At 43.5% G+C, this 59,098-nt stretch overlaps 1 protein-coding gene across 1 annotated transcript; it reads right to left on the bottom strand.

Moving 5' to 3' along the window:
* Positions 1-11,246: 11,246 nt before the first annotated feature.
* LOC123498434 lies at positions 11,247-58,452 on the bottom strand. The gene is made up of 8 exons (XM_045245537.1): positions 58,203-58,452; positions 57,623-57,722; positions 57,321-57,469; positions 56,854-56,967; positions 26,750-26,854; positions 26,538-26,628; positions 19,071-19,174; positions 11,247-11,264 (listed from the first exon to the last, which is right to left on the bottom strand). Exons 1-8 carry the CDS (start codon positions 58,350-58,352, stop codon positions 11,247-11,249), a joined length of 831 nt encoding a protein of 276 aa, XP_045101472.1. The 5' UTR covers positions 58,353-58,452.
* Positions 58,453-59,098: the final 646 nt, after the last annotated feature.

The following is a 59,098-nucleotide window of genomic DNA, read 5'->3' on the forward strand; positions in this document are numbered from 1 at the left end:
TTTCATCTGATTGACACACACCGCGTCAACGACATCGCTGCTCAGTTTATTCCACTCATCAATACTATGATGCGGGAAACTGAACTTTCTCATGTCATTTAGACAGATGTCCTTTATTAGTTTTTTCCATGTCCTCGGAGGTAATTACTTGAGGTCACCTTTATCAATTCCCTGTCCAGTATGTCAATCTTGTTCACCAATTTATACATAGTTATCATGTCTCCTCTTGTTCTTCTCTCTTCTAGTGTGGTCAGCACCAGCTTCCTCAGTCTTTCCTCATAGTCTAACTCCCTGAGTCCTGGTACCATCCTTGTTGCCAGCCTCTGTACCCTTTCCACCTTCTTCACATTTTTCTTCATATGCGGTGACGAGACGCAAGCTACATATTCTAACTGGGGTCTTATTAAGGTGCATAATATCTTCTTCATCATTCTTTCATCTAGGTAGTGGAATGCAAGGCCAATATTTTGAAGCATGTTATATGTTTTCAAAAATATCTTGTTAATGTGTTTCTCCGGTGACAAAGTGTTTTGCACGGTTACTCCTAAGTCTTTCTCCTCATTGGTCTCTTCAATTTTCTCATCACCCAGCCTGTAATCCCTGTTTGGTCTGTATCTACTTCTTCCCATTTTCATAACATGGGTCTTGTTTATATTAAATTCCATCTGCCACTCTTTACTCCACTCATATATTTTATCAAGATCTTCCTGTAACTTGTTACAATCTTCCACATTCTTTACTCTCCTCATAATTTTAGTATCATCCACAAACATATTCATGTAACTGTCAATTCCTACTGGCATATCATTAACATAAATCAAAAACATGATGGGACCAAGCACTGACCCTTGTGGAACTCCACTGGTTACCTTCTTCCACTCGGACTTCCTTCCTCTCACCACTGTTCTCATTTCTCTTCCCATTAAGTAATTTTCCATCCATTTTGCTAGTTTATCATTTACTCCTCCAATTTTCTTTAGTTTCCACATCAGTCTATTGTGTGGCACTTTATCAAAGGCCTTTCTCAAGTCCAGGTAGATAGCATCCACCCATCCCTCTCTATGTTGTAGTATGTCAGTCACTCTTGAATAAAAACATAATAAATTGGATACACGATCTTCCTTTTCTGAAACCAAACTGCCTTTCACTCAGAATGTTTTCACTTTCTAGATACTCACTCCACTTAGCTTTAATTACTTCTTCACATACCTTGCACAATATACTAGTCAACGATACTGGTCTATAATTTAATGGTTCCATTCTACTACCATTCTTATATATAGGCACAATGTCAGCTCTTTTCCACTCTTTCGGGACTAATCCTGTTCGTATGGAGGTTTCCACAATATCAAATACGGGGTTCAACAATTGATCCTTACATTCATTTAGCAACCTCCCAGATATGCCATCAGGCCCCATTGATTTATTAATATCCAGATTGCTTATAATTTTCCTTACATCTTCCTTAGTAACCATGATGTCCTGCATTTGCTTTATTTCCATAGGCCTTCCTCCCATAAAATGCTCCTCCTTTGTAAACACTTTGCAAAAGTTGTCGTTCAAAATTTCAGCTATATCTCCAGCATCCTCATATACTTCTTCCCATTTTTACCTTTTCTATTGCCTCCCTTTATTTAGTTTTCCATTTATGAATTTGTAAAACATTTTGGGTCACTATCACAGTTTTCCACCACTCTCTGTTCATATTCCTTCTGTGCTGTTCTCCTTACTTCAACATATCTATTCCTTGCTGTTTTGTAAACTTCTCTTGATAATACATCACTGTTTTTCTTAAGTTTCTTCCATGCCTTTTCTTTGTTCTTTTTTGCTTCTTCACAATTTCTATTAAACCACTGTTTATTATTTAAAGTCCTCTTTCTGTGATATGGCACAAACCTCTTCACAGTAGAGTTATATAAATCCATAAATTTATCGTATTTCAATTGCATATCTCCTTCCTGGTATACCACAGTCCAGTCAATTTCATTAAAGAACTCCCTCATATGGTTATAATTTGCTCTAGTATAATTTAATTTTTCCTCCCTGTGTTCCACAATCCTATCTGTGCTTAATTCCGTATCCAGCTCAAAGCTTAGGACATCATGGTCGCTTTTCCCCAAGGGACATTCATGCTCAATTTCTTCTTTTAGGGAGATGCCCCTGGTAAATACCAAATCCAACCTTGCTGCAACATCTTGTCCCCTGCATCTTGTTGGTGATCTCACCCACTGTCATCAAGTTATTTGTTGCTACATTTAACAATTCCTCTGCCCACTCTCCACCGTTTACCACTTCGTAGTCTTCCCACACTATTTCCTTACAATTAAAGTCCCCGACTATCATCACTCTGTCCTTTCTGGTGAGTTCCTGCTTCATTCTGTCTAGAGTATTTCTCATCACCATTAGATACTGTTCATATTCCCAAGCACTGGTTCTGGGTGGTATGTATACTGTTATAATATTAATGTCTCTCTTACCATCTGTTATAAGCATACTTATCACTTCCTCATTTCCCTTACTATAGTTCACCTCCTTCACTATCAGATCTTCCTTAGTAAGAACCATTATACCACCACCTCCTTTATTTTTTCTATCATTTCTCCATACTCTGTAGTGTATATTTACCTAGTTGTATTTACCTAGTTGTAGTTTTACAGGGCCTGGGCTTTATGCTCGTGTGGCCCCGTCTCCATATCTACACTTATCCAATCTTACTTTAAAAGTGTGCACACTCGTTGCAGACACTACTTCTTTATCTAAACTGTTCCACGTCTCAATACATCTCTGCGGCAAACTATATTTTTTAATATCTTTTATACATCTTCCCTTTCTCAGCTTTTTACTATGCGATCTTGTGCTTCGGATGTCATATTCTTCTCTCAGGATCAGTTTCTCATTATCCACTTGGTCCATTCTGTTGATCAATTTATAGACTTGTATCAGGTCTCCTCTCTCCCTTCTTTGTTCCAAGGTTGGTAGATCCATAGCCTTTAGTCTCTCCTCATATGTCATCCCTTCAAGTTCTGGGACCATTCTTGTAGCCATTTTTTGTAGCCTCTCCAATTTCCTTATGTGTTTCTTTTAATGAGGGGTCCACACTACTCCTGCATATTCCAATCTGGGTCTTATTATAGTATTTATCAATTTTTTCATCATTTCTTTGTCTATGTAGTGAAATGCTACTCCAATATTCCTCAGCAAATTATATGTTTCTCTAAAAATTCTATCAATATGGCTTACTGGTCGATTGTTTTCTTCCATCGTCACTCCTAAGTCCTTTTCCTTTTTTACTTTCTCCAGTTCTACTCCATCTCCCATCTTATAGATTCCCACAGGTCGTCTTTCAATCTTTCCCATTTCCATGACATGGCTTTTGTTCACATTGAATTCCATTTTCCACTTCTTACTCCATTCCCAGATCTTATTTAGGTCTTCTTGCAGTACTTCACAATCCTCCTTTTGCTTTATAACTCTGCACAGTTTCGTATCATCCGCAAACAAATTTATGTAGCTGTTCACTCCTTCTGGCATGTCGTTAATATAAATGAGGAAAAGTACTGGTGCCAATACTGACCCCTGTGGCACTCCGCTTTCTACTGCTCTCCAATTGGTCTTCATATCTTTAACTGCCGTCCTTATTTCTCTCCCCCTCAAATAATTTTCTATCCATCTCAATGTGCTTCCTTTTAAGCCACCCTTCTCCTCTAACTTCCACAGTAATCTTGCGTGTGGCACTTTGTCAAACGCCTTTTTTAAATCCAAATAGATGTAGTCAACCCATCCCTCTCTCTCTTGTACTCTATCAACTATTCTAGAATAGAAACTCAATAAATTAGTTACACAAGACCGTCCTTTTCTAAAACCAAATTGGCTATTTGATATTAATTTGTTGTCTTCAAGGAACTCGATCCATTGTTTCTTTATTATTCTTTCACACATCTTGCATATTACACTAGTTAGTGATACTGGTCTGTAATTTAAAGGTTCTTCTTTCCTTCAGCTCTTATATATGGGAACCATCTCAGCTCTTTTCCATTCTACTGGCACTGTTCCATTTTCTATTGAGCATTTTATGATGTTGTATATAGGACTTGCTAGTTCTTCCCTACATTCTTTCAGTATTCTGCCTGAGACTTCATCCGGTCCCATTGCCTTCTCTTCATCCAGTTCCTTCATTAACTCTTTTATTTCAAGCTTGGTTACTTTAATCTTTTTCATATAGATTGTCTCTCTATTACCCTGTGGCCTCTCAAATTTGGATTCTTTAGTAAAGACCTCCTGTGTGTGAGTGTGTGTGTATTTACCTATTTGTATTTACCTATTTGTGTATTACAGGGCCCGAGCTAAGCTCTCTGTGTCCTGTCTCCTTATCCATTCCTGTCATATCTCTCTTTCATCTGATTGACACACACCGCATCAACGACATCACTGCTCAGTTTATTCCACTTATCAATGCTACAATGCGAGAAATTGTATTTTCTCACGTCATTTAGACAGATGTCTTTTATTAGCTTTTCTGTCACAGACACCTGTTTTTCATACAAAATATAGCAGTTCCACTGCTCCACATACCTTTTCGCTGAGAAACCGCCCGCTTTAGCGCTACGCCTGGCAGCGCAGTGCTCTTTGCTGCCACCAGCACACTGCGTGGACAACCAGCCAGTTATTTCTCAGTTCGCAGAGCAAGTAGACCTGCGTTTCCGCCGCTGCTTCCTTTCTTCCTCGCCTTTTTTCGCCTTCTTTTTCCTCCTGTTTTTATGGAGGAAGATTCTAGTGATGTTCCTGTGTCTCCGGGGCTGTCTGTTCCCGTCCTGGATGGTGTTTTGGCCAGCCATATGGACGCCCCTGCCGGTCCTTCTGCAGTGTTTACGTCTACTTCACCACAGCCCACGAGGCGGATTTGCTCTAGTCCTGACTGTACCAGGGTCTTGGGTAGTGTCCTCCACGATCCTCATTCAGTCTGTATCAAGTGCAGAGAGTTCTGCAGCCTAGGTAAGAGGTGTGATGAGTGTTCTGGCTGGAGCAAGGATAAGATTCTTACCGCCTACAAGTATCAATGTGGGTTGAGGTGCAAGCGGGAGGCTTAAGCTAACTTAAAGGGTAAGTCTAAGGGCTTTCATACCCGGTCTGGTATCAGAAGTGACACGAGCCATATGTCTGGGGATTCTAGCTCTCAGGTCTCCTCTGCTATTTCTGTTGGAGGTGTTGCCCTTCAGGCAGGCAGTGTAATTTCTCAGGATGAGCTCACTGCTGATGATTCAGCTTCTCAGCAGGGGTCTAAGCCTCCAGTCTCTATAGATCTTTCCTTGTTTTTGGAATCCTGGCAGAAGCAACTCCTTGCTTCTGTTGACAGCCTGGTGTCTTCACGGTTGGGAGAGTTACATAACCCTGTGTCTTCCCTGGCTACTGACCCACCTCTTTCAGCTCTCCCCTCATCCTCGGACAAAGACCTGATGAAGTTCAGTGTCCTGCCCCCCCAGAGTCCTGACACAAAAAGGTGTGTGCAGTCACATCAAGTCAGGGGGCCAGGGGGGCCCATCCGGGGGCTTGAGGTGGCTTCCAAGCGTTCTCATCCTCCTAAGGATGACGCTAGAAGGATCAAGAAGTCCCGCCCCACCTCAGTGGTGACCGGTGCCCTGGCTCCTTCCCAGGCCCGGTCGGTGGGGGGGGACAGGGAGAGGGTGGACCAGTGCACTGCTCCTGGCCCCTCCCCCAAGGCCCAGGGTGAGGGCCCAGGCAAGGGTGATGCTCTGTCCCTTCGCCTACCAGGTGGCTTGCCCACGCCCTTTCCATGGGCTGCCACCTATATTCTTTCGGCCGCTAGGGGCTCAGAGTCAGCCGACCCCCCTACGTCCTACCAAACCCACTGTCTTACGCCAGAGAGGCGCCAGGACCTCCCCTCCCATCGAGGTGTGCGCTTCCCTTCTGAGGCTGGCGTCTCCGCTCCTGGAGGCACCCCCCGAACTGCCCGTCTCCGGGGTAGTGACCTTCTCCTCATGGATAGCACTGATAAGACAGGTTCTCCATGGTTCCCCCGGCCTTCTTGTTCGAGGTGGCAGGGCCCGGCCTCCTTGTCTCCAGGACCTGCCCCGTCCCTCCACATTCCCGGGGGGCTGGAGGAGGATGAGACCCAGCCCCCATCGGCCTCCATGTAGCATCACATGATGGATTACATCAATTCAGTGTTTGAGGACGCGAGGGGCCAAAGGCTTGAGCAAGAGGGTCCTCTCGCACCCGGAGCTGGTGCACTTGAGTCACAGGGAGGGGCGATTCTCCTTGCTAGGGCTCAACACCTCCAGTTCTTCAGGGAGCAAGCCAACAATGCTTACCTGAAGGCCAATGACAGGAAGCCGGCTTCTCTTGGGTATCTTTCAGGCAGGTTTGCCAGGATGTACGCAGTATTGGACCAGGAAGGTTCAGGGAAGGCTACTGCCGTTAACCAAGACTTGCACCATGCCTTGAACTCAGGCTCCCGTGAGCCGAGGGTTATCCGTGACCAGCAGGAGGTCGCCAGGATGGAGGGAGTGGTTGGTCGTTCTCTGGACGCACTCAACTACTCTTTTTGGTGCTTAGGTGCCCTTCATCTACTGACGGTACCACATCTCCCCTCGCACCTGTTGGATTTAGAGGGACAGCACTTTAAGGCTGTTCGTATGGCCTTCAGTGACATCTGCCGTGATTCTACTTACGTCAATGCCAATCTTCGGGCCTGGAGAAGGGAGTCCTACATTGCCCACCTCAGACCCACCTTCTCTCAGGAGGAGAAGGGCATCCTTAGACAGTCCCCCATCTTTTTTTCTCTCCTCTTTCATGAGGCCAAGCTACAGAAGGCATTCTAGTCTTCCAAGAGTAATGCTGCCATGACTCTCCATGAGACTACTCTCAGGGCCCTGGCTTGTCCACGTCTGGCCACCGGTACTCCCTTGGTGGAGCGCGGTTCTCGTCTTCCTGCCCCCTCAGCCTCGAGGCCTCCGGCTGCTCCTCCCCGGCAAACACAAGTTCGCCCTCGTCCTGGGAATCCTCGGGGTGGATCTTCCGGACCGCTCTCTGCCCGCCCTAGTGGGCAGTCAGGAGGACGGAGGGGTAAGCCCTTTCGGAAATGACAGTCTTTCTCACCATGGGGTGGTGGGGGGCTGTCTGGCCCTTTGCTGGGAAGGTTGGCTCAAGATCGAGGCAGAGGAGTGGGTCCTCAGTGTTTTGCGGGAAGGCTACCAGATCCCCTTCTCTTCCCCCCCACCCCTGACCACTCTCTTCGAGGATCGCAGGGGTTATGCCCCAGGGTCGCTCAAGGGTCTCGCCCTCGCAATGGAGCTCCAGCGTCTCTGGACAAAAGGGGCTATAGAGGAAGCGCCTCCCTCCCCAGTTTTCTACAGCCATGTGTTTGTCGTTCCAAAGGCCACAGGCGGGTTCCGCCCCATCATCGACCTCTCCCTCCTCAACACGCACGTCGTCACCACCAAATTCAAGATGGAGACTGTCCGGACGGTAATGTCGGCCATCCGACAGGACGACTGGATGGTGTCACTGGACCTTCAGGACGCATATCTTCAGGTGCCCATTCATCCCCACAGCCATCAGTTCCTGCACTTTGTGTGGGAGGGGTACCACTTTCAGTTTCCAGTTCTCTGCTTCGGTCTCTCCACTGCTCCGCAGGTTTTCACTCGTCTGATGGCTCCTGTCTCGGTGAAGTTCCATCGTCGGGGCATCCGCATCCTTCGCTACCTCGACGACTGGTTGGTACTGGCCTCTTCAGCGGTAGAAGCTCGACACGCCACAGCCTGTCTGCTCAGGCTCTGCTCGGACCTGGGCATCCGAGTAAATTGGGAGAAGTCATCCCTGACCCCTGCACAGGAGAAGACCTTCCTCGGGGTGGTGATTTGCTCCCCTCTTTTGAGGGTTTTCCTGACCCAGGGGAGGATACAAGGCCTGCAGGATTTACTCCGCTCCTTCCTCAGTTGCCTGTCCCCCCCAGCGAAGCACTGATTGAAACTTTTGGGGCACATGTCTTCCCTCATACATCTAGTGCCGGGATCCAGGAGGCGGACGCGTCTCCTGCAGATCCAACTGAACCAGCAATGGGACAGGTGGTCGATGCCAGACAACCACCCGGTCAGCGCTTCACGTCAGGACCTGGAATGGTGGCTGGAGGACGAGAACTTGGGGCAGGGTCAGCCTCTTCAGGTTGCCATTCCGGACCACCTTCTCTACACGGATGCCTCTACAGTCGGCTGGGGTGCGTCGCTCCTCCAGGCTTCTGTGAGTGGCCTGTGGAACATCCAGGAACAGACGCTCCACGTGAATGTTTTAGAACTCCGTGCGATCCGCCTCGGCCTCCAGCACTTCACAGAGGTGGTGAGGGGCTCAGTTGTCGCTGTCTTCTCGGACAACACCACGGCCCTCGCTTACCTGCACAGGGAAGAGGGTACTCACTCTATCCTTCTCAACCTCAAGGCACGCCATGTCGATCTTGCCCCTGTTTGTGAGGGGCTCAGTAAATGTGGTGGCCGACTGGCTCAACCGCCAACACCAATCCCTGTCCACAGAGTGGACCTTACATATGGATGTTTGTCACCTGCTGTGGCGGGTCTGGGGTTACCCAACAGTCGACCTGTTCGCCACTCGTCTCAATTACCGGATTCCGAACTGTGTCCCCCTTTCAGGATCCGGCGGCCATCGCCACAGATGCCTTCCTCTACAATTGGGACAACCAGGGTCTGTACGCCTTTCCACCCTTCCCCCTCATCAGGAGAGTTCTCAACAAGCTCTGGGCTTCCTGGAACACCCGTCTCATCATCATAGCTCCTTACTGGCCTCAGAATGAATGGTTTAAAGGTCTGTTGGCGGCGTCGGTGGATCCTCCCTGCTGCCTCCCTCTTCGCAAAGATCTATTGAGACAGCCACACATCCACAAGTTCCACATCGGTCTCCCCTGGCTTCAGCTGACAGGGTGGAGACTATCCAGTGCTTTCTGAGGCACAGGGGTTTCTCCTCTAAGGTGGCCCAAGTTCTTATCTCACGACAAGAGGCCTTCCTCTTCTTCCAACTATCAGCACAAGTGGAAGGTGTACAGGAAGTGGTGCAAAGATCACGGCCACACTGTCTCCAATCCCACGGTCCAAAAGGTCGCAGATTTTCTCGTTCACCTGCGCCAGGATTGCAATCTTTCTACCTCTGCCATTAAGGGTTATAAGGCCATGCTGAATGGAGTCTTTGCAATCAGGGGCGTGGACCTCAACAATGACCGGGTGTTGAGTGCTATTGTCAAGGCGTGCTCTTCTCAACCCCGCAGACCTACTAGGAATCTTAGTCCTTCCTGGAACCTGGATGTAGTTCTTCGCTACCTGTCCAAGGCCCCCTTCGAGCCCCTTCGGCTCTCGTCCTCCAGGGACCTGACCAGGAAGACTCTTTTTCTCCTGGCATTAGCTACAGCGCAGAGGGTAGGGGAGATCCAGGCCCTCTCCTCCCGGACTAGCTGGCAAGGACAGGATCTTATGGTCTGCTATCTCCCTGAGTTCATTGCTAAGACGGATACGGGAGTTCACAGCATGCCCCGAGAATTCCGTATTAAGAACCTTACTTCCATTCTCGGTTCCATGGATGAGGAGTGCTTTTTGTGCCCTGTTCGGGCTCTCTGCCACTACTTACAACGGACTGCTTCAGAGACAAGGCCCAGGAATCTGTTCGTTGCAATTAAACGCCCTTCTCGACCTATGTCTAAAGCGGCCATCTCATACTTCCTCAGGGATACCATCAAGTCTGCCCATGAGGCTATTTCTGACTCTGACTGCCTCGAGGTCAATGCCCGTGCCCATGACATCTGTGGCATTGCTGCCTCCATACTCCTCTGGGAAAACTGCTTGGTTCCGACCATCCTGAAGGCAGCACGCTGGAGGACTCACTCGGTCTTTGCCGACCATTATCTCCGCGATATAGTGCGGAAGGAAGGCAACGTTTTTTCCCTGGGTCCAGTTGTTGCAGCCGGTCACATTGTGGGTTGACAACTACCACAAGGTCCTCCTTGCTCTGGGGTAACGCTTCGGCTCTCTCAGGTGGATACTCCAGTGCTCCCTTACACTGCTCGTCTTAGTTGATTGAGTCAGTAGACGGGATTCTCTCCTCTGCGTCAGGGTATTGAGCATGCTCCTGGAACACTCATCCCCTGACCCCTAAGGCCTGCTCCCTTTTAGACACACGGGTTAGGAGGACCTCCCAAACCCTTAGCCGAGCCCGCTGGCACCCCTATGCTGCCCAGCCTCAGCCAAGAGGTTAGTGTCTACATATGGACAGTTTGTTTTCACCCTCTACGCCTGGCACATTCTTCTGACTCCCACCTCCTTCAGTGTTGGAGTCTGCTATATTTTGTATGAAAAACAGGTGTCTGTGACAGAAATCTTATTTCTAATGCTAAATTTAATTTCTTCACTTACCTGTTTTTCATACAAAACTTCACTGCCCTCCCTTCCCCCAGTCAGGTTCTCTCCCTTGAGAAATAACTGACTGGTTGTCCACGCAGTGTGCTGGCGGCAGCAATGAGCGCCACGCTGCCAGGTGTAGCGCTAAAGCGGGGGGGTTTCTAGGCGAAAAGGTATGTGGAGCAGTGGAACTGCTATATTTTGTATGAAAAACAGGTAAGTGAAGAAGTTAATTTTAGCATTAAAAATTAGATTTTTCCATGTCCTTGGAGATGATTACTTGTGGTCACCTTTATCAACTCTCTGTCCAGTATGTCAATCTTGTTCACCAATTTATACATAGTTATCATGTCTCCTCTTGTTCTTCTCTCTTCTAATGTGGTCAGCCCCAGCTTCCTCAGTCTTTCCTCATAGTCTAACTCCCTGAGTCCTGGTACCATCCTTGTTGCCAGCCTCTGTACCCTTTCTACCTTCTTCACATTTTTCTTCATATGCAGTGACCAGACACAAGCTGCATATTCTAACTGGGGTCATATTAAGGTACATAATATCTTCTTCATCATTCCTTCATCTAGGACTCAGGGGTTCCCAAACTGGGGTACATGTACCCCCAGGGGTACATTTGCACGTTTCAGGGGGTACATTTGGTCTGAAGGAAACAATTACTTGCACAATACATGGTGTTGTAATCTGCACTCAGATTACCTTAGTAATTGCTTTATTTCTGTTTTCATCATTTAAGATGCCTATGTAATCTAAACATGAAGACTCTAATAAACTTAATATATCAAAATATTTAATGTCTTTTTTTACTATCAAGCTTAATTTTTAGTGTTAGGGGTACATGGGAACCTATAAAAAGAGTCTAAGGGTACTGAGGAACAAAAAGTTTGGGAACCCCTGATCTAGGTAGTGGAATGCAAGGCCAATGTTTTGAAGCATGTTATATGTTTTCCAAAAAATCTTGTTAACCCCTTCAATACGGTGATGTAGGCGTCATGAAGCCCCAGTAGCATATACGGTGACGCCTACGTAGGCGTCATATTTCTTTTCTGAGCTTCCTTCAGTTCAGTTGTCCCGTATAATGTGTTGGATACCAACTACACACGCCGTATGCTGTCCTTGAAATCCTAGTGCTCCTCCCACCATCCTTGTCTCCACCAATCACTAAAGATAAGCTACATACGTCCCGTCCCGCCTTGTGTCTAAAATTACCCAATGGCATAGACTGTTCCCATATCTCTCTCTCTCTCTCTCTCTCTCTCTCTCTCTCTCTCTCTCTCTCTCTCTCTCTCATTCCCTCCTCATCTCTCCTTCCCTCCCCTCTCCTCTCGAAGATAAGTTACATCGTCCGCCTTGTAACATTCGTCACACACACACACACACACACACACACACACACACACACACACACACACACACACACACACACACACAAATACAAAACAACAAATTTTCTAATCTCTCTCTCTCTCTCTCTCTCTCTCTCTCCTTCGTTTCCTCTCCTTCCCTCCCCTCTTCCTCTCGAAAGATAAGCTACATGCATCCCTTGTGTCTAAAATATTAGCAAATGTCACTCTCTCTCTCTCTCTCTCTCTCTCTCTCCGAGAGAAGCGTCCACTCCTCTTGAAGGCAATATAGTAACTAAAAAATAGCAGCATAATACACAAAGACGAACAAGTATGACAAGCTTGCACGAGTTTCCTGCGCTCGGGCGCGCAGCACTACCACCCGTATATCATACAGGCGGGCTTTTTTAACATCCGGCGCGAAGGGGTTAATGTGTTTCTCTGGTGACAAAGTGTTTTGCATGGTTACTCCTAAGTCTTTCTCCTCATTGGTCTCTTTAATTTTCTCATCACCCAGCCTGTAATCCCAGTTTGGTCTGTATCTACTTCTTCCCATTTTCATAACATGGGTCTTGTCTATATTAAATTCCATTTGCCACTCCTTAGTCCACTCTATATTTTATCAAGATCTTCCTGTAACTTGTTACAATCTTCCACATTCCTTACTCTCCTTATAATTTTAGAATCGTCCGCAAACATGTTCATGTAACTGTCAATTCCTACTGGCATATCATTAACATAAATAAAAAATGTGTATGTGTGTGTGTGTGTGTGTGTGTGTGTGTGTGTGTGTGTGTGTGTGTGTGTGTGTGTGTGTGTGTGTGTATTTACCTAATTGTATTTACCTAATTGTAACATACGGGAAAAGAGCTATGCTCGTGTTGTCCCGTCTCCATATCTATTAATGTCCAGCTTTTTCTTAAAATCATGAATATTCCTTGCGTTGACCACTTCCACGTCTAAACTATTCCATGCTTCCACCCTTCTATGAGGAAGCTATATTTTTCACATCTCTCCTATAAGTGGCCATTTTAGTTTTTTCCCATGCCCTCTCGACATTCTTTCATTCCACATACACAGATCTTCCCTATCCATTTTTCCATGCCAATCATCACTCTGTATATTGCTATCAGGTCTCCCCTTTCTCTTCTGTTTTCCAGGGTCGGAAGTTGCATTCTTTTCAGTCTGTCTTCATAAGTCAAATCTCTTAAGTCAGGCACCATTTTGTTGCAGCCCTCTGTACTTTCTCTAGTTTCCTTATGTGTTTCTTTAAGTTGGGAGCCCACTGTATTGTTGCATATTCAAGCCTCGGTCTTATCATTGCAGTAATTATTTTCTTCATCATTTCTTCATCTAAATATATGAACGCCACTCTTATGTTCCTCAATAAGTTCAATACTTCTCCAATTATTTTGTTTATATGTCTCTCTGGCGATAGGTCATTGGTAATTGTCACCCCAAGGTCTTTTTCTTCATGACTGGTTTTATGTCTTCATTTCCTATCTTGTACATACTCCTGATTCTTCTTTCACTCTTGCCAAACTCTATTTTCTTGCATTTTGTCGTGTTGAACTCCATTTGCCATGTACAGCTCCATTTCCATATTCTGTCCAAGTCTTCCTGGAGTAGTTCGCAATCTTTGTCACATCTCACTTTTCTTAACAATTTTGCATCGTCTGCAAATAGGCTCACATAACTGGACACCCCATCCACCATGTCATTTATGTAGACCGCGAACATTACTGGTGCCAACACTGATCCCTGTGGAACTCCACTCTCCACCAAGCCCCATTCTGATGGTCTGTCCTTAATTATTGTTCTCATTTCTCTTCCTACCAAAAGTCTTCCATCCATTTTAGTAAACTGCCATGCACTCCTCCTACCATTTCAAGTTTCCAGATCAGTCTCCGGTGTGGTACCTTATCAAAGGCCTTTTTTAAATCCAGATATATTCCATCAGCCCAACCATCTCTTTCCTGTATTACATCTATCACCCTCGAATAGTAACATATCAGGTTTGTCGTGCATGAACGCCCTTTTCTAAAACCAAATTGACACTCACAAAGTATGTCATTTTTCTCCAAGAAGTCTGTCCATCTATTCTTCACCACCCTCTCACACATCTTAGCTACCACACTTGTAAGTGACACTGGTCTATAGTTCAATGGGTCTCTCTTGTTACCTGATTTATAGATTGGGACAATGTTAGCTCTTTTCCAGTCTTGGGGCACTACACCTTCCCTTAATGAGGCATCAATTACTTCACAAACTTTTTCTGCCAATTGCTCCTGCATTCTCTTAAAATCCATCCTGATACCCCATCAGGTCCCACAGCTTTCTCACTTCTAAACTCCCCATCATATTCTTGATCTCCTCCACAGTTACTTGAAACTCCTTCATAATCCCTTTCTGTTCCATTACCAGTGGTTTGTCAAAAGCAGTCTCCTTTGTGAATACCTTCCGAAAGCATCCATTCATAGCCTCTGCCATTTCCTGGGATCTTCACTGCATACTCCATTTACTTCTAAACTTTCAATACTTTCTCTATTTTTGATGTTGTTGTTCACATGTCTGTAAAAAGCCTTGGTTGGTCTTTACATTTATCAATTATATCCTTTTCTTGTTTCTTTCTTTCTTCTCTTCTAATCAACACATATTCATTTCTTGTTTTTCTCTCTCCATTTTACTCGGTGTCTTATCCTCCTCCACACCAAATATCACCACACATCTCTTTTTGTCTACAGTTTCCCTCACCAATGTCTCATTTGATTTAATAACCTTCACCACTTTCTCAGCAATCTTCTCTTCTATGATCTGTTGATCTATAATTTCAGCAAGGCCCAAAGTTTTCTCCCAGACTCTTTGATTTCCTTTTCCAGACTTGCAACTTTGTAATTTACCTCCTTTCTTTCCACTTCCTGACTTTTTTCCATTCAGCCTGCTTCTCCATCACTTTTCCTAGAGATTCTCCACATTTTCGCAATTCACTTTAATTAGCTTAACTTCCTCTTTCAGTGCTTCATTTTCCTTCTTCATATCGGCACACTCTTTCAATACATTGTCATAACTCGTTTCCAGGCCCCATACTTTTCAAACAGTTTTTCAATTTTACCTTCCAACTCCAGAATTTTCTTCACATAAGCGCTCTTCTCCATTATTCCTTGAAATCTTGTGAAGTCTGATTCATCTTTCGAGTTCACGGCCGCCATGTTGCGCAGATGTAAACAAACCAGCTGATGGCTCAAACGCAGGCTACAGTTTATATTTACCTTCCTTGGACATTATTTTGCTAATCAACAGTTAACATGACTATATGGAGACGGGACAAACATTACCAGCTCCTTTCCCACCTTGGTTACTCTTAGGCAATGGTAACTTTAGAATTAGAGATGATTGCTCTGGAGCTCAGCGACCACATCCGCCATCGACGATGTCCCGTGTGTGTGTGTGTGTGTGTGTGTGTGTGTGTATTTACCTAATTGTATTTACCTAATTGTAACATACGGGAAAAGAGCTATGCTCGTGTTGTCCCGTCTCCATATCTATTAATGTCCAGCTTTTTCTTAAAATCATGAATATTCCTTGCGTTGACCACTTCCACGTCTAAACTATTCCATGCTTCCACCCTTCTATGAGGAAGCTATATTTTTCATCTCTCCTATAAGTGGCCATTTTAGTTTTTTCCCATGCCCTCTCGACATTCTTCCATTCCACATACACAGATCTTCCCTATCCATTTTTCCATGCCAATCATCACTCTGTATATTGCTATCAGGTCTCCCCTTTCTCTTCTGTTTTCCAGGGTTGGAAGTTGCATTCTTTTCAGTCTGTCTTCATAAGTCAAATCTCTTAAGTCAGGCACCATTTTCGTTGCAGCCCTCTGTACTTTCTCTAGTTTCCTTATGTGTTTCTTTAAGTTCGGAGCCCACTGTATTGTTGCATATTCAAGCCTCGGTCTTATCATTGCAGTAATTATTTTCTTCATCATTTCTTCATCTAGATATACGAACGCCACTCTTATGTTCCTCAATAAGTTCAATACTTCTCCAATTATTTTGTTTATATGTCTCTCTGGCGATAGGTCATTGGTAATTGTCACCCCAAGGTCTTTTTCTTCATGACTGGTTTTATGTCTTCATTTCCTATCTTGTACATACTCCTGATTCTTCTTTCACTCTTGCCAAACTCTATTTTCTTGCATTTTGTCGTGTTGAACTCCATTTGCCATGTACAGCTCCATTTCCATATTCTGTCCAAGTCTTCCTGGAGTAGTTCGCAATCTTTGTCACATCTCACTTTTCGTAACAATTTTGCATCGTCTGCAAATAGGCTCACATAACTGGACACCCCATCCACCATGTCATTTATGTAGACTGCGAACATTACTGGTGCCAACACTGATCCCTGTGGAACTCCACTCTCCACCAATCCCCATTCTGATGGTCTGTCCTTAATTATTGTTCTCATTTCTCTTCCTACCAAAAGTCTTCCATCCATTTTAGTAAACTGCCATGCACTCCTCCTACCATTTCAAGTTTCCAGATCAGTCTCTGGTGTGGTACCTTATCAAAGGCCTTTTTTAAATCCAGATATATTCCATCAGCCCAACCATCTCTTTCCTGTATTACATCTATCACCCTCGAATAGTAACATATCAGGTTTGTCGTGCATGAACGCCCTTTCCTAAAACCAAATTGACACTCACAAAGTATGTCATTTTCTCCAAGAAGTCTGTCCATCTATTCTTCACCACCCTCTCACACATCTTAGCTACCACACTTGTAAGTGACACTGGTCTATAGTTCAATGGGTCTCTCTTGTTACCTGATTTATAGATTGGGACAATGTTAGCTCTTTTCCAGTCTTGGGGCACTACGCCTTCCCTTAATGAGGCATCAATTACTTCACAAACTTTTTCTGCCAATTGCTCCTGCATTCTCTTAAAATCCATCCTGATACTCCATCAGGTCCCACAGCTTTCTCACTTCTAAACTCCCATCATGTTCTTGATCTCCTCCACAGTTACTTGAAACTCCTTCATAATCCCTTTCTGTTCCATTACCAGTGGTTTGTCAAAAGCAGTCTCCTTTGTGAATACCTTCCGAAAGCATCCATTCATAGCCTCTGCCATTTCCTGGGATCTTCACTGTATACTCCATTTACTTCTAAACTTTCAATACTTTCTCTATTTTTGATGTTGTTGTTCACATGTCTGTAAAAAGCCTTGGTTGGTCTTTACATTTATCAATTATATCCTTTTCTTGTTTCTTTCTTTCTTCTCTTCTAATCAACACATATTCATTTCTTGCTCTTTTGTAACTTTCCCACTGCTTAATCCGTCTTTTCCTTCTCCACCTCTTCCATGCATCCTCTTTTCTTGTTCTAGCCTTTTCACATCTATCGTTAAACCAGTCCTGCTTTCCAACTTCTCTATGTTGTCTTATTGGTACAAATTTTTCTCACCTTCTTTGTATATTTTTATAAATTCCTTCCACTTTTCATTTGCTCCTTAGCACTCTTGAATTTCATCCAATTTGTCTCTTGAAAGAATTTCTTTAGGTTTCCAAAATCTGTCTTGGCATAATTCCATCTTCCCACTTTATATTCTTCATTTCTTCTAGATTTCTCTTCGTCTATCACCTTGAACTCCAAAACTGCATGATCACTCTTTGCTAAAGGGCACTCCACCCTCATCTCCTCAATGACCATTGGCTCTGTACTAAAGACCAAGTCCAGTCTTGACGATGCTCCTCTCCTCCAAACCTAGTATCTTCTTTGACCCACTGAGTTAACACATTTTCCATTGCCAGTGTCAATAGTGTATTTCCCCATGTTGTCTCTGATCCTTCCATTGACCAGTCCTCCCAACACACCTCTTTACAATTAAAATCTCCCATCATTATAGTTCGTTCACAGCCACCCAACATTTCTTCCAGACATGTTCCTGTATCACTTATCATTTCTTCATATTCCTGTACTGACCATGCATTTGTCTTAGGTGGTACGTACACCACTATGTAGTGCCTCTTTTTCCTTCATTAGTTTCTGCTCTGATCTTTAGCACTTCTGCCTTTCCCATACCTTTTTCACTTGATCCACCTTTATATCTTTTTAACCAGCAACATCACTCCTCCTCCCATCTTACCTACTCTATTTCTTTTCCAAACGTTATATTTCCTTCTCCAACCTTCATCAGGTCTTCTCCTCTCTCAGTTTTGTTTCAGTAAGACCCACAATATCTGGGTTCTTGTCCCTCAAGTAATCGTTGAGTTCTAAATCCCGATATCACTCCATTTATGTTGGAATACATTACATTTCGCTCATATGTAAGTTTCTTTAGTCCTTTCTTGCTGTACTTTTCTGGGTTATGAACCACTTCCTCAGTCTCATATCCAAGATTCTCCAGAAAAACTCTTTCTTCTCCTCTTCTGTCCTCTCTTCATTTTTTTCAAAGCCTCCTTTCTCAACTCATTTAACATTTCTCTTTCCTTTTCACCGAGATCTCTTCTCAACCAAATCTTCCTTGTTGTTTCCTGCTGGGCTAGCCTCCATGACTTCTCCACCAATTCATCTACATCCTTTTGTGACTTAAGTTTGATTCTTATTGGCCTCATACCTTCTCTTGTGAACTTTCCAATTCTATGGAAGTCCTCTATTTCTTGTACTAGGTCTTTTCCTCCTCTTGCACCACATTAATGATATTATTTATCACCTTTTTATGTTTTCTCTCTCTCCATTTTACTCGGTGTCTTATCCTCCTCCACACCAAATATCACCACACATCTCTTTTTGTCTACAGTTTCCCTCACCAATGTCTCATTTGACTTAATAACCTTCACCACTTTCTCAGCTATCTTCTCTTCTATGATCTGTTGATCTATAATTTCAGCAAGGCCCAAAGTTTTCTCCCTGACTCTTTGATTTCCTTTTCCAGACTTGCAACTTTGTAATTTACCTCCTTTCTTTCCACTTCCTGACTTTTTTTCCATTCAGCCTGCTTCTCCATCACTTTTCCTAGAGATTCTCCACATTTTTCGCAATTCACTTTAATTAGCTTAACTTCCTCTTTCAGTGCTGCATTTTCCTTCTTCATATCGGCACAGTCTTTCTTAACATTGTCATAACTCGTTTCCAGGCCCTCATACTTTTCAAACAGTTTTTCAATTTTACCTTCTAACTCCAGAATTTTCTTCACATAAGCGCTCTTTTCCATTATTCCTTGAAACCCTGGTTTGTGGTGTGTGTGTGTGTGTGTGTGTTTGTGTTTTGTTGTGCATGACTATGTAGCAGGGGATGAATGGGATCTCACCTTCATGATATCACTAAGGTCAGTGCACACAGATCGTAGGCCACTAATGGTCCCCAGAACCTTGGTTGGGTCAAAGTCCTGTCTTCCATCTCTTTGTCTCTTGGCTTACACCACCAGGGAAGAAAATATGAAGAACCAAGATGAACACTTCAAACCATGATAGCACTGAGTCTTTATGTTTGCTATGCATTGGAAACTTGAAGACATGAATAATTACATGACATGACATGAATAATTACAGATATAAGATGAAAAACTTAATGTGGCTCCAATTTTCTTGATACCATATTTGATGGCTCATAAGACACATGGGCTCATAAGTCGCATCCGGTTTTGGCAGACATTGAAATGAAATAAAAGTTAAATGAGTAGATTTAAGCTCCGAATATAAAGTAAAGGATTTCATTTGACATTTTAAGATCTCACATGCAATTAGATCATTATTAGATCCCAATATTTTGCATTTAAAAACCTTAATATTTGCTAGTAGCCTATGAACCAATCCTGTTGTGAGATGTAAACATGTACCTGACATATTGACATATAGCATCAGCAGTGACTGTGAGAGACTACATTATTAGCTTCATTTTTTTTTATTTATTTATTTAATTGCAGTGGCATAGTGGATAAGGGATGAGCATGAGATCAGGCAGACGTCCATGCGTAAGTTCAAATACTATCACATACCGCCTTGAAACTTTGCCTTGTTACCTACATGTCACCATGATACTCAGGTTCTAGGTACTTTCACAAAAGATGTGCTTGGGTGGTGATATGGGCTAATATGGGTACCACTATAAATAAAATAGCCTGCACCACTAATGGGTGGAAGCTGAACAGTGCTTACACACTCTTCAAGTATACCTATAGGCACTATAGACCATAACATAAAAAAAAAAAAAGTTAAAGATGGCTGCAATTTTAATTGTATGAAACTGTGTCTTACCTCAAGGAGTAACGACATCACACTGTAAAGAACATTTGCCCATGTCACCAGGTTTGGCATATAACTGACCACATCTTTGTTTTGGTATATGCAATGCTTGGCACATGGTTAATGTGGCAAATTCTTCCTTACTGGTATCATTCTATGTGAATTACCAGTATGACCTATTATATATTGTTACCTTGAAAGAAAGAGTTGCTTTTATGGTGTAGTACCAATCATCACTTTGTTTACATATGAGAAGATGTCTGGAATTTGATATTAGAGCCTCTGTTGTCAGAGATTTACCACCAACTACTATCTCAATGCTGAACCTTGGTCTCATATGACACAGGCTCATTTCCTGATGCCTTTTTTTTGGAGGTAAGGTAGATCTTATGAGCCATCAAATATGGTATGTAGTAAATGTTATTATATGATGGAATGTTGATTGCAATGCAGAAGTCTATTAAATCATTTCTTCTTTCATTCCATTAATCCTTTAACACACACACACACACACACACACAACACACACACACACAAATGTGGAGAATCTTTAGGAAAAGTGATGGAGAAGCAGGCTGAATGGAAAAAAAGTCAGGAAGTGGAAAGAAAGGAGGTAAATTACAAAGTTGCAAGTCTGGAAAAGGAAATCAAAGAGTCTGGGAGAAAACTTTGGGCCTTGCTGAAATTATAGATCAACAGATCATAGAAGAGAAGATTGCTGAGAAAGTGGTGAAGGTTATTAAGTCAAATGAGACATTGGTGAGGGAAACTGTAGACAAAAAGAGATGTGTGGTGATATTTGGTGTGGAGGAGGATAAGACACCAAGTAAAATGGAGAGAGAGAAAAACATAAAAAAGGTGATAAATAATATCATTAATGTGGTGCAGGAGGAGGGAAAAGACCTAGTACAAGAAATAGAGGACTTCCATAGAATTGGAAAGTTCACAGGAGAAGGTATGAGGCCAATAAGAATCAAACTTAAGTCACAAAAGGATGTAGATGAATTGGTGGAGAAGTCATGGAGGCTAGCCCAGCAGGAAACAACAAGGAAGATTTGGTTGAGAAGAGATCTCGGTGAAAAGGAAAGAGAAATGTTAAATGAGTTGAGAAAGGAGGCTTTGAAAAAAATGAAGAGAGGACAGAAGAGGAGAAGAAAGAGTTTTTCTGGAGAATCTTGGATATGAGACTGAGGAAGTGGTTCATAACCCAGAAAAGTACAGCAAGAAAGGACTAAAGAAACTTACGTATGAGCGGAATGTAATGTATTCCAACATAAATGGAGTGATATCGGGGATTTTAGAACTCAACGATTACTTGAGGGACAAGAACCCAGATATTGTGGGTCTTACTGAAACAAAACTGAGAGAGGAGAAGACCTGATGATGGTTGGAGAAGGAAATATAATGTTTGGAAAAGAAATAGAGTAGGTAAGATGGGAGGAGGAGTGATGTTGCTGGTTAAAAAAGATATAAAGGTGGATCAAGTGAAAGAAGGTATGGGAAAGGCAGAAGTGCTAAAGATCAGAGCAGAAACTAATGAAGGAAAAAGAGGCACTACATAGTGGTGTACGTACCACCTAAGACAAATGCATGGTCAGTACAGGAATATGAAGAAATGATAAGTGATACAGGAACATGTCTGGAAGAAATGTTGGGTGGCTGTGAACGAACTATAATGATGGGAGATTTTAATTGTAAAGAGGTGTGTTGGGAGGACTGGTCAATGGAAGGATCAGAGACAACATGGGATGAAATGAAATAAAAGTTAAATGAGTAGATTTAAGCTCCGAATATAAAGTAAAGGATTTCATTTGACATTTTAAGATCTCACATGCAATTAGATCATTATTAGATCCCAATATTTTGCATTTAAAAACCTTAATATTTGCTAGTAGCCTATGAACCAATCCTGTTGTGAGATGTAAACATGTACCTGACATATTGACATATAGCATCAGCAGTGACTGTGAGAGACTACATTATTAGCTTCATTTTTTTTTTTTTATTTATTTATTTATTTTTTTTTATTGCAGTGGCATAGTGGATAAGGGATGAGCATGAGATCAGGCAGACGTCCATGCGTAAGTTCAAATACTATCACATACCGCCTTGAAACTTTGCCTTGTTACCTACATGTCACCATGATACTCAGGTTCTAGGTACTTTCACAAAAGATGTGCTTGGGTGGTGATATGGGCCCTAATATGGGTACCACTATAAATAAAATAGCCTGCACCACTAATGGGTGGAAGCTGAACAGTGCTTCCCACACTCTTCAAGTATACCTATAGGCACTATAGACCATAACATAAAAAAAAAAAAAAAGTTAAAAGATGGCTGCAATTTTAATTGTATGAAACTGTGTCTTACCTCAAGGAGTAACGACATCACACTGTAAAGAACATTTGCCCATGTCACCAGGTTTGGCATATAACTGACCACATCTTTGTTTTGGTATATGCAATGCTTGGCACATGGTTAATGTGGCAAATTCTTCCTTACTGGTATCATTCTATGTGAATTACCAGTATGACCTATTATATATTGTTACCTTGAAAGAAAGAGTTGCTTTTATGGTGTAGTACCAATCATCACTTTGTTTACATATGAGAAGATGTCTGGAATTTGATATTAGAGCCTCTGTTGTCAGAGATTTACCACCAACTACTATCTCAATGCTGAACCTTGGTCTCATATGACACAGGCTCATTTCCTGATGCCTTTTTTTTGGAGGTAAGGTAGATCTTATGAGCCATCAAATATGGTATGTAGTAAATGTTATTATATGATGGAATGTTGATTGCAATGCAGAAGTCTATTAAATCATTTCTTCTTTCTTTTTTTTCCATTAATCCTTTAACACACACACACACACACACACACAAACACACACACACACAAATGTGGAGAATCTTTAGGAAAAGTGATGGAGAAGCAGGCTGAATGGAAAAAAAGTCAGGAAGTGGAAAGAAAGGAGGTAAATTACAAAGTTGCAAGTCTGGAAAAGGAAATCAAAGAGTCTGGGGAGAAAACTTTGGGCCTTGCTGAAATTATGGATCAACAGATCATAGAAGAGAAGATTGCTGAGAAAGTGGTGAAGGTTATTAAGTCAAATGAGACATTGGTGAGGGAAACTGTAGACAAAAAGAGATGTGTGGTGATATTTGGTGTGGAGGAGGATAAGACACCAAGTAAAATGGAGAGAGAAAAACATAAAAAGGTGATAAATAATATCATTAATGTGGTGCAGGAGGAGGAAAAGACCTAGTACAAGAAATAGAGGACTTCCATAGAATTGGAAAGTTCACAGGAGAAGGTATGAGGCCAATAAGAATCAAACTTAAGTCACAAAAGGATGTAGATGAATTGGTGGAGAAGTCATGGAGGCTAGCCCAGCAGGAAACAACAAGGAAGATTTGGTTGAGAAGAGATCTCGGTGAAAAGGAAAGAGAAATGTTAAATGAGTTGAGAAAGGAGGCTTTGAAAAAAAATGAAGAGAGGACAGAAGAGGAGAAGAAAGAGTTTTTCTGGAGAATCTTGGATATGAGACTGAGGAAGTGGTTCATAACCCAGAAAAGTACAGCAAGAAAGGACTAAAGAAACTTACGTATGAGCGGAATGTAATGTATTCCAACATAAATGGAGTGATATCGGGATTTTAGAACTCAACGATTACTTGAGGGACAAGAACCCAGATATTGTGGGTCTTACTGAAACAAAACTGAGAGAGGAGAAGACCTGATGATGGTTGGAGAAGGAAATATAATGTTTGGAAAAGAAATAGAGTAGGTAAGATGGGAGGAGGAGTGATGTTGCTGGTTAAAAAGATATAAAGGTGGATCAAGTGAAAGAAGGTATGGGAAAGGCAGAAGTGCTAAAGATCAGAGCAGAAACTAATGAAGGAAAAAGAGGCACTACATAGTGGTGTACGTACCACCTAAGACAAATGCATGGTCAGTACAGGAATATGAAGAAATGATAAGTGATACAGGAACATGTCTGGAAGAAATGTTGGGTGGCTGTGAACGAACTATAATGATGGGAGATTTTAATTGTAAAGAGGTGTGTTGGGAGGACTGGTCAATGGAAGGATCAGAGACAACATGGGAAATACACTATTGACACTGGCAATGGAAAATGTGTTAACTCAGTGGGTCAAAGAAGATACTAGGTTTGGAGGAGAGGGAGCATCGTCAAGACTGGACTTGGTCTTTAGTACAGAGCCAATGGTCATTGAGGAGATGAGGGTGGAGTGCCCTTTAGCAAAGAGTGATCATGCAGTTTTGGAGTTCAAGGTGATAGATGAAGAGAAATCTAGAAGAAATGAAGAATATAAAGTGGGAAGATGGAATTATGCCAAGACAGATTTTGGAAACCTAAAGAAATTCTTTCAAGAGACAAATTGGATGAAATTCAAGAGTGCTAAGGAGCAAATGAAAAGTGGAAGGAATTTATAAAAATATACAAAGAAGGTGAGAAAAATTTGTACCAATAAGACAACATAGAGAAGTTGGAAAGCAGGACTGGTTTAACGATAGATGTGAAAAGGCTAGAACAAGAAAAGAGGATGCATGGAAGAGGTGGAGAAGGAAAAGACGGATTAAGCAGTGGGAAAGTTACAAAAGAGCAAGAAATGAATATGTGTTGATTAGAAGAGAAGAAAGAAAGAAACAAGAAAAGGATATAATTGATAAATGTAAAGACCAACCAAGGCTTTTTACAGACATGTGAACAACAACATCAAAAATAGAGAAAGTATTGAAAGTTTAGAAGTAAATGGAGTATGCAGTGAGGATCCCAGGAAATGGCAGAGGCTATGAATGGATGCTTTCGGAAGGTATTCACAAAGGAGACTGCTTTTGACAAACCACTGGTAATGGAACAGAAAGGGATTATGAAGGAGTTTCAAGTAACTGTGGAGGAGATCAAGAATATGATGGGGAGTTTAGAAGTGAGAAAAGCTGTGGGACCTGATGGGGTATCAGGATGGATTTTAAGAGAATGCAGGGAGCAACTGGCAGAAAAAGTTTGTGAAGTAATTGATGCCTCATTAAGGGAAGGTGTAGTGCCCCAAGACTGGAAAAGAGCTAACATTGTCCCAATCTATAAATCAGGTAACAAGAGAGACCCATTGAACTATAGACCAGTGTCACTTACAAGTGTGGTAGCTAAGATGTGTGAGAGGGTGGTGAAGAATAGATGGACAGACTTCTTGGAGAAAAATGACATACTTTGTGAGTGTCAATTTGGTTTTAGAAAAGGGCGTTCATGCACGACAAACCTGATATGTTACTATTCGAGGGTGATAGATGTAATACAGGAAAGAGATGGTTGGGCTGATGGAATATATCTGGATTTAAAAAAGGCCTTTGATAAGGTACCACACCGGAGACTGATCTGGAAACTTGAAATGGTAGGAGGAGTGCATGGCAGTTTACTAAAATGGATGGAAGACTTTTGGTAGGAAGAGAAATGAGAACAATAATTAAGGACAGACCATCAGAATGGGGCTTGGTGGAGAGTGGAGTTCCACAGGGATCAGTGTTGGCACCAGTAATGTTCGCGGTCTACATAAATGACATGGTGGATGGGGTGTCCAGTTATGTGAGCCTATTTGCAGACGATGCAAAATTGTTAAGAAAAGTGAGATGTGACAAAGATTGCGAACTACTCCAGGAAGACTTGGACAGAATATGGAAATGGAGCTGTACATGGCAAATGGAGTTCAACACGACAAAATGCAAGAAAATAGAGTTTGGCAAGAGTGAAAGAAGAATCAGGAGTATGTACAAGATAGGAAATGAAGACATAAAACCAGTCATGAAGAAAAAGACCTTGGGGTGACAATTACCAATGACCTATCGCCAGAGAGACATATAAACAAAATAATTGGAGAAGTATTGAACTTATTGAGGAACATAAGAGTGGCGTTCGTATATTTAGATGAAGAAATGATGAAGAAAATAATTACTGCAATGATAAGACCGAGGCTTGAATATGCAACAATACAGTGGGCTCCGAACTTAAAGAAACACATAAGGAAACTAGAGAAAGTACAGAGGGCTGCAACAAAAATGGTGCCTGACTTAAGAGATTTGACTTATGAAGACAGACTGAAAAGAATGCAACTTCCGACCCTGGAAAACAGAAGAGAAAGGGGAGACCTGATAGCAATATACAGAGTGATGATTGGCATGGAAAAATGGATAGGGAAGATCTGTGTATGTGGAATGAAAGAATGTCGAGAGGGCATGGGAAAAACTAAAATGGCCACTTATAGGAGAGATGTGAAAAAATATAGCTTCCCTCATAGAAGGGTGGAAGCATGGAATAGTTTAGACGTGGAAGTGGTCAACGCAAGGAATATTCATGATTTTAAGAAAAAGCTGGACATTAATAGATATGGAGACGGGACAACACGAGCATAGCTCTTTTCCCGTATGTTACAATTAGGTAAATACAATTAGGTAAATACACACACACACACACACACACACACACACACACACACACACACACAAGTCTGAGCATACCTGATGCCATGACAGTCTGTGCACACACCATCACTGCTTCCTCCCATTCTGCCACCACATGCAGGGCCTCCATTACCCTTCTCTGGGATGCCTGACAATTAAATACAAACATATTTTAAAATCTGGAACTACCTGCCTGTTTCTGTATTTTTCTTTCTTTCTGTAAACTATATTATAGGGCATTTATGTATAGATCCAAAGCAGCAACCAACCAGAAATGGGTGAGCCTCTCGCATTGATGCTGGAAGGAGGTTAACAGGCCGTAATTCCCTCGTCACCACTCCCACCAGGCTCTCCACTCCACATTCCAGCATCACCTGATGAAGAATTAAATCGGTAGATACCACCTATGATTGTATTTCATATGCTTATGTGGGAATAAAATGCTGAGAACAAATCAATTTCTGTGATATGTTTGTTTTAATTGGGACTTCTAATATTAATCTAGATCCAGGAAGGATAAAAAAAAAAAAAAAAAAATTAGAATATAATACAAAATCATATGTAATATGTAATGGAACTGCAATCATTAAAGCCCATATAAGTTGGATCAATAGTTGGGGGTGGAGGCTAATCCTAGCTACCCGAGAGATTTTTTTTTTACATTTTGCATGCCTGTTACCATTAACTCATTTGTGATATTAGTCAGAGGAAGCACAACATGGGGCTTGCTGTTGGTACTTACTAACACCAACATCTAAAAAATCAGCTGTATATATTAGAAAAAGGATCAGACATGGTATGTATAACAGAAACAAAGTTATGTGAAGATGTCCAAGTGAATTTTAAAGAGCAGGGATATAATGTTTGAAGGAGAGTCAGAAGGGGAAAAGCAGGAGGAGTACTGATAATGACTCAAGAGGATATATACATGGAGGAGGTAAAGTACAGAGATGAACTGGCAGAGGTTTTAAGCATATCAATTAAGGTGGTAATTCGATGACTCGATATCAATATCGGTTTTTTGGCTCTCCCATTGCTATTTTTTCACCGAATTCAATAATATTTATACACAAGGTGTACGTTTATGGTGTACGTCTTCAGTGTTAATTTGGTACACAAATGTGGCGTAGTTTTTTTTCAAATAAATATTTTTTCGGCGATAAGAAAATAATTCAAAATACCATTATAAAATCAAAACTAATAACAGTGTGGCAATTTCCTCTTAACCACATATAATATACATAACAACAAATAAATGTTAGCATCGGCATACACATAACCTATGTTATAACAATTTCATTACACGCCAAATTGTTACCTTTTTTTCATCAAAATTTGAGTTTATAAGCCTGTTGTAAATTTATTTGAGTGAGTTCATGCATTATCATGCTGGCATTTGTTAAGATGAGGTTGTTGATCATTTTGCTGCAAAAGTTTTGAAATTGACCAATTACTGAAAAGTTATTCAACAGTATATGCTGAAAAACTGAAAGTCGAGAAAACGCATTTTTCTGTGAACATCTTCAAAACCCCACATAACTCGCTTCCTCACTGGGCAACGGTTTCCTAGCAGGTGGGCTTTAAGATAGGAGGTACCCTAAAAGTATCCCCTTTAGCCCATAAATTCCGTGAAAAGCCCACATGGTATAAAAAAAAAAAAATAACTCACTCCAATATGTACCAAACTCAGATATGTACTTACATAATCCCTTGACAACTGCTTGGAGGCTGGTAGTGGCTGTTTAGATAGTTTCAGGCCATGTTACATCATGGCCTTACACGGCATTGTCACAATTTGGGAACCCAACACGTGTAAAATACGATCAACAGGTAGGCTGCACGCACGGCACTCCCTAAGGCTGTATCGATTGGTACTGAGGAGTAGCGTCTTCCTCACCCTCACTGCCTGATACTAAACTATCGTACATCACGCAAAAATAAATAAAACAGCTAAAAAAAAATAATAAATACAAGCAAAACAAAGACTAGAAGAAAAAGGGGCGTATGCACGCTTGGGTATTGAAAGGGCCGGCCCTTTAAACCCGCCATTACCAGGTAAGCAGTGCGTTATGTGCCTGGCAACTTCGGCCATGGCTTCCCTCTCCAGAGACGAACCCAAGTACCAAGTTTCCAATTTTTCAATTTTTTTTACCAAATTAACGAATTTCCACCTTAAGACCAATGGGAGGGAAAAAAAGCAGTATTATAGTTGCATATGTGCCACCGAAGATTAATGCATGGGGGCTTGATGCACATAAAGAAATGCAAAGAGAAGTGTTAAATTGCCTGGAAAATATGTTGAGGTAGGAGAGAAGAGTGCTACTTGAGGGAGATTTAAACTGTAAACATGTAAATTGGGAAGAAATGGATAAAAACAGTCATGTTGGATGTTGGGAGGTGGAAGAGTTATAACTGGCAATGGTAAACACATTGAATTAATGGGTAAAGAACTACTTATACAAGATATAGAGGGGAAAAAGAACCATCAATTCTGGATTTGGTCTTCACAAAAAAAAAATGGAGCCTTGTCCAAACATTAAAAATCATACCCCAATGGAAAAAAAGTGATCATATGGTCTGAGAAATTGATTTAGAGAATCAGAAAATTTTTAAATGCAATAAGGAACACTAGCAAAAAAGGCAGAACCAGGACAAGTTAAATTTTGGAGGGTTAAGGGTGCATCGCCAATTTCACTCTTGTGCGGAACATAAGAATGCTATCTACTGCTTTGGTTAGCTTATGGATAAATCCCTTATATAATGAAATAAAATTCATGTCCTGACTGAGTAAATTATGCAAATTGCTTTTAGAGCAATGAATATTTACGCAAATTTTATGCACTATATTTGTTTCCCTTCTCTGTCGAATCATTTTTATTTTAGTGTTGTTCTCTGTGTTTTTTGAAGAAGTAACTATTATGGAACAATTTCTTGTGAAAATTTTTTCCCTAAATACTCTCTATCTCAGTGTAAATATTACTTACTAACAAGTTCTCTGACAACCTGGTATTTTGAGAGAAAAAAATAGTAGAAAGTGTTTGAGACTAAATAAAAATATTTCAGTTACAAGAAAAAATTGACAAATTTCTTCTTTACAACAAAACAAAGGTCACTCATTCTAGTTGAAAACCAACAAAGTAGTAGGATCCTGAACGAAAAAAAAAGTTTTTTCAGGAGAGGTCTTTAAAGTTTAAAGATCCCACGGTTGTCCTTTGAACACACACTGCCTGGTAAGCTTAATGTAAACACTTTCTCCTTCCTCTTCACCACTACCTCGTCTTTACTGTCATGCTTCTGGATGTGAGAGGTAGTGATAATGCTGGTGTGAATTCAAGGATGTCACCTATGTAGCTAACCTATGTAGTCAACTTTTCATAATATTACAGCTCCCCAGAGAGTAAATTTGCAAGTTAGCTTTTTTGTACTTATACCAAATGCTTTATAATTGAATGGAGAACTATGTGGCAATCTAAAAGGTTATTTTAGGGAAGTCCAGGGACAGTAGGTAGGTAGAAAGTGTATATTGCTAATGAGTAACACACTCAACCTTTCCATATTAAGGTCCACAGACCACTGAGAGCAGACGACAAGATTCTGCTGTCTCAGGCCACTGTGTTAAGCTGCTAAACACAACCAGAAAATAATTATTCATTTCCAATACATAAAAAAAAACACAGATTCTAATTCAATGACCGATGAAGAAGCATTACCTGTGTTACCAGTTGCCAATGATCACAATATTTTTATCTATTTTCCTAATGAAAACAAAATTTTGAAAAAGATTTCACCATGAAACACTATATTCATATATCAGAAAGAGAAAAATATTTTTCCCTTAATTTTCAGAAGAAAAAAGATTAAATCTATGGTGATGCTCCCTTAAGATGCTACTTTGATAGTATTGAGTGGAAGGAAATTATACAAGGCAAGACAATTAGAGAAGTATGATATATTCTAGACAAGTGTAATGAGGGAGAAAAGAGATATGTTCCTGAATACAGAGTAAAAGAAAGCAAACACACGTGGTATAATGCTATACAGTAATACCTCGAGATACGATCGCCCCAACATCCGATTCTTTTTATATACAACGAAAAATTTTTCATAAAATTTATGCCTTGAAATACGACGATATTTTTAAGATACGAATAGCCATCGGTAGGTGGCGCAGCGATCGCTCGGCTACCCGCATCCACCCGAACATTCACCCCATGTTGTGTATCGTTGTTCATCCTTTGTGCATGTATGTGTCTGTGCTCCTCGGCAGTGTGTATTTTTTCTAAAGTTTTGTGAACTCAAGACCTGTGATCATGGGTCCCAAAAGTAAAAGTTTGGCGAGAAACACACAAAATAGCCTGTATTCACATACTGATTACACTTAGAAATTCAATAAACGAGTGAGTACAAATGGTGTTCTGCCCACAAGCAACTCTTCTTCTTTGCAATGCAAAAAACCATAAGTCTCTAGATGTCATGGTTACCAAAATATCACAGATTGAATGAGGTGGTATCATCGGTATACGTGGCCTTGCGTCCGATCGGGTTCAGCGGCCATGGCTAGAGCGAGAGAAAACGGGCCTCTCTCTCTCTCTCTCTCTCTCTCTCTCTCTCTCTCTCTCTCTCTCTCTCCTGCTGTCGCCTGTTCTGATACCACTCTCATTCAAAAGTTGTCTCCCTATAACATGGTGAGAGACCCGAGGTATAGAAGTAAGGCGTGCGGGAGAGGTGGCAGAATCAGACACAGTGAAATCACTGTCGCTCCTACCATTCATCGTTGGTGACACAGTAACGTAGAGCATATGTTTACTCCTTATGAGTGTTGCCAGCTCACAAGCAAAGAAAACGGGTAGAAAATAGCCAAAAATATCACCGTAAAAAGCCTAAACGTCTATCGACATGCCCCAAGTCTTGCATGATGAACGTCTATCGATGTGTCCCGAGTTTTGCGGGTTAAGTTGTTATTTTGGGCAATACCGCGGTATTTCATTAGTAATTCACTATCACTCAGTGACACAGAGTCGAGGTTATCCTCATGGCATGAGCGTATATGAATACTATGATATGATATCCATTATAGCAGGCAATAGAGAAGTGGAAACATAAATTTAATATCGTAGTGAAAGCAACAGCAAGCTATAAGGGTCACAATAAGAAGAAGAAGTGGCTGAGTCGCCGTGAGTCTCTGCTTTGTCTGTGGCCAATCTCATCTCTGCTTTATTTTTTGGTATTCCATATAAGATTTCACTTTATGCATTACAAAACAATCCTTTCTTGGAGGCAAGGTTTGTAAAAAGCTAATAGAAATGTTGTTTTGAGAACATAAATGCATATATAAGACAGTAACACCACCTCTAGAGATGGTGTTCCCAGCAACCTCAGAGGAACCTGATAGCAACCTTGTCACTGTCTCTCCAAGCGTTCATGGAAGCCATTTCGCAGCAGGAGGTTGCTTTGACGTTGTTAAAGACTCTTGGATCCAGCTCCAGGAGCGCTAGAGACAGAGGCGGGGAGCCAGCCAATCACAGCAAAGCTGCCGCGTTCAGTCCCTCACCTGGCAAATTCAATCCCAGAAAATTTGCTAAAACGGATGTGGTTGTACGTTATGCGGACTTTTTGGTCTAACTTAATATAGTACGTTAAACTGGAAATTCATTACACGAACGTTCGTTAAGTGGAGTATTACTGTATATGCAAAAGCTAAAAAGTATAAGGATGGAGTTTGAAAAATTAAGGAAGCAATGGAATGAAGCAAATAGAAAGCAGTATAAAGAGGCACAAAATTAATACACTAGAATAAGAAGGGAGGAGGAGAGAAATTTTGAAAAGTGTAGTGAAGATATTTTATAAGTATATAAATGGAAAAATGACAGAGAGACCATCACTAAGTTAATAAAGGGAAATAGAAATTAGTGAATTTATGAATGAGAGCTTTAAATCAGTATTTTATGAAGAGAGAGAGTTCATACAGCCAAGCAGCCAAGCGACACAAGAAGGATTAAGAAACACTGTAGTAGGAAAACAGAAAATTAGAGAATTACTAGAAAAGGAGGATGTAAGAAAGGCAATGAGGCCAAAGGAGTGGAAGAGAGTAAATATGGTCCCAATATACAAAGGAGAAAAAAGACTGAGCCCCTAAATTATAGACCGGTGGTCTATAATTTAATTTTGTGAGAAAGATCTGTTAAACTATTATCAAAGAAAAATGGTTAGAATATCTGGAGGGAAAGGAAATAATAAATAACTCCCAATTTGGTTTTAGAAAAGAAAGACCATGTATAATAAATTTACTAAGCTTTTATACAAGAGTAATAGACAAAATACAAGGGAGAGTTGGATGGGTTGACATGGTGTATCTAGATATTAAGAAGGCTTTCAAAAGAGTACCACATAGAAGACCCCTTATGGAAAATAGAACACATGAAAAAGAATACAGGGAAATATCTTAAAGTGGATGACAGACATGGTGAAATGTAGACAATGATAAAAGATACCCCATCAAGTTGGAACACAGTTACCAGTAGAAAACCACAAGGTTCAGTGCTGGCACCAATTATGTTCCAAGTATATGTCAATGATATACGAGAGTTTGAGTAGCTATATAAAATTGTTTGCAGATGATGTGAGGCATGTGAGGCCTCTCATGAGGCAGACAAGGCTTCCATAGAGGTGAGCCTGTTAAACACAGACCATCAGAGATTAACAACCAGGATCTCCACAAAAGATCTTGGTATAGCAGCCTAAATTCTCTGACAAGGGATAGCTGACGAACAAAAAAAAAAGTGACAGGTATACAATAAACAAGGAAGTATCATGAAATCTTAGGTGCACTAATCAGATGCCTCTGAAAGGTTTGATATATAAAAAAAGTATGCATGCTACGAGAAATAACACAGGAATCCAGCGTGCTATGAAAAATAAGCGAGGGAATTAAGGGAACAAAAAACATGGTGAATCTGAGGTATGTGGCCCAGTGGACAATAAAATGTACATATGCTATGAAAAGTAACTAGGAATTCAGAGAACAAAGGAAAAATAAGATGAATCAGAGACATGTGATCCAATCGTGAATTGACATGTAACAATGGTCACAGCACACACAAAAAAATTAAATGTAACGATGAGCATATATAAGGCAGAGTGAAAGGTGAGGATGGCAGAGAGAGGGAGACAGATTTTACCTAGAGCACTTGGTACTAGACACTCTGATGCAAACTTCTCACAATGAATTGGTCATCTTCTGGCTTGCCATATACAGTAAAATCCCTCTTATCCGGCATTCGAGTATCCGGCAACTTCAAGTATCCGGCACATTTTTCCCTGAGCTTAAAATCAATAAAAAATCAATATGTGCACTCATAAAATCGATTAAAATTCCCGCGCGAGGCATACTTTGTCCCCTCGTCACCAGAGCGCACTGCTTCGCGCCATCTGCGGCCCACTGCACTGTGTTCACTCAGTGACTCAGTCCCACATGTGCACTGTTTATCGCCTGACGTCTTCATCATGCCTAAAGTTGTAGAAAAGAGGAAGCGTGTTGTGCTTACACTTACGTAGAAGGTAGACATTTGTTGACGATTAGAGAGAGGTGAAAGCAGATGGATTACAGAAATTAATGGCGGAATAAGGTGTGGGTTCATCAACTATTTATGGCATTAAATCTCAAACGAAAAAGTTGCGCGATTACATGAAAGGCAGCAGAAAATCTTCACACACTGCAGTATCATCGTGGTGAAATGTTGGACAAAGTGTTATACGAGTGGTTCAACTTGAAAAGATCAGGAGTCACAATTACAGGCCCATTTTTACAAGAGAAAGGGCGTGATTTAGTTAACAAGATGGGTGAGGAAGGGGCATGCCAGTTCTCTGATAGCTGGCTCCACAGGTTCAAGGTTCGTCACAGCATAAGGAAGCTGGACATCTCGGGAGAATACTTAATTTTTGTAACCCATCAACTTATAAGAGGAAAGTATTAAAGAGAATGTTAGTATTGTATTTACCTATTTACCTATTTGTGTATTACAGGGCCCGAGCTAAGCTCTCTGTGTCCTGTCTCCTTGTCCACTCATGTCATATCTCTCTTTCATCTGATTGACACACACCTCGTCAACGACATCACTGCTCAGTTTATTCCACTTATCAATACTACGGTGCGGGAAACTGTACTTTCTCACGTCATTTAGACAGATGTCCTTTATTAGTTTTTTTCCATGTCCTCGGAGGTAATTACTTGCGGTCACCTTTATCAATTCCCTGTCCAGTATGTCAATCTTGTTCACCAATTTATACATAGTTATCATGTCTCCTCTTGTTCTTCTCTCTTCTAGTGTGGTCAGCCCCAGCTTCCTCAGTCTTTCCTCATAGTCTAACTCCCTGAGTCCTGGTACCATCCTTGTTGCCAGCCTCTGTACCCTTTCCACCTTCTTCACATTTTTCTTCATATGCGGTGACCAGACGCAAGCTACATATTCTAATTGGGGTCTTATTAAGGTGCATAATATGTTCTTCATCATTCCTTCATCTAGGTAGTGGAATGCAAGGGCAATATTTTAGAGCATGTTATATGTTTTCAAAAATATCTTGTTAATGTGTTTCTCCGGTGACAGAGTGTTTTGTACGGTTACTCCTAAGTCTTTCTCCTCATTGGTCTCTTCAATCTTCTCACCACCCAGCCTGTAATCCCTGTTTGGTCTGTATCTACTTTTTCCCATTTTCATAACATGGCTCTTGTTTATATTGAATTCCATCTGCCACTCTTTACTCCACTCATATATTTTGTCAAGATCTTCCTGTAGCTTGTTAAAATCTTCCACATTCTTTACTCTCCGCATAATTTTGGTATCATCCGCAAACATTATCATGTAACTGTCAATTCCTACTGGCATATCATTAACATAAATAAAAAAACATGATCGGACCAAGCACTCACCCTTGTGGAACTCCACTGGTTACCTTCTTCCACTTGGACTTCCTTCCCTTCACCACTGTTCGCATTTCGCTTCCCACTAAGTAATTTTTCATCCATTTTGCTAATTTATCACTTACTCCTCCAATTTTCTTTTTCCACATCAGTCTATTGTGTGGCACTTTATCAAAGGCCTTTCTCAAGTCCAGGTAAATAGCATCCACCCATCCCTCTCTATGTTGTAGTATGTCAGTCACTCCTGAATAAAAACATAATAAATTGGATACGCACGATCTTCCTTTTCTGAAACCAAACTGCCTTTCACTCAGAATGTTTTCACTTTCTAGATACTCACTCCACTTAGCTTTAATTACTTCTTCACATACCTTGCACAATATACTAGTCAACGATACTGGTCTGTAATTTAACGGTTCCATTCTACTACCACTTTTATATATAGGCACAATGTCAGCTCTTTTCCACTCTTTTGAGACTATTCATGTTCATATGGAGGTTTCCACAATATCAAATACAGGGTTCAACAATTGATCCTTACATTCTTTTAGCAACCTTCCAGATATGCCATCAGGCCCCATTGATTTATTAATATCCAAATTGCTTATAATTTTTCTTACATCTCCTTTAGTAACCATGATGTCCTGCATTTGCTTTAACTCCGTTGGCCCTTCTCCTATAAAATACTACTCCTTTGTAAACACTTTGCAAAAGTTGTTGTTCAAAATTTCAGCTATATCTCTAGCATCCTCATATACTTCTTCCCCATTTTTTACCTTTTCTATTGCCTTCCTTTTATTTAGTTTTCCATTTATGAATTTGTAAAACATTTTAGGGTCACTATCAGTTTTCCACCACTCTCTGTTCATATTCCTTTCGTGCTGTTCTCCTTACTACAACATATCTATTTGTTGTAAACTTAATGAAGCATTCGAGGCTTCATATGTTTTACTGTTTTATTCGAGTTACTTTCGTTGTTTCAAGCTAGCTGACAATTGTAAAACCTGTGAACTTTGGCTCAGTTCAGCTCCAGCCATGTAGGCGGATACACCTTTTGTCGCTCAGCTCTAATACACCTCACCTGTCGCTGCCTGGTTTTTGTTTCGCCCTGCTGAAGCTATTACATTGGCGACGAGGATTACCAAGCAACATGGTAACCATTGGCAAACTCGAAGAGTTTAATCAAGATACTGAAGTATGGACTCAGTATGTAGAGCGATTGGAACATTTCTTCGTGGCCAACGACATAGAAGAAGAGAAGAAAAAAAAATCCACGCTGTTGGCCGTGTGCGGGGCAAAAACCTACGAGCTGATTCGGTCCCTGTGCCTCCCAGATAAGGCAGCCGACAAGTCCTACAAGGAATTGAAAACACTTGGAAAATCACATGTGCCCGAAGCCATCTGTCATCATGAAACGCTTCAAATTCAACTCTCGTTTCAAACTACAGAGTGAGTCTGTGTCAACCTTTATCGCTGATCTTCGGAAATTAGCAGAGTATTGTGAATATGGAGACCAGCTGACTGACATGCTTCGAGACAGACTGGTTTGTGGAATCGACGATAGAAAAATACAAGCAAGATTATTGGCTGACGGGAACTTGGACTTTAAGAAGGCAGAAGCAACGGCACTGGCTATGGAGGCAGCAGCGAGGGACACTCAAGACCTACAGCTGGCGGGGGAGCAGCGAGGAAACCACGTGAATAGGATTACTGAGCGACGCGATGAGGAAAGGAGCGAGGACACTCAGGGAAGGCGGTTTGCACCTCGGCGGCAGTGTTTCAGGTGTGGGGGTCAACATATGGATCTAGACTGTCGTTTTTCGCGCTCTACCTGCTACGTATGCAAGAAGGTGGGGCACTTGGCAAGGGTGTGTCGGAGCAAGAGTAACAAGAACAATAAGATGCATAAGATCGAGCATGGTGCCAGTAATGACAGTGAAGACTGTTGTGTGGAGGAATATGCTATGTATACAGTGAGTAAGTCTCGCGATCCACCTGTTGTTGTTCACCCAAGGTTAAACAAAGTTATGGTGCCCATGGAAATAGATACCGGAGCTGCAGTGTCAGTCTTGAATAAGGAAACGTACGAGGAAAGTTGGAAAGGAAAATCAAAACCTGTGTTGAAAGTTTCTGAAGTGGTGTTGCGCACGTACAGTGGTAGTATGTTGAAAGTACTCGGGGAAGTGGAGGTGGAGGTGGAGTATGGTAACCAGCTAGAGACTCTGCCGTTGGTAGTAGTTGATGGAGACGGCCCTAATTTGTTGGGACGTAACTGGCTACGGAAAATAAAGTTGGACTGGGGTGCGGTTTATAATTGTAGCACGGACTGTGATAATGTCATTCGAAAATTTGATAAAGTTTTCAAGGATGAACTGGGTCTCATCAAGAGCACTAATGCAGTTTTCTACGTGGATAAGGAAGCCTCACCCAGATTCTTCAAGGCTCGTCCACTTCCCTACGCCTTGAAAGAGAAAGTGGAGTTCGAGCTGGAACGACTTTTGAAGCAAGGTGTGATTGAACCTGTGCAGTTTTCAGAGTGGGCGGCGCCTATCGTCCCCATAGTGAAGGTGGATAATTCCATACGCATTTGTGGGGATTATAAGTTGACCGTAAACAGAGTTTGCAAAGTGGACAGTTACCCAATTCCAAAAATAGAGGACTTGTTAGCTAATTTGGCGGGAGGAAAGACTTTTTCAAAGTTGGACCTTTCGCACGCTTATTCACAACTACCACTTGATGAGGAGTCAAAGAAATTTGTGACAATTAACACCCACAAGGGTCTGTTTCGTTATAACAGACTACCATATGGTGTATCTTCTGCTCCTGGAATTTTCCAAAGAGTCATGGAAAATTTACTTCAAGGTATTCCCCATGTAGTTGTATATTTAGATGATATCTTGGTAACCGGGAAAACGGATAAGGAGCACCTTAGTAACCTGACGGAAGTTTTGAGGCGTATGGACAAGGCAGGCGTAAGACTGAAATTGAAGAAGTGTATTTTCCAGGCACCAGAGGTTAATTATTTAGGACACAAAATAAATGCAGAGGGACTACACCCCACGGATGAAAAAGTTAAAGCTATTGTCAATGCTCCTACACCTAGCAACACCACGGAGCTTAAGTCATATCTAGGACTTGTGAATTATTATGGCAGATTTATCCTAACCTATGTACTGTGTTTGCACCATTATACAGATTGTTGCAAAAAGAAGTCAAGTGGCAGTGGGGGCACAACGAGCAGCGAGCGCTGTCCCTGTCTAAGCAGCTGTTAGGGAGCTCCCGAGTACTGGTGCACTACGACAGCAGCAAGTCGCTCTTGCTCACCTGTGACGCCTCTTCACACGGCCTGGGAGCAGTACTTTCACATCGTCTGGAGTCGGGAGAAGAGAGACCGATTGCATTTGCTTCAAGGACATTGGGGTCGGCTGAACGCAAGTATGTGCAAATTGAGAAAGAGGGACTAGCTGTTATTTTGGGAGTAAAAAAGTTTCATAATTACTTGTATGGCCGTCATTTTGAGATTATTTCTGACCATCATCCACTCAAGAGTTTATTCAATGAGAGTCGCCCCGTTCCTGTGATGGCTTCAAGTAGTATTCAGCGTTGGGCCTTGACTTTATCTGCATATGATTACACTATCACCCACAAACCAGGGAAGTATATAACCAATGCGGATGCTTTGAGTCGTCTTCCTCTTCCTGAAGCTCCTAAGGATACGCCGGTGCCAGGGGACGTTGTGTGTATGCTGGAGAGGCAGGACAGGACGACAGTAACAGCGAAGGACATCAGGCGGTGGACGGAGCGAGACCCTATACTGTCTATAGTTAGGAGGAACGTTCAGTACGGGTGGCCTGAAAACGTCACCGTGGAAGCACAAAATCCCTTCTTTAGAAGGAAGTGGGAGTTAAGTGTGCAGGATGGAGTAATATTATGGGGATCAAGGGTGGTGGTACCAGAGGTAGCAAGGAAGAGAGTGCTAGCAGAACTTCATGAGACACACCCAGGGACGTCACGCATGAAAAGCATTGCACGTAGCTATGTTTGGTGGCCAAATATGGATTATGATATAGAGACTGTAGTTCAGCAGTGTGCACAGTGTCAGCAGTTGAGGAATCAACCTCCCGACGCCCCTTTGCAGCCTTGGGAATGGCCAGAGAAGCCGTGGTCCAGATTACATCTAGATTATGCAGGGCCATTTATGGGCAAGATGTTTCTGGTGGTAATTGATGCACATTCTAAGTGGATTGATGCTCACGCCACAAATTCGGCTACTTCATCTGCTACCATTTAAAAATTACAAGTTACTTTTGCGTCACAAGGTTTACCCGAGATTGTAGTGACGGATAATGGCACGAACTTCTGCAGTGAGGAATTTGAAACATTTCTAAAACAAAATGGCATCGTTCATATCAAAACCTCCCCTTATCACCCAGCTTCCAACGGATTAGCAGAAAAGGCAGTGCAGACTTTGAAAAGGGCCATGACAAAAGAGACAGCGGGTTCCTTAGAGTCGCGATTAATGAAATTTTTATTACGTTATCGGGTCACACCACACACTACCACAGGAGTTTCGCCGGCGGAACTTTTAGTGGGAAGGAAATTAAGAACTTGTCTGGACCTATTAATGCCAGGGATAAGTCAGAGAGTATTAAGGAAACAGGAAATGCAGAAAAATTATCATGATAGGAAGGCACACCCGAGAGAACTGGAAGTAGGGGATAAGGTGTATGTTATCAATTTTAGTCCAGGTGCAAAGTGGTTACCTGGAGTAATTATTCAACAATCTAGTCCAGTTTCATTTAAGGTGAAATTGCTGGATGGACGAACGGTGCGACGTCATCTGGACTACGTAAGAAGAAGAGATAGACTGGATGAAGAGGAGGGCAACGCGGATGATTTATCTCCACCAGTTGTGGACATCGTGAATTCAGCATCGGAGCCAGTGAACAAGGTTCGGAACCATCTAGTTCCGTGCCACCCCTAACTGTTTCGGGACGCTCGAATGACTGGCCACCATATAGTACAGGAGAAGTCAAGGAACCTGTTTTGGCACACCGAACAATGTGCCAACTCAGGTTTGGGAACAACAGCCCGGGCATGGATCGAAGCCCCGACAGCCAGCTCTGGAGCAACCCTCGGGGGAGGTGACATGTCGTCGGTCAGAGAGACTTCTCAAGGAACCAGATCGTCTGCAGATCACTTGGGATTAATCTGTCTCATATTCTTGTTTTATTGGGTGTTCGTTTGCATTCAGTTTTACGTTTTTTAGTTTGCATGTTTATTGTTTTATGTTGAAATAGAGTTTAATTCCATGTGTAAGGATAAAGTTGCTAGTTATCTTAATATGAATAGTTTAGATGTTTCATGTTTTATTCAGTTTGATTTTAAAGGGGAAGGAGTGTTGTAAACTTAATGAAGCATTCGAGGCTTCATATGTTTTACTGTTTTATTCGAGTTACTTTCGTTGTTTCAAGCTAGCTGACAATTGTAAAACCTGTGAACTTTGGCTCAGTTCAGCTCCAGCCATGTAGGCGGATACACCTTTTGTCGCTCAGCTCTAATACACCTCACCTGTCGCTGCCTGGTTTTTGTTTCGCCCTGCTGAAGCTATTACACTATTCCTTGCTGTTTTGTAAACTTCTCTTGATAATACATCACTGTTTTTCTTAAGTTTCTTCCATGCCTTTTCTTTGTTCTTTTTTGCTTCTTCACAATATCTATTAAACCACTCTTTATTATTAAAAGTCCTCTTTCTGTGATATGGCACAAACCTCTTCACAGCAGAGTTATATAAATCCATAAATTTATCGTATTTCAATTGCATATCTCCTTCCTGGTATACCACAGTCCAGTCAATTTCATTAAAGAACTCCCTCATATGGTTATAATTTGCTCTAGTATAATTTAATTTTTCCTCCCTGTGTTCCACAATCCTATCTGCGCTTATTTCTGTATCCAGCTTAAAGTTTAGGACATCATGGTCGCTTTTCATGCTCAATTTCTTCTTTTAGGGAGATGCCCCTAGTAAATACCAAATCCAACTTTGCTGCAACATCTTGTCCCCTGCACCTTGTTGGTGATCTCACCCACTGTGTCATCAAGTTATTTGTTGCTACGTTTAACAATTACTCTGCCCACTCTCCACCGTTTACCACTTCGTAGTCTTCCCACACTATTTCCTTACAATTAAAGTCCCCGATTATCATCACTCTGTACTTTCTGGTGAGTTCCTGCTTCATTCTGTCCAGAGTATTTTTCATCACCAGTTGATACTGTTCATATTCCCAAGCACTGGTTCTGGGTGGTATGTATACTGTTATAATATTAATGTCTCTTTTACCATCTGTTATAAGCATATTTATCACTTCCTCATTTCCCTTACAATAATTCACCTCCTTCACTATCAGATCTTCCTTAGTAAGAACCATTATACCACTACCACCTTTATTTTTTCTATCATTTCTCCATACTCTGTAGTGTTTGACATCAAACCAATCTAACTTTATTTCGGGCCTTAACTTTGTTTCCACCACACACATTATGTTCGGTTCATTGTTTCTTAGGTAATCCATACATTCTAGCCTCTTAGACAGAAATCCATCTATATTCGTGTAAGTCACTTGAATTCCATTCCTAGTCTTTTTCTTCGATGTTTCTGTCAGTGTAATGTCTATTCCGTCGGTTATATCCACCACTTCTTCAGCCTCCCATTTCTCATACTCCAAAAAAACTTAGTCTTTTCCTCCTCGGTTCTTACGTCATTCCTCTCCCTCACCTGAGTTACAAGCTCTTTAATTTTCATCCATTCGTCCTGTGACATATTTCTTCTTATGTAAATTGTTTTGGTCTCCTCAGAGTTCTTAAGTTTCCAAGCCCTCCTCAGCAAGGCCTCAGCTGCCACCTGAGACTTTAATTTCAATTTCAATGGTCTACTTTTGCCTTCCTTAAAAGCTCCTAGTCTAACATCTAATTCTTAATACAAAAATTAATTTCTTCACTTACCTGTTTTTCATACAAAATATAGCAGTTCCACTGCTCCACATACCTTTTTCGCCAAGAAACCGCCCGCTTTAGCGCTAGCCTGGCGGCGCTCATTGCTGCCGCCAGCACACTGCGTTTACAACCAGTCAGTTATTTCTCAAGGGAGAGAACCTGACTGGGGGGAGGAAGGGAGGGCAGTGAAGTTTTGTATGAAAAACAGGTAAGTGAAGAAATTAATTTTAGTATTAAAAATTTGATTTCTGTCACAGACACCTGTTTTTCATACAAAATATAGCAGACTCCAACACTGAAGGAGGCGGGAGTCAGAAGAAAGTGCCAGGCGTAAAGGATGAAAATAAACTGTCCATATGTAGACACTAACCTCTTGGCTGAGGCCGGGCAGCATAGGGGTGCCAGCGGGCTCGGCTGAGGGTTTGGGAGGTCCTTCTAACACGTGTGTCTAAAAGGGAGCAGGCCTTAGGGGTCAGGGGATGAGTGTTCCAGGAGCGTGCTCAATACCCTGACGCAGAGGAGAGAACCCCGGCTACTGACCCAATCAACTAAGACGAGCAGTGTAAGGGAGCATTGGAGTATCCACCTGAGGGAGCCGAAGCGTTACCCCAGAGCAATGAGGACCTTGTGGTAGTTGTCAGCCCACAATGTGACCGGCTGCAACAACTGGACCCAAAGAAAAAACGTCGCCTTCCTTCTGCACTATATCGCGGAAATGGTCGGCAAAGACGGAGTGAGTCCTCCAGCGTGCTGCCTTCAGGATGGTCGGAACCAAGCAGTTTTCCCAGAGGAGCATGGAGGCAGCAATGCCACGGATGTCATGGGCACAGGCATTGACCTCGAGGCAGACAGAGTCAGAAATAGCCTCATGGGCAGACTTGATGGTATCCCTGAGGAAGTATGAGATGGCCGCTTTAGACATAGGTCGAGAAGGGCGTTTAACTGCAACGAACAGATTCCTGGGCCTTGTCTCTGAAGCAGTCCATTGTAAGTAGTGGCAGAGAGCCCGAACAGGGCACAAAAAGCACTCCTCATCCATGGAACCGAGAATGGAAGTAAGGTTCTTAATACGGAATTCTCGGGCCGTGCTGTGAACTCCCGTATAAGTCTTAGCAATGAACTCAGGGAGATAGCAGACCATAAGATCCTGTCCTTGCCAGCTAGTCCGGGAGGAGAGGGCCTGGATCTCCCCTACCCTCTGCGCTGTAGCTAATGCCAGGAGAAAAAGAGTCTTCCTGGTCAGGTCCCTGGAGGACGAGAGCCGAAGGGGCTCGAAGGGGGCCTTGGACAGGTAGCGAAGAACTACATCCAGGTTCCAGGAAGGACTAAGATTCCTAGTAGGTCTGCGGGGTTGAGAAGAGCACGCCTTGACAATAGCACTCAACACCCGGTCATTGTTGAGGTCCACGCCCCTGATTGCAAAGACTCCATTCAGCATGGCCTTATAACCCTTAATGGCAGAGGTAGAAAGATTGCAATCCTGGCGCAGGTGAACGAGAAAATCTGCGACCTTTTGGACCGTGGAATTGGAGACAGTGTGGCCGTGATCTTTGCACCACTTCCTGTACACCTTCCACTTGTGCTGATAGTTGGAAGCAGAGGAAGGCCTCTTGTCGTGAGATAAGAACTGGGCCAGGAGAAACCCCTGTACCTCAGAAAGCGCTGGATAGTCTCCACCCTGTCAGCTGAAGCCCGGGGAGACTGGTGTGGAACTTGTGGATGTGAGGCTGTCTCAATAGATCTTTGTGAAGAGGGAGGCGGTGGGGAGGCTCCACCGACGCCGCCAGCAGATCTGGAAACCATTCCTTCTGAGGCCAGTAAGGGGCTATGAGGATGAGACGGGTGTTCCAGGAAGCCCAGAGCTTGTTGAGAACTCTCCTGATGAGGGGGAAGGGTGGAAAGGCATACAGATCCTGGTTGTCCCAATTGAAGAAGAAGCCTGGAGGAGCGACGCACCCCAGCCGACTGTAGAGGCATCCGTGTAGAGAAGGTGGTCTGGAATGGCAACCTGAAGAGGCTGACCCTGCCCCAAGTTCTCATCCTTCAGCCACCATTCCAGGTCCTGACGAGAAGCACTGTCCCAGCTGACCGGATGGTCGTCTAGCATCGACCACCTGTCCCATTGCTGGTTCAGTTGGATCTGCAGGAGACGCGTCCGCCTCCTGAATCCCAGCACTAGATGTATGAGGGAAGACATGTGCCCCAGAAGTCTCAACCAATGCTCCGCTGGGGAACAGGCAACTGAGGAAGGAGCAGAGTAAATCCTGGAGGCCTCGTATCCTCCTCTGGGTCGGGAAAACCCTCAAAAGAGGAGAGCGTATCACCATCCCGAGGAAGGTCTTCTTCCGTGCAGAGGTAAGGGATGACTTCTCCCAATTTACTCGGATGCCCAGGTCCGAGCAGAGCCTGAGCAGACAAGCTGTGGCGTGTCGAACTTCTACCGCTGAAGAGACCAGTACCAACCAGTCGTCAAGGTAGCGAAGGATGCGGATGCCCCGACGATGGAACTCCGCCGAGACAGGAGCCATCAGACGAGTGAAAACCTGCGGAGCAGTGGAGAGACCGAAGCAGAGAACTGGAAACTGAAAGTGGTACCCCTCCCACACAAAGCGCAGGAACTGACAGCTGTGGGATGAATGGGCACCTGAAGATATGCATCCTGAAGGTCCAGTGACACCATCCAGTCGTCCTGTCGGATGGCCGACATTACCGTCCGGACAGTCTCTATCTTGAATTTGGTGGTGACGACGTACGTGTTGAGGAGGGAGAGGTTGATGATGGGGCGGAAGCCGCCTGTGGCCTTTGGAACGACAAACACATGGCTGTAGAAACCTGGGTAGGGAGGCGCTTCCTCTATAGCCCCTTTTGTCCAGAGACGCTGGAGCTCCATCGCGAGGGCGAGACCCTTGGGCGACCCTGGGGCATAACCCCTGCGATCCTCGAAGAGAGTGGTCAGGGGTGGGGGGAAGAGAAGGGGATCTGGTAGCCTTCCCGCAGAATGCTGAAGACCCACTCCTCTGCCCCGATCTTGAGCCAACCTTCCCAGCAAAGGGCCAGACAGCCCCCCACCACCCCATGGTGAGAAAGACTGTCATTTCCGAAAGGGCTTACCCCTCCGTCCTCCTGACTGCCCACTAGGGCGGGCAGAGAGCGGTCCGGAAGATCCACCCCGAGGATTCCCAGGACGAGGGCGAACTTGTGTTCGCCGGGAGGAGCAGCCGGAGGCCTCGAGGCTGAGGGAGCAGGAAGATGAGAACCGCGCTCCACCAAGGGAGTACCGGTGGCCAGACGTGGACGAGCCAGGGCCCTGAGAGCAGTCTCATGGAGAGTTATGGCAGCATTACTCTTGGAAGACTGGAACGCCTCCTGCAGCTTGGCCTCATCAAAGAGGAGAGGAAAAAAGATGGGGGACTGTCTAAGGATGCCCTTTTCCACCTGAGAGAAGGTGGGTCTGAGGTGGGCAATGTAGGACTTCCTTTTCCAGGCCCGAAGATTGGCATTGACGTAAGTAGAATCACGGCAGATGTCATTCAAGGCCATACGAACAGCCTTAAAGAGCTGTCCCTCTAAATCCAATAAGTGCGAGGGGAGATGTGGTCAGTAGGTGAACGGCACCTAAGCACCAAAAAGAGTAGTTGAGTGCGTCCAGAGAACGACCAACCACTCCCTCCATCCAGGCGACCTCCTGCTGGTCACGGATAACCCTCGGCTCACGGGAGCCTGTGTTCAAGGCATGGTGCAAGTCCTGGTTAACGGCAGTAGCCTTCCCTGAGCCTTCCTGGTCCAATACTGCGTACATCCTGGCAAACCTGCCTGAAGGATAACCAAAAGAGAAGCCGGCTTCCTGTCATTGGCCTTCAGGTAAGCATTGTTGGCTTGCTCCCTGAAGAACTGGAGGGGTTGAGCCCTAGCGAGGAGAATCGCCCCTCCCTGTGACTCAGGTGCACCAGCTCCGAGCGCGAGAGGATCCTCTTGCTCAAGCCTTTGGCCCCTCGCATCCTCAAACACTGAATTGATGTAATCCATCATGCGATGGTACATGGAGGCCGATGGGGGCTGGGTCTCATCCTCCTCCAGCCCCCCGGGGATGTGGAGGGATGGGGCAGGTCCTGGAGACAAGGAGGCCGGGCCCTGCCACCCCGAACAAGAAGGCCAGGGGGAACCATGGAGTACCTGTCTATCAGTGCTATCCATGAGGAGAAGGTCACTACCCCGGAGACGGGCAGTCCGGGGGTGCCTCCAGGAGCGGAGACGCCAGCCTCAGAGGGGAAGCGCACACCTCGAGGGGAGGGGAGGTCCTGGCGCCTCTCTGGCGTAAGACAGTGGGTTTGGTAGGACGTAGGGGGGTCGGCTGACTCTGAGCCCCTAGCGGCCGAAAGGACATAGGTGGCAGCCCGTGGAAAGGGCGTGGGCAAGCCACCTGGTAGGCGAAGGGGCAGAGCATCACCCTTGCCTGGGCCCTCACCCTGGGCCTTGGGGGAGGGGCCAGGAGCAGTGCACTGGTCCACCTCTCCCTGTCCCCCACCGACCGGGCCTGGGAAGGAGCCAGGGCACCGGTCACCACTGAGGTGGGGCGGGACTTCTTGATCCTTCTAGCGTCATCCTTAGGAGGATGAGAACGCTTGAAGCCACCTCAAGCCCCGGACGGCCCCTGGCCCCTGACTTGATGTGACTGCACACACCTTTTTGCGTCAGGACTCTGGGGGGGCAGGACACTGAACTTCATCAGGTCTCTGTCCGAGGACGAGGGGAGAGCTGAAAGAGGTGGGTCAGTAGCCAGGGAAGACACAGGGTTATGTAACTCTCCCAACCGTGAAGACACCAGGCTGTCAACAGAAGCAAGGAGTTGCTCCTGCCAGGATTCCAAAAACAGGGAAAGATCTATAGAGACTGGAGGCTTAGACCCCTGCTGAGAAGCTGAATCATCAGCAGTGAGCTCATCCTGAGAAATTACACTGCCTGCCTGAAGGGCAACACCTCCAACAGAAACAGCAGAGGAGACCTGAGAGCTAGAATCCCCAGACATATGGCTCGTGTCACTGCTGATACCAGACCGGGTAAGAGAGCCCTTAGACTTACCCTTTAAGTTAGCTTTAGCCTCCGCTTGCGCCTCAACCCGCATTGATACTTGTAGGCGGTAAGAATCTTATCCTTGCTCCAGCCAGAACACTCATCACACCTCTTACCTAGGCTGCAGAACTCCCTGCACTTGATACAGACCGAATGAGGATCGTGGAGGACACTACCCAAGACCCTGGAACAGTCAGGCCTAGAGCAAATCCGCCTCGTGGGCTGTGGCGAAGGAGACGTAAACACTGCAGAAGGACCGGCAGGGGCGTCCATATGGCTGGCCAAAACACCCTCCAGGACGGGAACAGACAGCCCCGGAGACACAGGAACATCACTAGAATCTTCCTCCATAGAAACAGGAGGAGAAAAGAAGGCGAAAAAAAGGCGAGGAAGAAAGGAAGCAGCGGCGGAAACGCAAGTCTACTCGCTCTGCGCGCCGAGAAATAACTGACTGGTTGTTCACGCAGTGTGCTGGCGGCAGCAATGAGCGCCGCGTTGCCAGTCGTAGCGCTAAAGCGGGCGGTTTCTCAGTGAAAAAGGTATGTGGAGCAGTGGAACTGCTATATTTTGTATGAAAAACAGGTGTCTGTGACAGAAACTTTCTTCTACCTCAGCATATAAGCACTCTTCCTCTTCTGAGATCTTATTCAGTAAAGACTTAATCCTGTGATTTTCCTTATCTCTCCTATCTTGCCAGTTCCTGTTTGTTTCCTCCCTCAATCCTGTTATGATCACGCATTTTTTTTTTACAGCAATATCTCTCACTACATACTCATTTTCCTTTAATACCTTTACCATTTAACTCTGTGTAATCACTTTATTTTCTTCTTCCTGCTTTTTTGCTATCTCCCAAAGAACTTTTGTATTTCCTGGTGTTCTTGCTTCACTTCTTTCATCTTAGCATCTATTAGGTTAAGGCATTCCTCCTTCCTCAGGTCCCCTTCAGATATTTTCTTCTCCATTTCGAGGAGTTTAGCCTTCATCTCGTCACATTGTTTCCTAAGCTGTTTGTTTTCTTTCTCCATTTCAACTTTGTTCTCTATCGTTAACAAATAGATTTCTTTTTTGAAGGACTCGTTTTCCGCTAAGACTCTATCCAGTTTTTCTTCTATGGAACTAATGCTTAGAAACTTCCTTTCTAATGCCTGGATCCTTGCATCCATGTCAAATTTTTCAAGCCTTCTTGGAGTGGTAATAAAACCCTCAAAGTCCCTGGCTGGAGTGGACATCGTGGTATTTATCGCCAGCTGGTTTTGTCCAAAACAAACACTGTGGACAATCTCCGCTTAGGGACCACCCTCCATATCCCGCTTGAAAATGGTCCACTTTTTGCACTTTACGACAGTAGGACATTAATAGGACACTAACATAGAAATACCCGGGCCCTATAAACACCATAGGTATTTTCTCCTCTTCCCCGTCCACAGTCAGAGACGAGCCGTCCTCAGACCTCCTGCTTCGGCGGTGGCTAGTGTGTGTGTGTTGGTGAGTGTGAGGTGCAGCGCAGGTGGCGACGCGCGGCACGGCGATCAGCTGGTCTTTGTTATGATAAGATGCGTGAGTGTAGAGTGGTGATTGTAGACATAATTTCACTTCTATTCAAGTATCCGGCAACTTCTGATATCCGGCATGTCGGCGGTCCCGTTGATGCCGGAAAAGAGGGCTTTTACTGTACATGAGTAATACTTAAGAGTATTTTCCTAGATTCTTTGTGGTCTCGTGATCTATAAGTCATTTTTTGTTGCTACATATACTAATTACCCATATGTAATTACACATATGCCTATATTCTCACATTCAGCACAGAAAATCAACCAGCACCTATATATAGAGATTGTACCTATAAAAGTACCATGTCACCGCCGCTTGCATGCGTGCCGGGAACCACTGGCCACCATACCTCAGATCCTTTCTGTGCTCAGCACGGTCTTCACCTGCGCCTCTTCTCCCTTTTTCCTGCCTTTTATGATGTCCGCTTCCCTGCTGCTTCCATTTCTACTTCTCCCTGAGTTACCATGGCCACTCGGAGTTGTGTTGGGTGCAAGAGGTGGTTGCTGGGCGAGGCTTTAGAGCTGCATTCCCGCTGTGTCTTGTTGGCCCGCCATGTGTTCAGCCGAGGACCGGTGTAGTGAGTGTTCCCAACTCTCCCTTCTCCAGTTCCAAGCGTATGTGAAGGATGGTGAGAAGTGTTCTGGTAAGGAGAAGAAGCGGGCCAAGTCGTCTGGCAGTTCCAGTGAGAAGTGTTCTCGCCAGCAGAAGCCGGCTTCTGAGGCCCCTTGGGCCAGCAGATTTGTCACTATAGGGTCTGATCTTGCTGCCATGAAGGCTTCTATAGCTCAGTTGTCAGCGGTCTTTTTATTTTTCTTTTTTCTTTTTTCTATTTATACCATGTGGGCTATTCACGGGAATTTATGGGCTAAAGGATGTACTTTTTGGGGCACTTCCTATCTCAAAGCCCATCTGCTAGGAAACCATTGCCCCGAGTGAGGAAGCCCAACCTACACTCAGACTGTGGACAGGATTCGAACCCATGTGCTTGGAGACCCCTCAGACCCAAAAGCACACATGGTTCCACTGTACCACAGTGGCCTGTCTCCAGTTCCGCATTTTCAGGGTTTGCGGATAGCGGAACAAGTGTGTGTCCGCCCCCTAGGTTGGTGCTGGGTGTAAAGGAGCCTTGGTCTCCCCTCGGCTCAGGCCTTTTGGTGGTGGCTGCTGGTAGTTGTGGAGCAAGTCTCAGTGTGACCCCTCTCCCTGGTTTGGCTCTGGGAGTGAGTGGGGGGCAGGCTCCCTCTGTTCCAAGCCCTGCCCCAGAGTTGGCGGTTGGGGAAGTGAGTTTGCATGCGGCCCCGTGCTCTGCCCTGCCGTCAGAAGCTTGAGTGCGGCCCTATTCCCTAGTGTGGCCCCAGGAATGAGTGTGGTGTAGACTCCCACTGCGTCAGGTGCTTCCAGGGAGTTTTCAGGTCTCGGTGGAATGAGCTTGCGTGCAGCCCCACTCCCCGGTGTGGCTCCAGGATTGAGTGGTTTGCAGGCTCCCGTTGATCCTGTTTCTTCCATGGCCGGTCGTGGGGTCAGTGGATTGAGTCTACACGCAGCTTCTCTCTCTGATAAGGCTTCGGGGTTTTGTGGGGAGCCAGTTCCTACTGTGCCAGTCTTCCCCTTGGGCCTTGTTGGTGGCGGGGAAACGGAACTTCGTGCAGCACCACTCCCTGGTGGGTTGCCGGGTGATGGTAATTTTGCAGGCTCGGCGAGTGTGTCTTTCATGGGCCTATTTCATTTTGATTTGCTGCATGGGTCAATGCCCTCACAGATCCTGCCCCAGCCAGTTGATGCAGGCATGGACCCTGGTGGCCCTGGGACCCTGGTTCCCGACACCTTGAGCCGGTTGCTCCTCCTTCGGTTCTGCCCCCTCCTGCTCCTAAGGCGAGTGGTTCCTTTCGCTCTAAAAGATTCTTCCGTGGCTGCTTTAAGGGCCGTTGGGGATCTCACTAGGGATACTGCGGAGGTGCTGCTGTAAGTTGGGGCTTGTCTGCACCAGCACTGGCAAGAGTGGGAGAACATTGGAGTCTACGAGTGGGTGGTCAAGACCCTTCGGTATGGTTACGTTCTCCCCTTCTTCAGGGATCCTCCCCTCTCAAGTGCACCTGTGGAGTTTCCATCGTACAGGGTGGGCTCAGACCATCACTTGGCTCTGAAGGCCACGGTTTCCGAGATGCTGGTAAAGGGAGCTATAGGCCGGGTTCTATTCTCGTGTCTTCCTTGTACCCAAGACCACAGGGGGCTGGAGACTGATTTGCAACCTTTCGGTCTTAAATCGTTTCCACATAGAGACAGTTTCGTCAGTGTTAGAGTCAATGGCCGAGGGCGAGTGGATGGTGTCCTTGGACCTTACTATCAGGTTCCTGTCTACCCTCGGTCACACAAGTACATGCAGTTCATCTGGCAGGGGAGAGTTTACCTGTTTCGGGCTCTGTGCTTCAGTCTTGCCATAGCTCCTCAGGTCTTTACCAAGGTGATGGCTCCCGTGTCGGCTTGGGCCCATCGCCTCAGCATACCCTTGCTTCGCTATCTGGACGACTGGCTAGTTTCCAGTCCTTCTTGGGCTTCATGCCACAACAATGCCCGGTCTCTTCTGCCTCTGTGTATTTGGGTGGAGATTCAGGTCAAATGGGCCAAATCCAATCTGTCTCCCAGCCAGAGAAAGCAGTTTTTGGGTATGGTTCTCGACACCGTCAGAGCTCGAGTCTTCCTGTCGCTGGATGCTTCCCAGCTTGTGTTGGGAGCTCACCTTTTCTTTTTTTTTTTTTTTTTTACGGTAAGGCCTATAGCACCTGTAGGCACACTTGAAGAGCGTATGGGAAGCGCTGTTCAGCTTCCACCCATTAGTGGCACAGGCAATTTTATTTATAGTGGTACCCATATTAGGGCCCATATCACCACCTAAGCTCATCTTGGGTATAACCACCTAGAACCTGGGTATCATGGTGATATGTAGATAACTTTAAACCACTCGACAAATGGCAAAGTGTTTTAAGGCTGTACGTGGTGGGATTCAAACCTACGCGTGGACGTTTGCCCGATCCCACGCTCACCACCTTATCAACTATGCCATCTGGGGGTTTCTCTGGCTTCGGGAGTCTGGACTGTGGAGGAGCAGGGGCTCCACATGAATCATCTGGAGCTTTTAGCAGTCTTTTGGGCTCTCAAGAGTTTTCAGCAGGCCTTGTCAGGGTCGGTGGTACCTGTGATGTCCAACAACTCGAAAGTGGTCGGCTATCTCAGGAAGTCCAGGGTCACTCGTTCCGAACCTCTGTCAGCCTTAGCAGGGACAGTTCTCCAGTGGTGTGAGGGCTGTTCCATCTCTCTGTGCCCGGTTTTCATTCCAGGATGCCGCAATGTGATTGCGGATGTGCTCAGTCAAGAGTGTGTCAGGTCAGAGTGGACCTTCCATCCCAAAATTTGCAGGAAAGTCTTCCAGGTGTGGGCGTCTCCTCTGGTAGGTCTGTTTGCCATGGCACTGACTCATCATCTGCTCCTGTATGTATCTCCTCTTCCGGATCAGGGAGCCTGGAGACACAATGCGTTCTCTTTTCCGTGGAACAGTCTGGATCTGTACGCCTTTCCATTGTTCGCTCTGATCCGCCATGTTCTGGTGATGGTTCCCGAGTGACAGGCTGTGCATATGACACTAGTTGCTCCTCTTTGGCCTCAGGCAGACTGGTTTTTCCTGCTGGTGGACAGTCCCTGGGTTCTTGCTATGTGGCAGTCTCTCCTTCAACAACCTCACCACCCCCTCTTCCACGGTTCTCTGGAGAAGATCCATCTTCATGCATGGCGACTCTCCAGCGTCTCTTCCGGGCGCAAGGGTTTTCGCGCAAGGCTGCTAAGTTCAGGCAGTCCTCTACCTCAGTTTACTAGGCAAAGTGGAGAGTCTTTGGTGGTTGGTGTGACTTGAGGGGTTTGGTTCCTTGCTCTGCCTCAGTAGTGTAGCTGGCAGATTTTTTCATTTTCCTTTTTGAGTCTAAGTGCCTGTCAGTGTCAGTGATTTGGGGTTATCATTGTGCCTTAGCTCCTGTTCAGTGTCAGTCAGGCTTAGACCTTTCCACCGATACAGACCTTTCTTCTCTGTTCCACTCCTATGTGGTCTCTTGTCCACTTTGTTCGCCTCAGTTACCTGCCTGGGACCTTTCTCTGGTCCTTCGGTCCTTGTTACGTCCTCCTTATGAGCCGTTGCTAACAGCCTTGCTGAGAGATGTCTCGCTTAAGACCGTGTTTCTTTTGGCGCTCACTTCGGCTCGTCAGATAAGCGGGCTTCACGGCCTGTCAGCTGAGGTGCGTCACTCCAAAGGTTGGACGTCCATGACCTTTTCCTTCGTCCCCGATTTCCTGGCTAAGAGTCAGTATCCGGGCCAGCATTCCTTCGACGAGTTCACTATTCCTGCTCTTCTTGATTTTGTCGGGGAGGACGAGGTAGACCACCTTCTTTGTCCGGTTTGTACGGTCCGTGAGATTCTACGCATGACTAGGGATTGTCGGCCGGCCAGCTCTAGGTTGTTGGTCACAGTTTCAGATCCCAGACGAGCTGTCCACCCTCATACCTTGTCTAAGTGGATTCGTCAGGTGATTCGGAGGGCCTATGTGAGTGTCTCGGAGGAGGAATTGCGCCTTCTGAAAGTGAACGCCCATGAGGTTCAGGCTATTACAACCAGTGTTCTCTTCAGAAAAGTTAAGAGTCTGGACTTGGTTCTCAAGGCTGGTACATGGAAGAGTATGACCACCTTTGCCTTCTTTTACTTAAGGGATGTTACTCATAGGTATTTAGATACTTTTTCCCTTGGGTCGATAGTTTCAGCGCTGAGGGTTGTTCACTGATGCTGGTTTAGTTTTCTTTCTGGATTTCCCTTGTTGTCAGCAACAAGATTTACAGATACATTATTTTTCCATTTTCGGGGTTTTGGCGAATTTGGAGATCATGTCTTCCACCCTCAGGTTTCTGTTACACCCTCCCACCTATACTTGGGAATCTGGCATATGTAATTACATATGGGTAATTAGTAAATGTAGCAACAAAATAGTTTTTTAAAGTAGAACTTTTTTTGTGAATACACTTACCCATATGTAATTACATAAATAGAGGTTTCCTTCCTCCCTTTCCTCCGTGTTTCTGTCAATTTTGGCACAAAGAACCTGAGGTATGGTGGCCAGCCAGGCCGGTGGTTCCCAGCGCGCAGAGGTGACATGGTACTTTTATAAGCACGATCTCTATATAGAGGTGCTGGTTGATTTTCTGTGCTGAGTGTGGGAATATGGGCATATACGCATATGTAATTACATATGGGTAAGTATATTCACAAAAAAAGTTACTTTAAAAACTATTTTTTGTGATCCTTTGCATGTAGAGATCACTGAATTAGTGGTGTTGTGATGTTATAATGTTACTGGTATTAGATGTATAACGTGTTGCCGTGCTAAATGTCAAGAGAGCTTAAGATGAGAAACTGAGGAAGTAAAGACACTGTAGTTGAAGTTGAGTAGAGTACAGTGAAGAAGATTAGCAGAGAGAGATGTGGTCATGTTGTTTTAACATTTGTTTTTATGTGTGGTTGTTACACTTGCTTATATGTTATTCAATAAATGTAGTTAGTTTTGAGCTGCATTTGTGAATGCCCCAAGGAAGATTCCACTAGCCTTAGTCACTTAGTTGTCCTTGACCTTGCAGGACAAAAGTACTAAGTACCATAACAGAGTATTTTAAAGATAAGCAGCTGTATGTGGTAGCCTGTCAAGTGCCAGTTACAACACAGATGATGCAAAGCTTTTGAGAGTAATAAGAAACATGTATGAAATTGCAGAAAGACATTGACAAGATTTGGAACAGCAGCCAAAAGTGGAAATTAGAATTTAATACCAGGAAATGCCATGTAATGGAAATGGGGAAAAGTACATGGGAATATAAAATGGGAGAAGAGATTATAATGAAAAGGAGTGAAGGAAAGACCTGAGAGTGATTATACAAGACAGCCTCTTTTAGGGACTTCGGTGAAACCTTTGCTGTCGGCCTTGACATATCGAAAGCCTTCGATAGAGTCTGGCACAAATCTTTAATTTCTAAACTACCCTCCTACGGATTCTATCCTTCTCTCTGTACCTTCATCTCCAGTTTCCTTTCCGATCGTTCTATTGCTGCTGTAGTAGACGGTCACTGTTCTTCCCCTAAAACTATCAACAGTGGTGTTCCACAGGGTTCTGTCCTATCACCCACTCTCTTTCTATTATTCATCAATGATCTCCTAAATCTGACTCAATGCCCTATCCACTCCTATGCTGATGATACCACCCTGCATTATTCAACAGCGTTCAACAGACGCCCAACCCAACAACAATTAAATGACTCAAGGCGAGATGCTATAGGACGCCTAACTTCTGATCTTTCACTTGTTTCTGATTGGGGCAGAGAAAACCTGGTTTTGTTCAATGCCTCAAAACTCAATTTCTACAACTATCTACTCGACATAACCTTCCAGACAACTATCCTCTCTTCTTCAATAACACTCAACTTCCCTCTCCTCTACATTAAACACACTCGGTCTATCCTTCACTAAAAATCTAAACTGGAAATTTCACATCTCTACTCTTGCTAAATCAGCTTCCAAGAAGTTAGGTGTCCTATGGCGTCTTCGTCCATTTTATCTCCCTCCCAGCTGCTTGCTCTGTACAAGGGCCTTATCCGCCCGTGTATGGAGTATGGCTCTCATGTCTGGGGGATCCACACACAGCTTTACTAAACAAGGTGGAATCTAAAGCTTTTCGTCTTATCAACTCTTCTCCTCTAACTGACTGTCTTGATTCTTTAAGTCACCGCCGCAATGTTGCATCTTTATCTGTCTTCTACCGCTGTTTTCATGCTGTCTGCTCTTCTGAACTTGCTAACTGCATGCCTTCCCCTCCTGCGGCCTCGCTGCACAAGACTCTCTACTTCTTCTCATCCCTATTCTGTCCATCTTCCTAATGCAAGAGTTAACCAGTATCTTCACTCCTTCTTCCCTACACTGGTAAACTCTGGAACTCTCTACCTGTGTCTGTATTTCCACCTGCCTATGACTTAAACTCTTTCAAAAGAGGAGTGTCAAGACACCTCTTACGTTAACTGGACCCTCCTTTTAGATTTTTCTGTTTTTTCTCTTTCTACTTTTCTTTTAACAGGGCCTGGCAACCAGCGGGATTTTTTTTTTTTCCAACACTGTGTTTGCCCTTGGCCAGTGCCCTTGTAATGTAAAAAAAAAAAAAAAAAAAAGCCTCACTCAAGAAAGACATATAAATGGACTATTTGCTTCAACATACAAGACATTAACTAACATCAGAGTGGCATTCAATTACAAGGATAAGAGTATGATGAAAAAGATAATAATCACTATGATAAGACCTAGACTGGAATATGCAGCAGTGGTATGGTCACCATACAGGCAGAAAGACATCAAGAAACTAGAAAGAATCCAAAGGACTGCTACAAAGATGATCCCAGAAATAAGGGATTTTCCCTATGAAGAAAGACTGAAGGAAATGGAATTACCAACCTTGAAGGATAGACAGGAAAAAGAGGACCTCATAACGATGTATAAGCTAGTAAACCATATGGAAAAGATAGACAGACAAGATCTGGTAACACTGACAGAGGATGGAGATAGACAAACAAGAACACATTACAAGAAGATACGAAGTCAGTGTCTGAGGAACATTAACAAGCTCAGTTTTCCACATAGGACAGTGGACATCTGAAATGGATAAGTGATGAGATTGTAACAGCAGAAAGTGTGCACAAATTTAAGGAAAAGTTAGATAAATGAAGACATACAACATACAACTAGGTAAAAACAACTAGGTAAATACACACACCTGCACCCTACCGCTGATGCCTTGCCGCCTCCCAAGACGCCAGAGGAGAAGCAGCACTTCCATAAGACTTCCTGCCAGCCCCTCCAGACCTGCCAGCCGACCCTCACCCACCACCTGCAGATAGGTAGTATAAAATTACTACCACAAGCACTACTACTACTACTACTACTACTACTACTACTACTACTACTACTACAACTATTACTACTACTACTATTAGTTTATTTATATTACAATACTGCCACAAAGAACTGTAATTATATATAGCACAAAATCCATCAAAATGCAAAAAGGAAACATATATACAAAGTTAATATACTTTCAGATCATGAATAGGTACACTAAAGACACACTGAAAATTCTACGTAACTTTTTTCCAATAAGATATAAGTTCTGAAGCAGGATAATGAAAAAAATTATAAGATACCTTAAACTCATGAAACTCCACTATGATTATTGTGTCTCACCTTGATAAACTTCTCCAGGTACTCCAGAGATTTGTAACAATCTGCAAGACCAGTGTGGAGGTCTGCCAACTGCACCACAACTTCTTTCAGCTCCTCCTTGTCTCCTTGCTCATTTTCCTCATCCTCTTGCATCTCTTGCTCAGCCATTACTTACACCAAGAAATGACAGATATTGCTTTGAATTGTATTTTATTTGTGTGTGTATTTAGAAAAAATTGTTCATCATTTCCCATTACCTGTAGTATCCCTAAGATGAGACCATTTTTAGCATTCAGAGATCTCTAAAGAATTTGAAAACTTACATGGGTGAGCATGAAGATGAGCCAAGACAGAGGAGAGCTCTAGGAACCCATTGGACCATGAGCTTCTGAGGTCCCCGAGAGTACTGTCACTGCTGCCCACCTGATTTATGAGAGAAATCAATTAGAAACTGACATTTAAAGGGCTGAGATGGGTTAGGATGTAAGATAGAGATACAGGCCTTATAAGGAAAGAAAAAAAAACAAGACAGTAAAGATGTAGGCATTATGAATAAAGGAAGGAATGTACAAAAAAGGATAACATGGAGAGAAGGAAAGATGAGGGTCAGGATAAAGGAATATGTTTGGGTGAGGATTATAGGAAGGGGGAAGGAATTACAAAACCTAAAAAATAAAAAAAGTTGAAGAAATAAAGTGATCTTGGATATTCATACATAAGGCATGTTTGTTTGTTTTTTTTCAGCTAAATCTTGTTCAAAGTAATTATGATTATCCTCATATCATTCCAGTGATCTCAAAATGATCTTTCATACTTGCATATAATCTCTCCTTTAAGTACATGAATACAATACACATGGAAACAGAATACAAGGAATACACTCAACACAATAATAGACCAAACCTGTGAAAATTTTTCCTTAAACCTCTTAGTATTATTCAGCAATAGAGTTCTTGGGCTTCTTGTGTCCTTTTCCTGATCCTCTTGATCCTCCTCCTCACTTTTCTTCTCTCCTGCAGCCTCATCTTTCCTCTCCTCTGGTCCCCCATCCATACTCTCCCGTCCATGCAGTTTAGGAAAGCTACCTCCACCTCCCTGCTGGCCACCCTCATCCTCCTCTTGAGAATCATAGTCCAGGGCAGGAAAAGGAGGCTGTAGCTTGCTTACTCTGCAGGAGTAGTAGTAGTAGTAGTAGTAGTAGTAGTAGTAGTAGTAGTAGTAGTAGTAGTAGTAGTAGCAGTAGCAGTAGCAGTAGTATTATATAGTAGTAGTAGTAGTAGTAGTAGTAGTAGTAGTAGTAGTAGTAGTAGTAGTAGTTGTAGTTGTTGTTGTTGTTGTTGTTGTTGTTGTTGTTGTTGTTGTTGTTGTTGTTGTAGTAGTAGTAGTAATAGTTGTGGAAGTAGTAGTATTAATAGTTGTGGAAGTAGTAGTAGTAGTAGTAGTAGTAGTAGTAGTAGTAGTAGTAGTAGTAGTAGTAGTAGTAGTAGTAGTAGTAGTAGTAGTAGTAGTAGTAGTAGTAGTAGTAGTAGTAGTAAGAGTAAACACAGTTAGGTATGTTAATGAAAAAAATATCACAATAACTGATAAATCAATAGTAGTAACCAAAACTTGATCAAAGATTTATTACCCAATAACTAACAACCAATAAATCCAAAATTCCAATGTTAGTGATAATGATATTGATACTTCAAGTGAAAAAAAAGATTGATGAATTCAAATATCTAGTTTTATCTTTATCTTAGAAAAAAAAAATTGAAAAATCTTTGCAAAATCTTCATATTATATTTCTATCATGCATT

The sequence above is a fragment of the Portunus trituberculatus genome, chromosome 48, assembly GCF_017591435.1.
Source record: "Portunus trituberculatus isolate SZX2019 chromosome 48, ASM1759143v1, whole genome shotgun sequence".
NCBI classification, from domain to species: Eukaryota; Metazoa; Arthropoda; class Malacostraca; order Decapoda; family Portunidae; genus Portunus; species Portunus trituberculatus.

Excerpts from the sequence above, each read along its gene's own strand:
- LOC123498434 (XM_045245537.1), bottom strand. The coding sequence starts at position 58,352 with ATGGATGGGGGACCAGAGGAGAGGAAAGATGAGGCTGCAGGAGAGAAG. Across the intron at positions 57,723-58,202 it reads TTAAGGAAAAATTTTCACAG|GTGGGCAGCAGTGACAGTAC; the intron begins GTTTGGTCTATT and ends CTCATAAATCAG. Across the intron at positions 57,470-57,622 it reads TCATCTTCATGCTCACCCAT|TAATGGCTGAGCAAGAGATG; the intron begins GTAAGTTTTCAA and ends TCTTGGTGTAAG.